This window comes from Crocodylus siamensis, chromosome 8, assembly GCF_052110815.1.
Source record: "Crocodylus siamensis isolate JL-2025a chromosome 8, ASM5211081v1, whole genome shotgun sequence".
NCBI lineage: Eukaryota > Metazoa > Chordata > Crocodylia > Crocodylidae > Crocodylus > Crocodylus siamensis.
In genome coordinates, this window is record NC_143402.1 from 33,495,978 (window position 1) to 33,568,066 (window position 72,089).

Here is a 72,089-nt window from a genome sequence, read left to right on the forward strand (position 1 = left end):
TTCTAGTACCTGATCTTTTAAGGAAAAAACAAAACAAAACATGTTAACTTGGAGACCCACATGCTGCTAGTGAGTGATTATGGTTTTGGTTTGAATTAAATCATGAAAGTATCTTCACTGTACACAAAACAATAGTGCTTTTGTAATCCTTATTCATGTCAATAAAACTGTGAGATTCTCTTCGGAAGATCAGTTATTAGCACTTCACAGAGATGTTATAAACTGGTTGTTTACCTTTCAATGACTGATTATTGCAAAGGGTCCATCACTTTACATAAAAGATGCCATGTTTACTTAAGTCACATTCTGCATTGCATTACAAAATCATATAGTGACAACAATATGACACAGAGAAAAGCCACTTCCCTGTCTCTCTTTTAACTACAAAAAGGGAAAGTGCAGAAAGGTTTTTATATATGTGAGGTTGGCAATTATTTCCCAAGACCAGACAGAAAATGTTAGAACAGCATGACTTTGTGTTTGTAGGTAGGTGTTGTCCTGTTGACTGTCATTGTGACTCATATGTGTAAAAACAAGCATCCAGGACACTTTCAAGCCATTAAAGTTTTGCCAGCATGATAACATTAATTAAGGGTGTGAAAATACCATATTCCCCTAGTTTATTTAACTATGTCAGCAAACCCCATATGTAGACCTAACTGCCAGCTTAGTTTCTGTTATTAGGGATGGTAGTGTAACAATGCAGGCAGCCCACCAACTATTCTGCATTTCCACTAGTAAAGGAGCTCTGTCAACACTGCTATGCCAGCATAGCTGGTAATGGTGGCAGCTCTTCAATATAGACAAGTACTGACTCTCAAATGAAATAATCAATTACACTAAAAATTGGCATTATATATTTGCTGCAGATACAAAGATGCCATGCAATGTTTATAGCTAAGAATATCTGCTATCTAATGCTTCAACTGTTTTATACACAGTAAAATCAATAATGATCTTGGACAGTTTTATAGGTCTAAATGTGTTCAGATATTTGTGTTCATGTATTGGGTTGTCATCTCTGTGGGAAAATGGTGATGCGTACATTTTTAGTGTCTGAACTATTTAGAGTTATTACTGACTAGCATTTCCCATGAAATAAAAATAAAATTATAAATGGAAAAATAAGATAATTATTTACAGTCACAATTCTCTCATGCAGTAGAAACAAACAAACCCTTATCCTGATCTTAATAGTTTTAATAATTTTTACTAGTTCACTATTTACTCAGGTGTAGAAGTTGGCTTTATTGTAGTATATATCTAAGTATTTGTATTGTAGATTTGTTTGTTATTTAGTTTGTTTGGAATCTTGACTGTGTCTGAATCTCTGGTGTCTGATTATATTTGTCGCATCTTGCCCAGATATTGGACCATTCTGTATCTCTGCCTGATGAAGAAAGTGCTGATTTCTAGACTTTCATACATGCAGGTCCATTCTGAAATCCAGAGCCTGGGTATGGTAGGGTTAGGGATTATCTAACTAATAATTAAAAAGTTTTGAGAGAAGTATGTCAGAGATGTTGTCAAGACACATGTTGAAATTTTCCATAAAGAATAAATTGGGAACTTTATCACTGTGTCAGACAGCAATTTAGTTCCTGTAGTCTACATTTGCTTTTTGAAGGTCAGAATACAGTTTAGCAAGATGCACATGTTAGTCTCGTCTCTGGATTAGAAGAGCAAATCAATACACTTGAACGATATTTTGTGTCTTGAATTTGAGTCTTTAGTGGAATAATATAGCTACTCTCCTTCCATTCTGCTGTTCTATGATTCTAGGTTTGTAGTGAGATAAGCAGCTATGAGAGGAACTAACAGTGAGCCTGCAACATCACCTGGCCAGGTTTCTCATAGAATAAATTAAACGCTTCTTTTGAGAAGAGGCTAGAGATAATATAGAGTTTCCTATCCTTTATTTTTGCATTAGAGAGCAACTTGAACTATTTCTTTGCCTACTTATGCTTGCATCAAGTTGCTGCCATATAGTTACTTTTGTCTGATTCCTTTGCTTTTGAGAATTGTACCTTAAACAAGAAAAAGACACAAAGGCTCTTTGCTTATAGAGTTAAATGTCCTCCCATAAAAATCTCACTTAACACTTGTTAGAATATTGAGAAAGTACATGATATTTTACCTGCTTTGCATTAGATGTAACTGAGCTTCGTTTCTGGTTTTCTGGGGGAAAAGATACCTTGTGAACTGTGACAACAAAACCAAACCAAACCAAAACAAACCAAAACAAACCAAAATTGTCCCATATATTTTGAATGACAGTGCCAGTTATTTGTGCATTTCGAAGGGTGAGATGCTATATAAAAACAAGCACATTATGTTAATTATTGATTTTTTATGTAGAATACCTGCTAATTTTGATATTACATATCAACAGTTTGATGTTTTACTAGAAAAAAAAATGCTGCTTGTTGAAAGAAGACAAGAAAATATAATTTCAGCTGACTTGATGCTTATTGACATGGAAGGTGATAATGAGGGATTGTAAATTTAATCAGTTGATATAAACAAACACTAGTATAAATGTGAAAAAGGAACTGCTGTGAACTTAAAGTGTATGTAAAACACTGTTTCTTTGAAAGAACTCACTGTCAATAACCATATTCCCCCCCCAAAATACTATCCATAATATAGGGGTTTTGTGAAAACATTAGAATTGCATTTCTTGGCATGGGTTGATACTTGAATATAGCCTTATTAGGGAACTTTAACACATGCGACACTGCAGGAAAATTGTTAATAAAAAAAAGAAGTAACATTCCATTTTTTAACCAAGTACTATTGAAGAACAAACTATAAACCTGCCTTGTCAAACACTGCCTGGAACCAAAGGAGCTTGGTTCTTGTGAGTTTTTATGTAAAATGACACAGAATAGTCCCTGAAGAATGTTCTATTTTACATGATTTTACTGAATCTATGCTCTATCCTCATTGAAAATAGACGAGATTGTAGTGGAGTTGTTTATCTGATAGGATGATATTCTGTTTATGATAGTTCTGTGGAACATACACAGGTATAACATGTTAATGTGTACAACACTGATTGAAACGGGTCCAACTTCTTGTCAGCCACCTATTCCTGAATTTGCTTTTCTGTATCTCACGCTGCTTTTGTAAAGATGTTCACCAACAGTGAATGATGTTGTGAAGACTATCATTATAAGCTCTTAAATCATCTATTTTACAAAGATTTCTACATTTGAAAAACAATGCAGCAGAGCATGTTTTTATTTTATGCCAGCATTTCCAATGTTTTTCTTTGATTTAAATATGTATACTGACTTGATAACATTACAGTAGACAACAGTTGTCTTCTACCACCTCAGATATCTCTGTAAAGGAGGATTCATTAAGCCACAATTCCTTACTTCCTCAGGTTCTGTACCCAAAATGGTTTAAAGTATGCAATTTACCAAAAAACTAAGACTCTGCCCACTTAGCATATACTTTTTTCTAAATATTTTACATGTCTACTCATTAAAACAAAGAGGAAAGTCTTCAAATCTTTCAACTTAATTTTTTTTCCTCTGATGATTTTAACCAAATCTTTACAAGGTGGACATGTGTGCTAATTTCAGTGCAGGCATCTGATTGACTCATATGTCACTTAACTTATTATCGGTATTTTATTTATGTTGCTGTTGGGATGCACAAGTTTGGTCAATTTGATATTTGATTGGAAATCATATGGTTTTTTTATAAGGCATAATGCTGAAAGTAGTAGTATAAGTAACCTAATTCTCAAAAACTCACCTAACAGTGAGCTAGTTCTTCTCCCTTTCCCCTATACTATCGGATATCTCGAAGTCAGCCACTTTTAGACAACTTCTAAGAAAAATTGTGTGTCTGTGTGTATGTATGTGTGTGTGTCTGTACTTCATGTTATATACTGCAGTGCACTAAACTTCTGTGTTCCCTGGTTTAGAAGTGACCAGTCTGTTGAGTTTATGGTTGTTACACTGTATTTTCTAGAATTGTTAGTCTGGATCAGTTGACATGATGATAATGCCATAATTCATATCCCAACTAAAATAAATTGTATTAAGCTAAGACGTTTTCTGCAGAACTGCTTTTTAAGTGGTTGCCCCTCTTTACTCTGTTAAAAAAATTAACCTGGTTATTTAACACACAGTTTTTATAGTTGAAATGTAAATACTATAATTGTGGTAGTCACTTTTCAACAGTAAAACTGTGTTTTCTTGAAACATTTGTCTATGGTAATAACCTGTTTTTGTTTTATATTTTACTAAAATGGAGACTATACTGTAGTAACATAAATATGTTCTTGTTATTTTAACATCTGCACATGAATATGAAAAATAAGGAGCATTTGTCTACAGTAGCAGTTAACAAAAACAACAATTTAATGCTGAAGAAATTTGTGATATTTAATTAAAAGGACAGCATACCCTCAAAATCAATAGGCTTGAAACAAATTTATAATAAAATTTAAAGCAATAAGAAAACCTATTAGAAGTTAAATTGTTATGATTTATTCTAGTATTTTACAAAAATAGCTGTCTTTCAGTGTGGCATTGAAAAGTATGGTGGGGAGGGGGCACGGATAGATGAGTCATAACATCCATTATTAAAAAATGTTAGGACTCACCAATATCCTAGGGTTATTAGACAACATAGCGGGAAGTAAGCCTACACCCACAGAAGGCCTATATTATTCAATATCCTCTCATAATTAGATAGACGTTGTATAACAGCATCTACTTGCACTTTAATGTGGATGCAATATCATTTAGTTTCTATATCATCCTTAATAGGTAACACAAAATGCTTTTCAGAAGCAGGCAAAGTAGAGAGATAAGGGTTTAAAGAAATGAATAGACTGGATTTCATGCATGCAGCAAGAAAAAAGCAGGATATAAAATATAGTGAAAGGGGGAAAAAAGAAAAAAGAGTTAAAGAGAATGAACAGCAGATACGCTGGCTGACTGCTTACAGCTTACACAAGTGTGTCCCTTGTCAGGGTTGGAGTGAGAACCATTGTCTGCCTGGCTAGTAGCATAAATAACACAATTGTCTTCTATTTTTTCTGATTTACTTTCCTCCTACCAAATATTACTGACATTAGTCTTTATAGGCAGTAAAAAGTAAGATTTACCTGTGTGGTGCTGCAGGAGATTCAGTTTCTGTCTTGGTGTCACTGAGATAATTATTACAAATTCTCACAATGCACACAGACTTTGATTTTAGCATTTTAAAATAGCTATCATTGGTGATATCTATACATGTGTCTACCTTTGCTGCAAAATCAGACTATGCCTTCTGAAGTTTGAAACCTACCTGAATACATCTCTATGGGCACATTTACATGAGACATTTACTGCTGAGTTGCCTAATTATCTCTGCATTAAAGTCTCAGCATTTACATGTGTGTCCCTATTAGGTTGCAATAAAGTGATAAATACCACTGTAGGTTAGTACTTGTCAACACAAGTACTATCCTGCTGCATTGTTATTTAGTGTACCGTAATGCATGGATAGGCAGTAATGGGGATGGCTGAGGCACTAGGGTGCTTCAGTGTGGGGGCTGCCTGCTGGCTAGGCCTGCACCAGAGCACCCTTGTACCCCAGCTATCCTCTACACAGCACAGTGAGCTGGGTCAGAGTAGCTCTGGACTTGCAAACTGACCCACCAAGCCCCCTGACAGCTGAATCTGCTCTGACTCCGTTCAGTATACTGCAGTCCCAGATGCATGTGTTAACATGGCACCTGGGGGCAATAAACTCTGACACAAACTGTGCCAGAATTTATTTGGTCAAATTAATTTCTCATGTAGATGCGTCCTATGTAGGATTAAGGACAATTGGATGTTGAGATGATTCAATATAAGCAGATGGGTGGGTGGAATAGATAGCATTTTTAACTTTACAGTGCTTCCTTAATTTCTTTGAAGTAAAAACCATGTCCAACCACATGGCTTATGGACTGAATTGGAACTGTTCACATTAAGACCTTGATCAAACAAAGCAATTAACATGTGTGTAGCATTAAGGATTTGAGCAGTCCCATTTACTTCAATACCTAAGTTTAGACACATAAATACTGTGCTGAATCAAGACCTAAGGGCACACACTACAAATATAACAAACTACAACACAAATTGTAGGCCAGTGCTGTTAACATGCACTTGAGTTGATTGACAGTATCCTTTGTCAAACCAGGTCATAAAAGAAGCAAGTATTCCTGTAGGTGATATCTTTTACTTTAGTTTCACTGACATAATTTCCAAGACAGCATTTGGTGCACTAGATGAGGTATGCCACATTTGGGAATAAGTGTATAGGATCTGTGGATTCCGATGGTTTCTGATTGTGGAGGGTATAGCTTATTGTGACAGTAAGATGACTTGGCAATTTTTTGGTCAGGCATGATTGTATCCCATATGGTGCAAGCTGATCAGTGGAGAATTTGCTTCTGATGATGAGTTGGGTGAGGGTGAGGAGCTGTCTGAAAGCCAGGATCAGGGAGCTAGAAACATTTGTCTCAAGGTCTGGCACTTTACAAATGTAGGTTGTGTTGCACCACGTAACCGGCGTAGCCCTTGGCCTGCGAGCCTGGGTCGGCACGACCGGCTTGGCGCAGAAGGGATCGATAACCGGATAGGTGGGGATTAGCGGTGAGGAGGAGTCAGGTCACTTGAAGCGTATTGGTTGTATGAAAGTTTTATTGTACTTATGCTACCGATGGTCGCAGCGTAGGCAGGATAGCTGACTTGTTCAGTTACAGTGCATAAAACAGAATGGTCTAAAGGGGTCTGTTCGTTCACGGGGTTCCTGAGCCAAGCCCTTGCTTTCTAACCTGGAGGCTAGGTGCGGCTGCCCGACTCAATAGTCCCAGAACTGGTCAACAGCTCATGCACAGGGAAAAATTATAATGCGCTTTCGATCAGTCAACTTCCGAGAGCTCTTTGACGAGAAGATCAGATGAACTGGTGAGAAACGAATATGCCAAAATGAAGGTCGGTGGCGGGGAGATGTCTGCAGGTGGCCAATCTGCTGACTGTGTCTCCTTGGTGTGCTCGAAGTTCTCCGCTTAATGGCGGGAATCTGCTCTTATTTATAGTCAGCAATGACCAATCACTTCATGCCAATTGTGAATATTTACTGACCGCCAATTACGTTCTTACACAGTGACCTAGATACATATTCATCTGACCTAGATACCTATTCATTTGACCTAGATACATTATTCATCTGGCTGCCCTCAGCGGGTTCAAAAGGTCAACCTTATGATTGGCACCTGCAATACTTATCATTGCAGAGAACAAGCTTCTAAGTGTGAAGAACAACTTTTAACAAACTCCAATTGTAATACTACCTTCAGCAAAGAAATAAAGGCCACTAATACTGAGGGATCTTTATGGCCTGCGTCCTTACTAAGTTATTATGGTCTTTTGCTTTGCTGGCATCGGCACTCTAACTGACAGGTAAAACTCAGACATGACAGGTTGTAATACTTTGGTGATCCTTGTTATCAGTTCAAGTGTAGGATGGTAGGTGATAACCAAGAGTGTGGGATCAGTGTGGGAGTTTTCTTCTTTTATTGTAGTAGGTTGCTGCAAGGTATTTGGGTGGGGTTTATTTTCCCAAAAGAGATATATACTGTCTCTTTCTCTGCTGGAATTCTGGGTGATGGCATTTTTCAGATTGGCAAGGAGGGTGTCATGAGTATTTTCTTCAGAACAGATGTGGTCACGTTTGATGCTCCAACTGTATTACAGGGTTGGTTTTTTTTTGTGGTGGAGGGGTTGGATACATTTGGAATGATTGCTGGTTTTGTGAATGTAAGTCTGGTTGTCTGTGGATTTTTTGTATATAGTTGTTCATAAGACGTTAACTTGGTTATAGATTTTAGTATCTAAAAAGTTAAGATAAACTATTTTTGGCTTACATTTGCCAGCATTTCCACCACTATCTCTGCTTTTACCTTCCACCGCTACTGTGTTATGGTAATACTTGGGAACAGTGATCTGCTCCTTTTTAGAATATCTAAATTGTGGGATTTCTCTGCAAACAAAACTATAAAAAGTCTGCTTAACATGAAAGGTCACATATATAACTATGTTAAATGTCTTTTCTACATTTTAAAAGACTTTATTTGTAGCATGAACACCACCTTCTTAACCCTTTCATGGTTAATTGCATTTGTTAGTGTATTATCTTTACTGAAGAAGAATTTGTTTGAATATACAACACAGGCTAATCTATTGTTGACATCTACATTTGGGTCTCAGAAGGTGTGTGCTAGTGCTACTCTGCTGCTTAGCCAGGAAGTTGATGAAGTGCACTTCGTGGACATATCTGTGAAAAGTGGTTTGTAAATTCCAACAAGCACTGCACTTTACTAACTCATCACCAGAAGCCAACTTCCTACAGCCCACAACACACCAAATGGATCCAGACCATGCCATGACAAGACATGCAAAATCTGCCAACAATACCTCCAGTATGGAGATATCTTCACAATACATATCTCTATCAGGGAACCAAATGCCCTGATGGAAAGCACATAAGAGACACCAAGCAACAACTGCACACCAGAATGAGTGCACACCGAAAATCTATCAAAATCAAGAACACCCAACTGCTTGTCTCCAATCTCTCAGGCCTGATCCTCAAAGGGAATTTACAAACCACTTTTCACAGACAAGCCTATGAATTTCACTTCATCAGTCTCCTGGATGCAGAAACTCATGGACTCAATATAGATGTTGGAATTATGACACACTACAATCTGCCAGACATTTGACTTCCCAGGTACCTCTCCACTTTTACCTGCTACTTCCCCCTTCCCCACCCCTTACCCCAGCCTGTCCCTCACCCCCTGAAACTGCCATTTCCATTTTCACTGACTAGTTTTCTTGCCTGCATTGAATGCCAGCTTCTGTCTTCTTTACTATTCCTTCCATCCAGGAAGCGCACACACACCAACTGCAGGTGCTTCCTCAGCCTGATGAAAGCTTGCTAAGATACATTTCTCTAACTATTCAGTTGGTCTACTAGAAGATATTGCATTGACCCAAAGAACCTTGTTTGCCTGGTATGTGATTCTGCAGCCCCATACCTCCCCTATATTGTGGCCAATGCCTTGCAGATCGCATCCCAGGCAGCTAAGCTGAGCTCACCTGGAGCCTCACAACTGCACTGAAACCAGAAAGCCTCAGGCCTCTCAAAGATCTTAGAGGTCTGGGCTTTCCTCAGCCAGGATTGCATGCATGTGGTGGCTGGAGGTTATAAGGAGCCTCCTACCTGCCTTTTACCAAGCAGGTCCACGGTCCTGGTATTTCCTGGGGGCTGCCACAATGCTGGCAGTCCCACCAGGCCTCCCAACTCTGGCAGGGTACAGTTTTAGGTCATGCCCAGGACCTGAGGCCTCCTCCTTCCCCATAGCCCCATCCCACACCTCCAAGTTCATCCTGGCATGGGAGCTCAGCAGGGACATGTTCTTCCCCTGCTGGCTGGTGATGCAGTGAGTGCCTCCTCCAGTTCTGAGAGCAGGGCATCAAGTGGTTCAGAAACCAAAAGGAAATAGTATTGAGGAGGGTGGCACTCACTCTGTGTGCACTTGGAGCTTGGAGAACCCCAGTAGCAGGAGGTTTATCTTTAGGTACACCAGCTGCTCCAGCAAACCAGGATCCCAAGAGGTGTGGTGGGGTGTCACAACATCCTTGGCAATGCTGAACACCCACTATCTCAGAACACTGGTTGGTGGACAGGACAGGTGTTCCTGGGCAACCATGGCCATATCCTGCCATATCCTGCTGCGGCTTGCCCAGTAGGCCAAGGGGTCACACAGTAGCAGCTCCACATCCTCAGTGAGATAGGCAGCTACCTGCCTGATGCTGGGGACTGGTGCCCCACCATGGAAGCCATGCCCTTGGCCCACATTGGCAGTGCCTGTGGTGGAGGAGGAGACTGGCTGGGGGATGGCGTTCTGGCCCAGGACTCTTCCATGTCCCCCCACCTGTGCCTTTATGCCTCCTGGACTCTGTTCACCAGGACCTCCATCCAGTGATCCATGGTTTTGCTGCTGCATACACTCCCCTTCACCCTTGGGTCACACATAGCTGCCCATACGTGGACTGTTCTGAACCACAATGGATCTAGCCATTTCTTGATGCCCTCCTTCGGCTGTTTCACCAGTGCCTGCATGTCTGGTGATAGCAGCTTGCCCCAGCCAGGAACATCAGTCCCTGGAACATGTGCATTCCATTTTCAGGTTCCCTCACTACAGGGATCACTTGGCTCAGGGGGGTATCGCTACTGCTGAGGGTCTCAGTGGCCTTGAGGAAGGGCTTGAGGACCACCAAGATCTGGGAGATGGTATCCCACTCAGTTGTTAAGCAGACCAGTGAACCCAATCGCCCCATGCAAGGTCATTTCATGGATGTCCTTCTGTTGCTCCACCAGCCTCCTATCAGTTATGTGGAGTTTCCACATCCTTCATGATTTTGTGCTACAGGACACTCAGCTCTGGTTGTTTGTCCCACAGTATCTTGCCCCCCTTGATGCTGCAGTGGAAGTAGCCTGCCACCTTCCCGCATTTCAAAATCAGGTGGCTGGTTTTGATGGTACTCTCACGGCAGCCCTGTCCCCCTTCAAGACATCCATCACTATGTGGTGCAGCTTGTGTGCCACACAGCAGATGCCAAAAAGTTGGCATCACAGACAGTTTTGACCATATTGGCCCCATTGTCAGTGACTATGAGCCCACAGGTGAGCTTGCCCTGCCCAACAGCCACCCCTGCACCATGCGGTTCATGACCCCCATGATCTCTGTTGCTGTGTGGGATTCATCCATCACCTTGACTTGAAGGAGAGCCCACCAGTGGCCTGACTGGTCGCACCAGTGTGCTGTGGGGGAGAGGTAGGTATGATCTCCACTCCAGATGCTTCAGATGTCTTAGGTGAAGTGTAAGGCTACCCGCATACCTGTCTTGTGCAGCTTCTCCCTCAAGTACCCGCTACATGCTGCATACAGGGAGGGCACCACCATCTTGCTGAAGGTTGTGCGTGCAGGCACTTTGTATGATAAGGCCACAAGCACCAGGAGTTGCCTGGACCCTGGATGCTCAACAAAGGAGAAGGGCTGGCCATCCAGAGCAAGCATCTCCCCCAATGCACTGGGTAACCTCACTCACCTTGGGAATGTGCCCCCCTGTGTGCCCACCTTTCCCCCACTGTTTCATGGTGGCCTGCCTCTGCTTTGAAGGGATGGAGGCTTTCAAGCAAGAGGGGGACATCTTTTTGGGTGTGCTACCACTGGTGCCAGGCTGAAGAGGAGCAAGGGGGTAGTGCCTGTGGAGATGCACCAGCATCCCTGTGGTGCTCATGTGTTTAGTTCCTTTGCTTCAGCTGGTTTTGACTTGGCAGTGCAGGGAGGTAGCATATGTGGGATCATCTGCCAGCTCAAAATGATCCCAGACCACTCTACCCCCTCACTTCTGGGGTGCGGGTACATGTGTGGATGCTGCCTTTTCCCCTTCCTCAGCAGGCAGAGGCACAGCAACAGGAGGAGCAGAGTCAGCTGAGCCACTTGCCTCCACAACCTCTACATCAACCTCCTCTGAAGTGCCTTCTGGGGAAGGAGACCTGGCTGTAGGGGAAACTTGAGGGTTGTGGAGCAAAAGCTCAAATGATTTCTCCTCCTTCCCCAGAATTTCCCTTGCTATGGCACTCAAATCCAGCTCCAGCTCTTCCTCTGGCACTGGAAGGCTCAGGCTGGGAATTGAAATTGGGTTGGAGGAGACTGTATTGCTGGTGGTGGTGCTTGGGGTTGTTATTATTATGGCAGGTGTTATTGGAGGGGATGCAGACACTGCTCCCATCTTCTTGGTGCCACTAGCAGCAGAAGCGTCATGGCTGCTAGTTGTTGGAAAGAGGCTGATTCTAAATTTTTGGGGGAAGAGGGACTTAGAGTTCTTCCTCTGCCCCCTCTTCTGTGCTGGCCAGAAAAACTACCACCTGCCTTTCTAGCACGCTTCATGTTTGGTGTGCTGGAAAATATGCATGTATTTCTGCAATATAATGTATGTATTTTTGTAATATATAAATATATGTTCTGTAATATATGTTTTGCTTTCCTGTGCAGTCAATGCAAACTGTCAGGGAAAACACAGATTTATTTTATGTGAAGAAAGAATTACAGAGAATAACAAAAACAAAAAGGGGATTTTGGGGGAGGAATAAATTGAAAGGAACGGATTAGGAAAGAGTATTAGCGTATTTCAGAAAGGATTGGATCCCACTTGCTAGGAACAGACTAGCAAGTAGGAAGTGAGAGCCTTCCTAATGCCCCTGATGCTGCTGGAGGACACAGCTCAGTAAGTTGACAAAAGTACAGCTGACAGCTCATTTCAAATAATGCTTTAAGGCTCCTTCTCCATCCCTCCCCCAGCGCACTGGGATTGGAAGGTACCTCAGGGAAGGATCACAGTCACTGGCCAGCTACACATGTCAATATCATAGCATTTCTTCCCTGTCTCTTCCCCCTCCCTCTCCTTAGTTTGTATTTCCCTGCAAGCCCAGCTTCAAAACTCAAACCTCTTCAAAATTTTCGAAACATATTGAGTGCCCTTGTTTCATTTTGAAGCTGTTTCAAAGCCATTTTGAAACCTTGCATTTCATTTTGGTTTTGGTGTTTTGATCTTGAAATGCATCAGAATGAAATGTCCATCAAAATTTTACACAGCCCTATTGCACAGTAACTACCATCACTGCACAGTGCTGGTGACACACAGGTTGTTTCTAACCCTACTGCACAGTAGTAATGAGCTACTGTAATGCTGTAATGCTGATGCCACTGCACAGTACCAATGAGCTACTGTGCATTACAGTTCGTGCCCACCAACGCTATGTCACTGTAGTGATGAGTTATGTCGCTACAGCATCTCCTGTAAATGCATTCAGTGGGGAACAAGCATATGGCACAGCACAAGTCAAAAGACTGGGATGCTGTTTTTATGGGAAGCATAACTAGGTTTTCATGAAGCCTGGTTAGTGGTGAGATTGTCTCAATGGAAAATGCCTGTCAGCCCTGTATGTACACAATTTTTTAACTCACAATATATCTTCCTTCATATTAACAGATAGTGTCCCTCAAGAAACATGTTATAGCAAGGTACATTTTAGTAGATGCTCTTCCATGCTTCAAGGATGTTATTGTTTGCCTATAGGGACAGCAAGGATTTTTTTCTACTTCATATTTGCTTTATTGGCTTCTGTTAGGGGCTGCCTTTTTATTGAAGTTCCTAGCTTCTTTTTCCTTTACTCAGGGTCAATTCAATTACCAAACTGAGGTTAGGAAGGATTTTTTCATTCAGGTCTGATTGACAAAGGCTATAAGGGTTTTGTATTCTTCTGCAGTGTGGGCATTGTACTCCTCCTAGAATCCTCTATGCACATAGTAACAAATTACTTCTCTGCCATGACAATGGCAGGGTACTGGCAGTCCTTGTCTCCCCTACTTTTTACCTATGGTATATCATTGGCTGTTCTAGGCATTTCTGAATGATATTTATAATTCTAAATGGTTGCCTGCAAACACAAGGGATTGGGCTAAATGGCCTGAGACGCTCTTCTAGTCCTGCATTCCTATACTATCATACTATTTTGAAAATTCTTCATGAAAGAACAACCTTGAGATCCAGTCTGTTTGAGACGCTGTCACAGAGCCATAGATCTTGGAAAATCCAGTGACTCAAATCCTGGAATACCTGGAGCTAAAGTGGACTGAAATGTGATAACCCGTGAGCCACAGTTCCTGGAAGCCTGATGGCCTCAGAAACAAAGACCCTGAGGCTGGGCTTCCCAGCAAGTGACCTAGCAGAAATCCTTCCTGGCAGGCAGCTTTTTTTAAAGCTGTTTTCCTAGTTTCCTGATAAAATTTCCTGAAATTGCAGGCAGCTTAACAAATTTCAGGAGAAAAATAGTCACTGGCATATTTATGGCCAACTCAGATATGCTCCAGATTGGTCACATGAAAGAAGTTTTACATTTGAACTTGATTCCTCTATCTCTATCTCTGTTTCTTTGTTTTGTTAATACAATTTGGATAATCCCTATTCTCACAGCTATACTGTGGACATAAATTCATGGATGTTTGAGCAGTACTAAGATTTAATAGTGATAAGTGGAATATAAAAACCCATGAGGAAGTTAATTCTGTAACTTCAGGGCAGGTTTTAATAGTGCATAATTAAAATGGTATAGGGCAAGGGCTGAAAACATTTTGCCACTGCAGACACAGTTTGAGACCCAGCCTCTACCAAGGGCTGCACCCCTGCATCTCCCCACTGATCAGCAGATGCCATAAAGGGAATAGACAGAAAAAGAGCCAGTGCTAGGACCTTGAGGATACTGCCTTTGCTGCAGCGGAGAGAATAAACTGAACTGAGTAGGCATTGGGCCTCTGAGGTTGCCTCCATTGCTGCCATGCATGGAGCATGCTGATGATATCCTGAGCAGCTGCAGACTAGATCGAGTCTCTTCACAGGCTGGATCCAGCCTGCAGGCCATAGGTTGCCAATTCCTGGTATAGGGGAACACATTGAACAATGAGGACACAACAAAATATTGAATTGTTGCTCATTAAGTGAAGGCCATTTATCCATGTATCTTATTATTTGATCATGTTTATTAAATATGGTATCAAAATACATATGCACAAAGTGGCATAATTAAGTGTAAAAGAGGAGCCTTTTCTATAGGATTTCCCTTCTTTTGAATGTTTGCTTTTACAATTTCACCTGTGTTATTTTAGCATATATTTTCCCTATACAACTTCTTAAATACACACATGTGCATGTATCCACATGCATGCACATGCATATCCACTGATTATTCAGAGCTTGGAAATCATCAAAGCATATGGGAGAACATATATGCCCCTTGAGTCACAGTGTTTTTAAAAAATATATTTTTCTTTCTTAGCAGACGTGGGGTGAAGGGAAAGTGGGAATAACCTTTCCAATTAAAATTGTCTTGCTAAATATCACACAATTTATATAGAGTATCTATAAGTACAGCCTTTTGTTCAGGTATGTGACAAAGGAGGCTAGGCAAGCCAGATTCTAGCCTACAGTTCCAGTGGGAAGCACTCTGTGGGAGCTCAGTGTGGAAGCCTTTCCTGTAAACAATTCTTGTAAATATTTCCCGAAGGAAGACATCTATATGCCCTTTTCACATCAGGGGAAGATGGCAGTATAGGCCTGACAGCAGGCCACAAAGCCTTCTTCTTGATTGGTTACCCATGACATAATGTTTCATTTTATTGGGTGAGCATTGTCCCCAGGTTAAGACTATAGTTTTGTAACTGTTTTATTGCAAGTGTGGTTGGATGAGCTTGAGGAGAATGAGTGAGGCTCTGGGACAGCTGGAGAGGGAGAGAAGGTCCCAGGGAGGACAAAAAGGCAAGGAATAATCCCAGGGAGGACAAAGTAAAGTTCATGTGAGGACAGAGGGAACTGGAATCACACAATAAGTTGGTTGGGAGCAAAGTCTTTTGTGCTGTTGGGCTAAGGACAGACAGTCAAAAAGTACAAGTCTGAATTGATTCAATCTTTGCAGGTTTTTGTAAACTGCTCAGATTGAACTGATAAGAAAGTAAATGGAAGTTCGCTTTTCAAAAGTGAAAGGTAGCCAGACCCCTGTAGTGGCCCATACCAGGCACCAAGGGGCACTAGAAAACAACTCTCAGCCTCCTGGCCAGTGCAGAAAACCAGCACACCTTGCTGTAGCCATCAGTCATCTGAGGAGGGGACTGGTGAAACCCACCCACTCCACAAGACCCCCAACCAGGGTCTCTCCAGCATTGGGGAAGAGGGAGGAGGAAAGCCCCCAATGAGATGTATCTCTCTCTTTCTCTGTGCCCAGAGCTGGTCCCCCTAGCCATGCCCCATCCACAGTATGGGACAGCAGGAACCCCCCACTACATGGATCCCCCCAGCCAGGGTCTCCCCCACACAAGGGGAAGGAGGGAAGCCCCCAGCAGGGTGGCTCCCCATGCCCAGAGCTGGTCCCCTTAGCCACACCCCCTCCACAGTCTGGGCTGAGTGGGGGGAAGTCCTCCCTTCTCCCTGGCACTGGACCCCAAGCTGGGGTCTCTGCAGTGTGGGGAAAGGGGGAGGGGGAGCCCCCATCAAGTCATTTCTCTTCTCCCCCACACCTGAAGCAAGGAGCTGAACTGATCACCTAACCATGCACCCTCCTTGGCCACTGGTCCAGCTGAGGAGGCAGTGGGGGGAGAACAGCCCCACCACCTAGCTCTGGACCCCCAGATGGGTTATGCCAGGTGCAGGGGTGGAGGAGCCCTCAACTGGGGCCATTTTCCCCCCACTCCCTCCTTACATGGCCTACTGGCTGAGCAGAGGTCATGGCAGGGTGATGAGCCTGGCTCCCAGCTGCAGGGAAGCCTGCAGTGGGGGCTTTACTCCCCTGTCCAAGCTGGGAGCTGGGGTGATCATCCAGTCATGCCTCCTCCTCGGCTGGCAGGCCAGCTGAGAAGGGTGTGGGGGGAGGGGAAACAGCTCCACTGTGGGCTTCCCACCCCCTATGCCAGGCACAGCCTGGCTGAGGGTCCAAAGTGGGGCAGAGGGGCCATTTTTCCCCCCAACTCCCTCCTCAGCTGGCCTGTCAGTTGACCACGAGAAGTGGCCCAGTAATTGGCCCAGCTACTGGCTGCAGAGAAGCCTTCAGGGGAATTTTACTCCCCCACCCAAGTTGGGACCTGGAACCATCATGCAGCCATGCCTCCTGCTCAGCTGTCAGGCCATGAAATGTCCTCCTCCCTGCTTGGCTTTGGACCCCCAGACAGGAAGTTTCCAGCACAGGGAGTGGGAAGCATATAACGGGGCACATTTTCCTCCCCCCACTCCCTCCTCAGCTGACTCACTGGCCAGGAAGGGGCATGGCTGGGTGATTACTCAACTTCCTGTCTCAGGTAGGGACTGCAGACTTCCCTACAGTTAGGAGCCAGGCCGATCACCTAGTGATATTTGCTCCCAAGCTGGCAGGCTGGCTGAGGAGGGAGTGGGGAGGGAAAACTCCCCTACCCCCACTTCTCTCCCACCCCCATTCCAGACCCCTACCAGTGCAGGAGTGGCAGAGTAAGCACAGCCCCTGGAACCATGACTTCACTGGAGCCAGCCTGGGGGGAGAAGCGGGGTGTGGGGTCAGAGCATCACAACTACCCAGTGCCTCCTGGGCAGAGCTGCAGTCCAGAGGCTCATCCCTGCCTGGGAGCTAAGCCCCATCACCCCTGCCCTGAGCTCCCTGCAGGCATCACATGAGTCCTCCCCACTGCATGGCCAGAGCCAGTGCCTGCTGCCCATCAGCCCTGCCTGGCACAGCCTCTGCAGTTCCTGGCCTGCTCTGCCCACCAGGCTGTGGCACAGGACAGCAGCACTACAGACACAGGAGGATGGAGGGGGCTTGTATCACTGGCTGCAGCTCCACAACCCCAGACTGTCTTGATGAGTGTGGCTTGAAGCCTGGCAGGTCCTGGAACAGCAGAACATTCTCCTGCCCTAGGACCAGGACAGCACTGTGCTGCCCTGATGACTGGGATGTTCTCTGGGGGAAAGCTGGTTCAGTGGGGAGTATATCAGGGGCCTCTGCTCTTTGAGCACTAGCTCTCCCATGGGTTCTGGGCTGACCTGAGGATGCCCACCTGGGGGGAGGGGTAGAGCCCACAGTGGGGGCTTGACTCCTCTCACCTAAGCTGGGGGCTGGGGAGATTTTTATGGCCATGTCCCCTCCCTGGCGTGTGGGCGGGGATTCCCATCCCATGCCTGGTGGAGCGGGGAAGCCAACAGTGGGGGTTTTACTCCCCCACTCCAGCTCCAGGCTGGGTCTATTCCCTGGCAGAGGAGGGGGTGAGGCAGGGGAATTCACCGCACTCCTGGCTGCTGGATATGGAAAAGTCTCAGGTGGCAGGGGGTGGCGGGGCCAGCTCTGCTCTGCTGGAGCAGAAAGCACAGCCCAGGGCTGAAAAGCATGCTGGGATGCTTGGGGAATGTGATTTAACTTAAAACAGGAAAGGGTCTGGGACAGAAATTCCATAAACTGGTTTGACCCAAATCACAGAATCATAGAAAGAAGGATCAGAAGGGACCTATAAGATCAAGTCCAGTCCCCTGCCACAGGCAGGAGGTAATTGGGCTCAAACAAGCTCAATAAGCCTTTTGCCCAGACTCTTCTTAAAGGCCACCAGAGATGGCAACTGCAACACCTCTGCTGGAAGTGTGTTCCAGATCTGTACAGAAAAGAAGTTTTTCCTTATGTCCAACCAAAACTTTTCATCAACTAGCTTGTTTCCATTGGTCTGTGTCTTCCCAGAAGGGGCTTTTCTGAAAAGTTGTTCACCTAGGTCCTGGTGTTCTCCCTTGACATATTTGTAGGTGGATATCAATTTGCCTCTCAGCCTTCTTTTGCTCAGGCTGAACAGTCCCGGATCCCAAAGTCTCTCCTCATAGGTCCTGTCCCCCAGGTTCTTGATCATGTGGGTGGCCCTTCTCTGAACCCTTTTGAGCCTGTCCACATCCTTCTTGAAGTGTAGTGCTCAGAACTGGATGCCATACTCCAGCTGTGGCCACAACAACACTGAATAGAGAGGGAGGATCACCTCTCTGAATCTTCTGACAACACATCTGATGCACATCAGAGTTCTATTTGCTCTGTTGGCGACTTCATCACGCTGGTGGCACATATTCATCTTCTGCTTGATTGTCATCCCTAGATCCTTTTGGATGAAGTGTGAGCCAGTGGACTACCACCCATCGTATACATATGGTGAGGGTTCTTCCTACCTAAATGAAGGATCCAGCATTTGTTCCTGTGGAACCTTATCTGGTTTTGATCAGCCCATAGGACTAGCCTGTCAGGGTCATCCTGAATCCTTGAACTCTGATGAGCCCGCTTGTCCCCACAGTTTGGTATCATTAGCAAACTTAATCATTGTACTTTTCACCCCCTCACCCAAGTCATTAATAAAGATATTAAAAAGCACAGGTCCAAGCACTGATCCCTGTGGTACACCACTGGAGACAGCCTTCCAGGATGAGGCCACCCCATCAATCAAGACTCATTGGGATTGGCCTCTGAGCCAGTTCCCAACCCACCTCACTGTAGCCTGGTCTAGACCAGAACTCTCCAACTAAACTAAGAGGATTTAATGGGAAGCAGTATCAAAGGACTTGATATCTATCTCCTGTCCCATGTTCAGGTGGTTAGTTACCTGATCATAAAAGGACACCAGATTTGTTAGGCATGACCTCCCCTCTACAAAGCCATGCTGGGTACTTCTCAGTACCCTACCAGATGCAAGTGTATGGGTGATGTCCTCCTTTACAATTTTTTCAAAGATCTTCTCCAGGACCAAAGTCAGACTGACTGGTGTACAGTTGGCAAGATCATCCCTCTTTCCCTTCTTAAAGATGGGTACCACACTCACCTTCTTCCAGTTGTTAGGGACAACTCCTGAGTTCCATGATTCCTTGAACAGCCTCACCAGAGGCACCACTATGAGCTTGGCCAGCTCTATCAGCACTCTCAGGTGAAGGTTGTCTGGACCAGCTGACTTGAAAGCATCCAACTGATCTAAGAGTATCTTCACCTGTTATGAACTGATTTTATGAGGACCACTGTCATTGCTGTATTCTCTGTGCCTGATGTCTGGCAACCAGTTCTCACCCCATTTCAGGAATATAGATGCAAAGTAATTGTTGAGAAGCTCTGCCTTTTCACAGGGGTCAACTGTGGGCTCCCCCTTCATGTTCCGTAGGGGTACCATCAAGATTTTTTCTTGCTCCCTATGTACTAGAAGGATTTTATGTTCTCTTTAATTGCAGTCACCAGCTTGACTTCCATGGATGCCTTGGCTTTCCTTTTCTCATGTCTGTAGATCCTTGTTGCGTGAGTGTACTCATCTCTAAATCTCAAACCATTTTTCCATTGGGTGCACTCTTCTTTTTTCTTTTTCAGAAGTTCCTTGATGTTGCTGTTGAGCCAGGTTGGTCTCTTGGCCCCTTTCCCTCTTTTCAATTGCATGGGGATGGCCTCTTTTTGAGCAATAAAAGTAGCCTCCTTGAGGAAGCGCTATCTTTCTTGAGCTCTCAAGTTTTCCAGACTCTGGTTGCAAAGGGCCTTTCCAACTAGACTCCTGAGTTTACCTGTTTGAAGTCTAGGACTTTTGTTCTGCTGGTAGAGTTTCCAGCCTTTTGGTGGATAGTGAATCTGATCAGATCATGATCAGTGTCAACCAGAGAACCTTCAATCTTCAGGTTGCCTATCATGTCTTCCCCTTTGGCCAGTACCAAGTCCAGAGTGGCTTTACTCCTAGTTGGCCCCTCCACAGCCTGTATCAAGAACATGTCATCTATAATTCCCAGGAAGTTGGTTAAACTGCTGGAGCAGTCTGAATGATCTTCCCAACAGCTGTTGGGGTAGTTGAAGTCACCCATGACAATCAAGTGTTTAGTACTAGCAGTATCGCTCAGTTTGCTGTAGAATACCAGGTCATAATCCTCTTCTTGGTGGGGGGGGGGCTGTAATAAACTCCTTCTCCTGAACCCCCTTGTTGCTTGACCCAGTACTTGGGGGTACTTCTCCACATCGAGGGCCACCCCTTCACCCTTCTTTCCATTCCTGTCCCTCCTATAGAGCCTATAGCCCTCAATATCCACTGCCCAGTCATGTGTTGTCCCACCAGATCTCTGTTAGTTCAATGAGGTCAAAATCCTTGTCTGCCAGAAGGAGTGCCAATTCATCCTGTTTGTTGCCCATGCTTCTGGAATTCCCATAAAGACATCTGATCTTGCCCCTAGTCATCTCAGGTTTTAGCTTCTCTGCAGATGTCTCTGGATGTTGGTAGAAATCTGGGTGTCTCCTGTGTGAATGCCCTCCTCTGAGTCCTCTTGATCAGCAGATTTATGCCTAGTGATGGGTTTATGCTCAGTAGCTGAATCTTCCCCCACTCTCCCACAGCTTGTCTAGTTTAAAGCCCTCCTCAGCAAGTCCTGTCAGACCAACCTGGTGGCCTTTTATGATCAGATCATGAAATCCTTAGATGCAGGGGTAGCAGTGGACATAGTCTTCCTGGACTTCCGGAAGGCTTTTGACACTGTCTCTCACCCCGTTCTCATTAAGAAACTGGGGGACTGTGGTGTCGATGCCCACACAGTCAATTGGGTCACCAACTGGCTGGAGGGCTGCACCCAGAGGGTGATAGTGGACGGGTCCTTCTCAACCTGGAAGGACATGGGCAGTGGGGTTCCGCAGGGCTTGGTCCTCGGGTCCGCACTGTTCAACATCTTCATCAGTGATTTGTATAAGGGGGTAAAAAGCACCCTGTTCAAATTTGCTGATGACACTAAGATGTGGGGGGATGTGGGCACTAGAAGGAAGCATCAGGCTTCAATCAGAACTAGACAGGCTACAAGGGTGGGCGGATGAGAATGGGATGGGATTCAACACAGACAAGTGCAAGGTGATGCACCTGGGGAGAAATAACCGGCACCATACCTACCAGCTGGGTAACTCCAGTCTTGTCAGCACGGAGGCGGAAAAGGATCTTGGAGTCATAATTGACTCCAAGATGAACATGGGCCGGCAGTGTGGGGCGGCAGTCAGGAAGGCCAACTGTACCTTGTCATGCATCCACAGATGCATCTCGAGCAGGTCCAAAGAGGTGATCCTCCCCCTCTATGCGGCACTGGTTAGGCTGCAGCTGGAGTACTGTGTCCAGTTCTGGGCACCGCACTTCAAGAGGGATGTGGACAGCATCGAGAGGGTCCAGAAGAGGGCCACTCGCATGATCAGAGGACAGCAGGGCAGGCCCTGTGAGGAGAGGCTACAGGACCTGAACCTGTTCAGTCTCCAAAAGAGAAGGCTGAGTGGGGATTTAGTCGCCTGTTATAAACTAGTCAGGGGGGATCAGCAGGCACTGGGGGAGTCCCTGTGCCAGGAGTGACCAGGAATAACAGTCACAAGCTGGCAGAGGGCAGGTTTAGGCTAGATATCAGGAAGCACTACTTCACAGTCAGGGCAGCTAGGATCTGGAACCAACTTCCAAGAGAGGTGGTCCAGGCTCCTACCCTAGGGGTTTTTAAGAGGAGGTTGGATGAACATCTTGCTGGGGTCGTTTGACCCCAGTATTATTTCCTGCCATGGCGGGGGGTCGGACTACATGATCTACTCAGGTCCCTTCTGACCCTAGAAACTATGAAACTATAAGTCTGTGATTCTCATGGAGAAGAGTTTCTTGTCTCTACCCATGAGGTAGATACCATCTCTTGCATACTGACCAGGATACCATGCTGACCAAGGGTGTGTGTGTATACAAAATGGGGGCCCTAAATTGCAGCAGTGGGTTTTTAAAAACACTGTTTCAATTTAGGGCCCTTTAAACTCCTATGTTGTGCACACACCCAAACTTAGCTGCCTCGCTGGTGGCAGGGAGGGGAGGGCGAGCTGCCGGCAGGCAGAGTGGTTCCTGGGTTACGAGGAGTGTGGGCTGGTTCTTTCCTCCGTGACAGCCCCTCCAGGTGGCACCTGCCCACAGGCACCCAGCTCGGATGGTCCTGGGGGGCACCACAGCCACAGAGGGAAGCACCAGCCTCCACACAGCTCAGGCAGGCAGGCTGTAGGGGGGGAAAAAAAAAAAGATCCTCAGAGGACTTTTAGTTTGCTATGCCCCAAGTCATTTAAGGCCCATTATGCCATCTAATTTGCTACAGTGGGTGGAATTACTGTGCATTACGCTGACGACGCATGCAAACACCAATACCATTAAGGTGTTTTAAAGTGTTGTGCACACATGCCCCTTGTTTTGTCTACACATGACCCAGTATACCATCTCTTGCATGCAGATCAGTTTAGCCTGATATTACATTCAACTTGGTTTATCTTAAACTGGTTTCAGTCATTTTGAAACTGGTTTATGTGCACTGAACTTCTGTTTCTGTTACAGGTTTAAACTGGTTACTGATCACTTAAACAGGTTTATGTGTAATTCCTGCCCCTAGTCTTGCAGACAATTGATAGATACCCCTCTTCTTTAAAAGAAGAAAATACTCCCTTCTTCCTGAGCGGTGAGTGAAAAGAAGGAAGTCCCAGAGGTGGGGGTGCTACATGACACCAGGGAAGAAGCCATGAACTGAAAAGGTCTCAAAGTCAGAGGCTTGCCACTCATGAAGCCATGATAGGGCTGGCTGCAGAGGGTTCATTCAGGAGAGAGAGACTGAATAAGGCTGCTTCTTGGAGAGTCCTGAGGAAGAGCTTTGCAACTCCCACTTGAAAAGGGGCATTTTTATCATTCATCATGAAGTACCATAAATTACTGTAGAGCACAGACATCTGCATGATTAAAAAAAGGTTATGAACTGTCTTAAAAATGAAGGAGAGAAAACTGACTTTAGGCACACCTGCACAGATAATAGTAATGTGTGGGCAGTAATGATAAAAGCCACTTATCTCTGATTTTGTCTTAGCAATCACCTTGGATAGTAGCTATTTTCTTTACCTAAAATAAATAACACTGCATTTAAATAAGAATGCAAAATGGGATGAGAATACTTAAAAGAACAAGTTGTGTATGACCCAAACAGTGAATAGAACAGACAGTATAGAAGTTGAGATAGTTAACTTCCTCTAAAAATGGACTAATGTAGAGCTTATGAATAATGCTTGGGAATGTACAAAGGCATATAAATGGTTGTTTCTGCCACTGCAGTTCAGATTTGTAACTCCTTGAAAAGAATGACAAATATCATATAGGATTTTTAAAAGCCTTGATGGAATTATCCTACATGTTTCTTTTAATATTCCTTGAGGTAATCATCACATAACTCATTTAAACATGAATAAAAATCTCTGCTTTTTAAAAGTAGTTTAAATCTGAGATTCAGAAAAGAAAGTCTTAAAGAAAACATTTCTGCTTGCCTTACTTTCTTCCTTTACTGAATTAAAAATGAGCACATTTGAAGTATGTCTCAAGTGCAATATCTCAGGGTGTCCAAAAGTTTGAGGACTGGATTCTTTAAGATATGAGCAGGCCAAAGCTGTTGATGTGGCAGCTTCCAGGGGCATTTCTTTCAGTCCTACTGCTACAGGCTTGAAAGTGAGCAAAAACTAAATAGCCTTTATTCATTGTCAGTTGGCAGTGGCAGGTGATAAATGCCAGAGTACACAGATCCAAATATCTCCTGAAAAAAATACATCTTGCACAGTGCACAAACAGTCCAGCAAATTCTTGAATGTGCTGGGGATCATTTTTGATACAGGTGGTGGAGAGCTAAATTAGGAGGGATGCTCTTCTCATCTTGCTTCTCACAAACAGGGAGGAATTGGTGGAGAATCTGAAGGTGGAAGGTAACTTTGGGTGACAGTGGCCGTGAAATGATAAGAGTTGAAGATCCCAAGGAGAGTCAGGAAGGTTAGTAGCAGAAGACAATGAACTTCAGAAAAAGCAGACTTTAGCAAACTCAGGGAACCAGTGGGTAAGATTCCCCTGGGAGGCAATAGTGAGAGGAACAAGAGTCCAGGAGAGCTGTCTGTACTTTAAGGGCACAGGAGAAAGCTCTTATAAGGATACAGGAGAAAGCTATCCTGATATGGAAGAAGAACAGGAAAGCGCAACAGGAGACCAGCCTAACTAGACAGCAATCTCTGTTGAAACTTCATAAAAGAAAAACTACTGTAGGTAGAAACATGGTCATAGGGGTGAGTATACGAGTATTGCACAAGCTTTTAGAAAGAAAATGGGAAAGCCAAGACCAGTATTTTTGTTGGTGATATCTTCTTTTGAACCAACTGCATGGTTGGGGTATAGTTAGACAAGCTTTTGAATGGCAGACAGTCTTCATCAGGTCCTAATGAAGAATTCCCTGCATTTGAAAGCTTGTGATTGCTCTGTGCCTGCCTTGCCTAAGATCACCTCACATACAGGTTCCATCAAGGGACCTGTACTAGGTTAAGCACTCAGACTGAATTATCTTCTCTTTCTACAGGCAAGTACATTGACTTCTATTCATGCATTATTTTACTTCAAAATTGCAAAGTTTATTTCATGGTCTTACCTGTTTCAGTTGTTTGTCAAATCTCTTCTGGAGAATTAGCAGCTCCAGCACACATTTAATATCAGTGTTAGACTCCAGTAAAGTTAATATTATGGTTTCAATTTAGCTACTAGTTGTATCTCCAGTTCAGGTTCAATAAATGGAGAAGTTACCCAGAAATGATCTGAGTGACTTATTAAACAGCAGAATCCATTTTCTTTTCAAAGGTCCAAAAGCAGGAATTCTGAGGACCATATTAATATATGCTGTAAAACTATGGAATAGGACAGAGGTTCCCAAACTCTGACAAATTGTGCAACACTAATTTAAAATGATACAACCTTAAGTACCAACACTATATTTTTCAGTTCAGCCTTAAGTGCCACCAGTAAATTTTTTCATATAAAGTAATTATAATCTGTTAATACTTACCACTAACAGGCTGTCTGTGTTCCCCTGGTGGTACCTGTACCACAGATTGGGAACCTCTGGAATAGGATTTATAGCACACCTATAATTCTTAGCACTCATTAATTATTTTGTTGTCTGCTAGTTATTACCTGTATTGCTGCACTATTTACTGCCTTCCTATTTTTTACCCTCCCACAGAAACTGCTATTTCAGCATGTCTATTTCAAATCAAAGCCTCTTATCTAAAAATAGGTTCTAAAATTTAGTAGTAGAGGTCAGAGACTAATGGTCAGTAATAATGTTGAACAGATTTTGTACATTGTTGCTGGGTTGTGCACAATGGTGGGTCCATCAATTTTAAATATTTGTCTCAAAGGCTGGTAAGTTGAGGTGGACAGGAAGCCTGTGCTAAAAATTAGGTCCAACGGGCTATTGCTATAGTCCTTGATATACACACACCCACACAGAGCACATATACCACTAAATATTCCAGATCCCAGTCCATCTGTCATTAACATAGGCTCAAAGGGTGCAGGTTTTGATTGAACACGCAAAATAAAAATAACAGTCAGAAGGAAGCCAATTTGAAACAAAATAAAAAATAGTGTTGTGTTCTTTGGTCTGTTCACTTTAATGCTCTTAGAATGAACATCCTTGATTCCAGTAATTTCTTTCTTTATTCCTCTGCTTTGTTGGAATTGTGGCAGTTGTTCTAAGGTAAATCAGAGTTCCTTTAAAAAAAGATAAATATAACAATATTTATTTAAAAAAATATTTTTGCCATGTTTCCAAGACTGGTAAAATAAAAATAAATCTATCATTGAACTAAGTAGTCATTTCCCATAAGAAACCATAGATCAAATTATTCAACGTGTTGGATTTATAAACGTGTAAGAGTTGTTAAAATATGAAAACAGGCTTTTATGCCTGAGTTTCATAGCTAGTAATTGAGAGGGCTGAAGATATATGTCCAAACTTTTTAACGTTTTATTCAAGCAGGTCTACTTTTTCACTTGGAAGTCTATTGAGATTTAGGGATCCAGGATTTGGCCCTTGTTGGTTTAGTTTCAGCAGACAATACATTGTAACAATTGTTGCTGTCATGTTCTATAGTAATATGTACACTGGATTAATTTCTAAATCAATCTGAATATCATTTTATTGTGACCTGTAGATACATTCTGTGAGATTACTTGCTGTAGGCCACTGTTTCCCAATCTTTTTCACCCCATGGCACACTTACCTAAATAAAAAAGCACCATGGCTAGCCAAACACTGACAGGAGTGGGGCATGGCCAACCAGATGCCGATGGGGAGGGGCCAGTTGCATGGCATTTTGGGCTGGAGCCACACTCCCCATCTGTCTGTGTCCACAGCAGCAGCTGGCAGGGGTGTGGCTTCAGCTAGGCAGGGGGCGTGGCTCCAGCTCAAAATGCTGCAAGCACACGTGGACATGCCTGTCAGTACAACAGCGTGCCATGGCACACCAGCTGAGAAATGCAGCTCTAGGCAATAACGGTTCCATTAGTAGTCTCATTATGATGGACCGGTGGACCTTTGGTCAAATTAACAGCTTCCTTACATTTGATTCAGCAGTTAATTTAAAATGGGATTATAAGAATTGATAGCGAGTTAGTATTCCTGATCAACATAGTGAAATCTGTGAGGAAAGGCACTGGAGTTCTTCCCTGCCAATAATGTAAGACAGAATGCCAGCAAAATTGGACTCAAATATGTTTCTTCTATGTTTAATATTTGGTGTCTTGTTCAAAATGACCTAACATATTTGTGAAGCTCTTTATTGGAATCTTCTTTAGTGATCTGGTCACAAAATGGCCTGATACACTGACCCCACCATGGCTCATAATACTGCTTAACAGATATTTTGGTTAATAATCAAATTTCTAGTCTGTTACAGACTCATCTGCTTTTAAGGAAACATGATAATCAGAGCAGACATTGCTTTCCTGTTAAACAGTTTTTCAACCATTTTTCCTCTCTCCAGGATATGACTCATATAAAGACAGAACATGTGTAAATCACAGGATGTTTATACAAATTTCCATTTGTTCTGGCACATTCATTAGCATAACTGCCTGAGAATCATGGTCTGTTTTTTGTTCTTGGTAAGGATTTGATCATTTGACATCGACAGAATAACGTTCACCATAAATGTATTAGCTGTTTTCTAGAACAGTGGAATATTAAAGTGATCCTATCTAAAAAATGATTTTACTTCCATCATGCTGTGGTGGAGTTTGGGAAAGATTTTGCTCCATGAATCTAAATGCAGGTGAAGTTCTATTTTCTTAGTGCTTATGTATATAGAAATAATGAGGAAAACCAATGCAAAGAATTTTAAAAGTAGAGTAGTTAAACTGCATTAAGTCCCTACATAGATGCTCACATGCAGAGTTCAAGAGGCATTAATTTATTTAATCTTAACCTACTTTTGGGCTAGGGACAGAAATTACAAATAAACTGATCAATAATAAGTGATCAAGAAACAAGTTCAAATTGGTAGCAATGGAAGTTCAGTTCACATAAACCACTTTCAAATGGCTGAAACTATTTTAAGATAAACCTGGATGGATGTAGTATCAGACTTAACTGATTTAGGTTAAATAGTTTGGCTGTTTGTAGACATTAAAAAAAACCCCAAACCTCCCAAAAACACGCTTTACCTGAAAAGCTGTTCTGATTAAAATGCCCAGAGTGTCACGTGTATCAGCATCCCCGTGCTGAAAAATGGTGGTGGTGGCACCTTAACCAAAGCTCGTTCGATGAGCTTTAGTTAAAGCACACCTGCCATCATTTTCCAGCATGAAGACACTGATAACTGTGATGGTGGAGTCTGCTGGAGCGTGGTAATTACCATGATTAATCAAGTCTGCTGGAGCCTTGCTGCATGTGTGTAGGCACCCAACATGTTTGCAGGGATCTCACACATGTCTTTTGGTTATGTATGGTCTATAAACTTGCCAAGGGTGACCAGCAGGCAACGGGAGAGTCCCTGTTCCCCCAAGCCCCACCAGGAGTATCAAGGAATAACGGCCATAAGTTGACTGAGAGTAGGTTCAGGCTAGACATCAGCAGGCACTACTTCACTGAGAGGGCGGCTAGGAGCTGGAACCAACTTCTGAGGGTGCTCACTCCTACCCTCGGGGTCTTCAGATGGAGACTAGACAGTCACATAGCTGGGGTCGTTTGACCCCAGCATTCTTCCCTGCTCATGGCAGGGGGTTTGGACTTGATCTGCTTAGGTCACTTCCGACCCTACCAACTATGCAACTGAATACTAGAACATTCTTGCAAAAACTGGAGATCAGACTTTCCCAACTTTTTCCTCTCCAATTGTCCCTTCTTTCTGAGGCAATTTACCCAAGATAACAAAGAACATAATTTATCCCAATGTAATGCCTGTTGAAATTAGTGAGAGATATTTCACTAACTTCATTGTGTACTGTATTAAACTTTTTACAATTATATTGCCTCACCTATATAATACCATTGTCTTATTCTAGCATCTCTGAGGCAACATGCTTTTCAGAACACACCTTCATTCTGATAGCATTACAGATTGTATGCAGTATTTCTCTCCCCTGATTTGTAACGTAGCTGTACAACTCCAGTCATCTATGATTTTTAAAACAGTTTCCCATAGCCTTATCAAAGAGAAGATCAGTAGTTGCCAGTCATATTGTTACAGACATGAGTAATATACTTTGCATATGTGTGTGCAGGTGTATGTATGTGTGTGCATATGTTGACAAAATCTAGTTACATCCTATGTAGGAAAGACATACTCAAAGTGACTAAGGAGATGGAAAATTTATCTTCATGAGCAGTCTTAGGTGGAGCACTGTATACTTACAGACTGAAAGCAGAATGTGGTCCTTTCTATTTGTAATTGCACAATTTAAGCCATAAAGCTGAATTCTTAGCTTTTCTCAGAACAAACTCCCAGTGAAATAATGGGAATGCTACCTAAACAGAAGTAAGTAAACAGTCTATTGACATTAAATGGCAGCATGTGTGTATAAAATTTGGAGGAAATGCATAACGGTAAACATAGAGATGAATTTTATCTAATGAAATGTTCAACTCAAATATAAAAAGTCCTTTTTATTTTTACCTTATGTCACAAGTTCATTTCATATGGCATAAGGGTTTTCATTAGCCAATCTCCTTCCTATATTGTAGCAAATATTTTATTGCTTACTGTTGAACTACATATAATATGTGGGAGGAGATGTGAGCAAAAGTAAGGCTATTCTTTACCACTGCTGTTTGAAAACTTAAAGATTCATGTTATTAAAAAGGGAGGTATGTCAGCTTTTCCAGGAGTCTTTGTAGTTTATCCCTAGAGCTTTGGTAGCTTAAGAGCTTCAGAACCCTTTTTGTGCTAATAATACAAAATTATTAACTATGGGAGATATCTCTTTAAAAAGAAATAAACTGATTGATGATCTACCTTTTTTAATTAAGCACATCCAACTGTAATTTTGCTTGACACTGGGCAGGTTATGTTCTTTCATATAAATTAAAATAAATTTTGCATTGCCCATGACATAAAAAAAAATCAGCCTAGCAATGTCAGGAAGTTAATTTGAAAACAAAGGTGTCACTATAAAAGCCTTCTCCATTTATAAACCTTATTAACAGATGCAAAAACTATGTTACTTTCCAAACATAATGGTTTATTCACCTAATGGTTCAAATGGTAGTTATGCAGGTATACCAAGTTTGGAAAGATGCTCTATAAAGAAATAATTTCTGCCCTTTTATTTTATCCCTGTAATATACTGTTTCAAGGAATTACCCAAAGGTAAAGTACTTACCGGGGACATGAAGAGTATAATGGATCTGAAGTATGCTGAACACGATTTTCTACTTATCATAAATGTTTCTCTCTATTTAATATTTGTAGTGGTTTTCTGGCAAGTCAAAAAGAAAGTTATTACACATTTGGCTGTATAAAGTGTAATAGCATCCTCACATATTTCACTTTAAAGCTCTGAGGCACACTACAGTATTTTAAAATATTGAGGCCTTTTTGCCATCTAGTTAACAGAAAGATTATATGGACAATATGAATGACCTTTAGATATTACATCCTTACCTGCAGCTGTCTTTGGTAATTAACCTTTTCTGTTTGAAAGATATGGGTTAGGAAATATTGTAAAGTATGTAGTGAAAAATCCTAGATATGTGATTTTCTCTGAAAGTTTTACTGCATATTTTTTCAACATCTTTAGAAGAAAAAAAAATCTCTTATATGCCCTCATCAAAAAGGCCCTTAGCTTGACCTGGTTTTGACCTGCCCTTGACTTACCTTTCCCTTAATCCTTCCCCTCCTATTCCTTCTCCTCTATTCCAGATGTAAACATTTCTCATCTGCTCTCATCTCTTAATCCTTTCACTTCCCAGCAACCGCATCCCATCCCATGTATCTTCCTTGTGTCACTCTCGTCCCTTCCATTACCCTTATACTTTCATTTTCCTCTAGCATTTTTCTTCATAACACAAACTATTTAATCCCTTTATGTACCTTAATCTCTGTCACTTAAAAAAAGGAGAAAAAACCCTCCACTCTTGACCCTGCTTGTCTATATAAGTATCCCCCTTCTCCTTTTTTCCATTTTGTTTCTATTGAATGCATCATTTTACAATTGCTCCCTGGAGCTCCAGTCCTCTATCTTGGACCCTCTTTAATTTGGTTTCTGTCTCTTGTGTTTCATTTACTACAGTTTCTAATTACAACTTCCTAGGCAAAATTCAGAGCTAGTACATCATCTATGGACTCTCTGACCTGTTTTCTATGTTCTATGGCTTCAATTATTTTTCTCAAAATCGTTTTCTCCCTTGGCTTCTATGGTTCCATCTTGAAGCCTGGTTTTTATCTTGCCAATCTAATAATTCCTTCAGAACATTTTTTCATTTTACATCCAGCAAATTTGTGTGGATCCAATAGGATTTAGGCCCTTTCCCCTTTTACTCTCTGTGTACAATTTATCTATGGATGCAAACACAAATTCAACAGTCATCTCTATGCTCATTCTCCTGTCTCTCTATTCCATGCCTTTATTCTTCATTTGCAAATAAAATATTGACCCATCTCTTTGTTATCCTAAGGAAACTAGTCATTAGGGCTGTGCGAAACAGCACCATCCTGTTTTGACTTCCGTTTCAACATTTCAACAGAACAGCATTTCATTTTGAGTTTTGTTTCATTTCAAAAGCAATGGTCCATTTCATTTAATCAAAACTGTTTTGCTGTTTCAACACTGTTTTGACATTTTGCCCATTGGCAGTAATGAGGAAACATGAAATTGCCTATAACTTTAGCATTTCTTGCCTGATTTGGATGGAACTTGCAGGGATGGTATCTCCTTCTGAGTCTACGAAGGCTGCGAAGTTTCAAGGAGATAGGTGTAGGGGTTTCTGGAAAACTGCACCTCAAAATCTTGAAAGCAAAACTCATGTGTTAAGGCGCAGTGGGATGAAAAGTGCAGGTGGGGTAGCCCCTTCTGAGGCCACAAAGCCAGCCAAGTTTCAAAGAGATAGGTGCAGGGGGTTCTGGGAAATTGTACCTAAAAATCCTGAAAGCAAAACTCATGACGTGTGATTGTGTGTGTGTGTTAAGGTGCAGCTGTTTTTCTGTCCCTCCCCCAGAGCACTGGGATTGGAAGGGACCTCAGGGAAGGATCACAGTCACTGGCCAGCTACACATATTAATATCAAAGCAGTCCTTTCCCCCTCTTCCCCCTCCCTCTCCTTAGCTTCTGCTTCCCTGCAAGGAAGCCCAGTTTTGAAACTCAAAACATTTTAAAACTTTTGAAACGTTTTGAGTGCCCTTGTTGCATTTCAAGGCTGTTTCAAAGTCTTTCATTCTGTTTTGATTTCATTGTTTCAAGCTTGAAATGAGTCGAAACAGTGTCAGAATGAAACACCTGGAGAAATTTCACACATCACTACCAGTCTGATTATGTCTAAGTCTTGCAAATTCTTTCTACCTTTACCCTTTCAGCAGCAACTCTTATCCAGTTTCTCATCATCTAACATCTCAATTACATCAAAACTCTTTTCTCTGATCATGACAAATGCAGCCTTGTACTGCTGATACCTATCCAAAATGCTGCAGCAAAGTCATTTTTCTAGCCTGTCACATTGACAGTACCTCTCTCTACATTCCATGACTGACTTCCCTGTCTGTATTGCATCAAACATAAGATTTTTGTTTTCACTTCCAAAGCCTTTCACAGACTATCCCAACCTTATCTGTCATCCCACGTTCAGTATTGAATGGTAGATTCCTGTTTCTGAGATTAAATCAGGCCTCTCTTAAGATCAGCCTTTATTACCCACTTTTTAGATTGCTTCGGAAGATTTCCCCAGAAATGTCTGGAAATTTAAATCATTATCCTCTTTCAAATTTCTTCTTCAGTCTCCTTCAAAGTGATGCCTACAAAAAGCTGGACAGCAGTTGGCCCTGAGTGTACTAAAACTTCCAGCTATCATGCTATCCACTACTAAGTAAGTCTATAATACCCGCTCTATACATGTAGGTAAAGGCACTATAGCATCTAACACCTGATCCATGCAGTCGCACCTCCTGCCATGCAACACATGAATGGCAGGAGGCTTGAATATGGGATCCAGTATAAGTTCCTACCACATCTTATATGTCAGTACAGAGGGCATCCAGGATTACCATCCTGGGTCCCCCCTGCACCAGAAAATAGGGAATGCACAGTCCTGGCTATGGCCCATACGCAGCTAGAACTAGAAGTCCCAGTTGCTTGGGTCACAACTGGGACTGCAAGTCCTGTTATCTGCAGGACTATGATCTCCTAGACACAGGGAGCATAGTAAGCACCCCATGGCTGGGGGATCACAGCTGCTATAATCTAGCCATAGGATGTGTGGAGCACCCCACATCTGCTGGGATCTAGAGTTCCACAGTTGCCAGGCACTGTCGGGGATGAGACTCCCCTCAGCTGAAGGACCCTGAGCTATAGGGGAGACTCTGCTAGATGTGCAAGTTAAAGCTCAATAGCAACCAGCTATAAAGTGTTGAGGTTGGTTGGAGCTTTTTATGGTTTGATAGGCATTTTGCACATGTAGCTGGTCTCAGTTTAATTGTTCAGTTAATGAGTTAATTGCACAATAGCTATAATGTGTAGAGGGGGACTCAGATAAAATTACAGGGTGCCTGTGCATGAGTGTGAAGGCTGCTCTGGTGCATTGTAATTACAGTGTGTCAGAGCAGACTCAATTAACAAATCTGCTGGAGCATGGCAATTACCATGGTCCAGCAGCCTCCCAAATCTCATGTATTAGTGTACCCACACTTCAAAATGGTGGTGGGGCACTTGAACTAACTGAACCTCATTGAATTGACTTTAGTTTAAGCGTCCCTGCCACCATTTTGAAGAATGGGGGTGGTGATACATGAGATGCTGTGACACTTTAATTAGAACAGCTATTGGAGCCACTCTAATTCAAGTGTTCCCCCACCCCGAGCTCGTGTAAAAGTGCCCACAATGCTGCCATCCTCAAGTATGTTTCAGACAGGCTGTCTCGTAAATGAAAAGCAATGCAGCCATATACTCAGCACCACAGCTGGACTAATTAGGACTGTCAAGTGACAGAGCTGATTATTCTCCCCTTCATGTGACACGGTTTGAGATGCATCCTATTTGGTGCTCAGGTTACCCCATTTGTTTGCTTCCATTTTATATTTAGTTTTCCCACTCTTTGGCCAGGGACTGTTTTTTTTGGTTGTTTGTACACACTCCTTGGGGTCTGAGAACTCTGAAGGCACTACAGTAATAGAAATAATAAAAGCAAATAATGAGGGGTGAGATTGGGAAGCAGGGGGTATGATATTCAAGATTTTCCAAGTGTACTCCTGCTGATTTAATTGGGAGCTGGACCACTGATGAAAGTCATGGCAGGTATAAATACAAAATTTAAAAATATGCAGAGAATACCTAAATGGTTAACATTAAAAACATCAAAGCTTTTAACACATTTAGTGACTTAAAGTGCCCCACAGGAATGATTTAAAATACCATTAAACCATTATAAATCCCAGAGATTATCTTCAAAAGTAAACCTAAGGTAACATTTTTTCACGGTTTGACAACACTAAGATTTGATTGGTGAAAAACAGAGAGCCAGACACTAAATATTAACAATGAATTTTCTTGTATTGTTCTTATTCTGTAAACATTTTTATCTAGTATTTCAATACCATGCATAACTGAAACTTGGCGGGGGTGAGGGGGCGCTGTTTCCGATTAGCATTGTTTCAGATTAAATTTGCCACAAATATAAGGGCAATCATTCCTATCACTCTACTAGGGCGGTTTATTTTTTTAATGTTTATGTTATTAGGGAGAAGGAGAGCAAGCTTTTTGTGTTCTAAATTTACCTTTTATTTCTCAGTTTCTCCAACGAACATCACATTATTTCTTTAGAAAATAGCAGTTTGTAGTATAGTACCATGTGGCCGTAGGAACCATAGCATGATCACTTCTTAGTTTATCCTCTAGTCCAAACTCTCATGGCTTGTTAATATAGAATCAGAAGGTCCAATGGGAATATGTCACTGACTTTCTTTTTACTTCTACTTTATTCAAGAGCTTTGTTCCAGACTGGTTGCCTATAACATTGAGCTAAGGTCATATCCCTGAATTGTTTTTATACTAAGTTGTAGTGAACTCCATTCTCTATTACATTATGCCTGGTCTAAAGAAAATAAATTTGCTAATCAAAAAACAATGTAATTGTTTTTGCCATTCATCACATTTTACTGTCTTATCTTATTATGGTACTACCAATATTTCATTACAGAAGGAAAAAAAAAAATCTTCCCTATTTGATTTTCTAAGTTCTTGTTCTTGTGAGTTACCCAGGTGACTGTATGGTAGTATAAGCCACTTTAGTTACCCCACAGGCTGCAAATCATTTAAGTTATGCAAACAGTACCAGCCATTTGACAAATTCTATTGATTTCAGTATTAAATGCACTGCTTAAATGGATTTAAGCATGACTGCTAATTTATAAGGCAAACCATTTTTTTTCACCTGTTCATACCTCATTAAAGCCTGTTAGCTTGTTAGTCTTATATTTCTACACTTTTTTGTCATCTAAAAAGTACTAACATACAATAACCTCAGCATTTATGGGAAGGTCATTTAGACACATAGCTAGAATTTTCTGAGGAATATGGATACCCTTTTGCCATTACTTTCAACTTTGAAAACTGGGTTTTTAAATTTTTCAGGTATATTTGAATTGTGGCCTTAGTGTATAATACTTAACATATAAAAAATTCTTATCATAGTAAAATAAATCTTTTTAGTAGCCTCCAGGTCATCAGAGGAATAAAATGGATGTTAAAGCAGTAACTTCTGTTGTGTAGTGAATGAATCTATTTTAATGAGAAAAACATGCTACAATTCTGTTGCCTTCACTGAATTGGCATTAGGGTACATTTAAGGTTGGTTTTGTTGCTAGCCCTAGGATTTAATAGATTGTTTTCAGCAAAAATGCACCAATACACTACATTATAGAATTAGCTTAATATCTGCAAATATTGCATGTCGCGTAAAATACAGTCTTATTATATTGGTGCAAATAGGTATAGTATCTAGATGTCTTTTATTTTTAAAGTGTGATTTATGTATCACACAGATTTTTAGAGTGAAGATTTTCTGCACCTGCAACAGAAAATTTGATTTGGCCTTTACTATTTTTGTGAAGGAAACTCTTCACAACCTACTTAAGTCCAATGAAGCTGTTTATTATCATAGTTTCATAATCAAATGGAGATGTAGTAGGATGACTTGAATTATATTTCAAATAGACTGATTTTTTGTGGTAGAATGCTATTAAAATTAATATTGTTCACAGAAAAAAATGGGTATTGAGTCATTATTATGCCACTGCATGCTCCTAAGTATATTGTATTTCATTCTGACATTGCTACATGCTGTGACCTTCAGTACAAGAAATTTTGTGCCTGAACATAGAAAAAAAGTTGTTCCAGGATTACATCTTAATAAATGAGGTTATAATTCAGGGGACGTAAATTCAAGGCTTGTCAGAAATTATCTGGTAGGACTAGCACATGGAATGTATTATATAAATAAGTTAGAGAAGAGAAACATCCATGCAATTCATGGGTATAGATAGTCATAAAGCTCACCTTAAAACATAGTATTATTGCATTAATTTAATTGAGGTTTTCAAAAGGATATGGACTTATATATCAAATATTCATTTCTGCAGTCTTTATAGTAGTTGTCCATATGCAATTTAATAATATTTTATTCATCATATAGATAGCTATCATAGTGTAAGGTTAAATGTGTGTGCATAGTCACATGCAAACATAATGTTTATGATATCATGTGATATTTATTTTTTACATAATATAATTAAAACCTGGGTATCCCCTGTCACTGAAAATAAAGCTATGAAATAAAAAAAAACATTAATTAATTAATAAACAACAAAATCCAGCCCTACTACTAAGAAACAAATATGAACATTAACTGAGGGAAAAAGATATTTCAGTGCAGGTGCCATTGGTAAAACTAGTTGATTAACTTAATTATCTAATGCATTGTCCTTTATTAATTTCGAAGTAGACTACTATTTCACTATTCAGTAGGGTCACTTGTATGAAAAGAAGTCTCTTGAAAGATAATTCTTTTATAGGTTACCCTTGACTCAAGGCACTGTGGCAAAAAAGATACAGTTAGAAACTAAAAAAAAAAAAAGAAGATTGTTCTAAGCTGTATAGAAAAATGAGATAACATTAACTGGTGTCCAGTGGATACCTGATTTATGTATAGAATTGTCACAAAATGTGAAAACCATCAACTGGTTGAAATAAAAACAACTTTATAATCTTATTGTTTCCAGGCATAAACATTTTAGTGAACACAAGCCGATGCAGTATGCTGTTAGAATATCCTAAATGACATCTACCACCAGAGAAATAATTATATAAACAATATTGATAGGGAAATATGTTTAACTGTGGGATTTACATAGTGCATATTATACTGCATATTATTTTAATACGTTAAACCAGGAGGATTTGTCTTTTAACCAGTATTAAAACTTTTTTTCTTTCTGAGCAACCTAGCATCAATAGATTTGGGGAATGTGTGGCTTTATGCTACCTTTATGCCTGCTCATATCAGAGATCAGTCGAGGAATGATTTGGCCTTAATGCTGTTGGGAGCAGGCTTAAAGCTCACTTCAATTGCACTGGTATCAGTAGGCCTTTGGCTCAGCAGCAAGTGAGGAACTCTCAGAACAGCATGCAGCCTCCTTCCCAGACCCTTTGTGTTGGAAATGGCATAATGTTCAGATAGCAGGCTTTACACAACTGAGGAATTTCCCATTGTTTGAGAAACCCCAAGTAACTCCCTGTGTTGCTGCTTTTGCCAGGTGAGCAGAGTAAAATAGTGTTAGGCTGTTCAATGTTCAGATTATTTGGGTTCAAATTTTCCTGAGTTTCTTTTTCTGGTAGATAAATTTAGCAAGAGATCCCTGAACAGACATTTAAATGCTGAGCCCCTGAAGGGCAGAGAGCTTGCAGTGCTGATGCTATTCAGTCAAGGTGGGTCTTGTCTGTCATGACTTTGTTTCCCTACAAAATCATATACCATATTTCTGCAGTAAGGAAAAGCAGATTTTATACCTTTCAGTAACATTACTAAAATCTATTGTATGTGTCCTGCTTACCCCATCATTAATTCTGCTGTAGTTTTGGATTATGACATAGCATTAGCATACTTTGTAGAGAAGTTATCTGCCTCAGCTTAGATTTCATTACAAATAGGTGACAGGAGGATATAAAGTACAGACTAGGCTCATATAGCTATTTCTTTCCATTTTATTAAGGTTTTTTTTACGAAGATCCTTCATTGTGTTGTTATTAATTCTGTCCCATATGTTTATAGTTTGTATTCTTGCAGGTATCTCACAGAACTCATGCTATACACATTTTAAGTCATCTCTACTGTAACAGACTGCTAATGTGGGCTCATCAGATTGGCTTGAGATACTTACCCTGGGTTAGAAACAGTGCTGGTGAACTATGAGTGACCCCAAGGGTGGAGCAGGGGAGCCCTGCCCTGTGGAAAAGGAGAAACCAATCAAAAGAAGGGTTTTTCAATCCCCTCATTTGCATGGAAGGGGCTGGAGTGGGGAGCCAGCCACCCTGACCCCTGGTTGGCCAGTTTGCAAGCCAGGGAGGGACTGCCGGAGGGGATAAAAGCAGCAGCTGAACTGGGGCTGCTGACAGTGACTCTGGGGAATGGTGCAGGAGGCTTAAGAAGAGCTGGGATGAGCTGCCCCAGCAGAAGAAGCAGAAAACCCCCTCTGAAGAGCCTCAAAGGCGCTGGGAGAAGAAGGCGGCAGCAGTCAGCCGTGCTTCCAGCCCTGCAACAGAGAGGGAGCCACGGTGTGGTAGTCGGCCCCCCACTCCACTGCGGAGAAGAGGCAGTGGCCAAGAGCAGAGGTGGCATCCTTATCTGGAGCAAGGAGCTGGGCTGGTGAGTTGAGGAAATCCCTTACCTTCCCTGGGGAAGTGGGACAGCAGTAGGCAAGGCACTGGGATCCTGAGGCGCATCAGAGCACCAGGACGAGGGAGCCCAGGGTGAAGGCTGGTGCTCAGAGCAAGATTGGTGAGCCACGAGGCATGTGGAGTGCGTGGCCAGTCATCTGGAGCAGGGGTTTAGAGGAATGACCCCTAGGAGCTGCCTGTGCTGCTGACCCTCTGCCACTGACTGCCCCAGAGGGGATTCAGTCCTGTCCCTTATTCTGCAGCTGATTGTCATCGGATGGAGTCTCTAAGCCTTGGCCTTGGGTCATGCTGATTGCTGCAGGATCCTACTCTGTTGCTTGTTGCTTGCTTTTTGGTTGCCATGGGTGGTCACCCTTCAGCCTCTTTGCAGGGTTGGGGTTTGATACAATTTGATTGCTGCAGACCAGAATAGCTAAACCTGTTGCAGTCTGTCACTTATTGGGAAGCCTATGGGAGCTGCTGTGAGTGAGCATCTTACTTTCTTGTGGTAGCATCTCAGCAGTGGCTGAAAGCTGCCAGTTACCCTACCTGTGGTTCTTGAGTCAAGGGTTGACTAGTGCATTCGGGTTTGTTTTGGTGATTCTGATTATGCCATTTAAGTTCACTTGTAAATAACCTTTCCTATTATTTTTGTTTTGTAAATAAAGTGTAAATAGTTAACTCAGTTAAGTGTTAGACCTTCTTGGGACCACGGGCTGCTCTGTGGGGGAGCAGGGCTGGCTGCAAACTAAATTGGTACTAGCCAGAAGCCCTGCCCCACTCTCACCACACCATCCCTGATACTGGGCAGGGGTGGCATCTATTGGGCTGCCACCTGGGTTACACTACATATGATGAATATGTATAATATATTGCAGTAAGAGTACTTTTGAAAAGTACCCATGGGATTTAGCATCTGTGACTTGTGCTCGTAAATCCCCATTTCATTTATTTTTGTTGTTTTAAAATATCCTTATAAGTAGGGAACCTAGTTTGCTCTGTTAAAAAATCCAAAATTCTCCAATTAAAAAAACCCCAAATCCGTATTTTTCTGCAGTTAAAAAAGAAATGCCATTATAGATATAGGTATCAATTGAACACAATTTTTTATGTATATGCTTACAATTTTAAAGCAATTTTGAACCCTACCTGTGCCTCAATCATTATAATAAAATAAATTCTAAATACCTGTATATTTTGGTATTTGATTTTGGTTTTTTTATCATGGAAAATCAGAGCTCCCCCTACCCCCTTCACTCACTGAGGCATAGGTCCAGCTCCAGCTTTCCCCTCCTCTGCTTTGTGATGCTGAGCAGCTCTGATATGCCATTGCTCTGCCTCTGTCCATGCCATTTCCCCTCACTCCCAAGCCACAACTCTCCAGCCCTGACAGTTTCCCTCACTTCTGACCCACAGTTCCCTGCCCCTCTAGGTGATGCTGGTGCCCCTTACTCCCAACCCACAGCCCCCTGGCCTTTCTGGTACCCCTCACTCCTGACCATCAGCCCCCTAGACCTGGTGGTGTCCCTCACTCCTGACCTGCCAGAGTGGTTCCCCAACTGCCAGGGGTACAGGACCCAGTGGCTGCATCCTGCCTGTTCCCTGCTCTGTGGAGACCAGCTGCAACTGGTCAGCAGTGCCCAAGCCCTAGCTGATGCACATGGGAGATGGTACCTGCTGCAGTTGGAGCAGAGGAAGAAGCACAGAGCCCAGGACCTACCTAGTCGCAGCACAATCAGAGAAGAGCTGAGTGGAGCCCATGGGGGGATGGAGGCAAGGGAATGGGAAGGATGCAGGCTGTCCACTGTGCGGCTCAGGGCTCCTCACACTGATCCCTTCCCCAGGCAGCTTCAGCCACCCCATGGATGGGACTTGCCATGGAAGGGTAGAGTAACGTAGTGAGACTCATTGCTGCCACCACTGGGACCCCCACACCAGCTGTGCTGCCAGCAGCACAAGTTCTAGTGGCCCACAGGGGGACCACGCTGCCCATACCTCCTCCCCTTGCCAGCCACTTCCATGCTGGTCCATAGCTGTATCCTGCCACCATGGTCCAGCCACTGCCACTGTCATCCCTGTCAGACTGCCCATACTGCCACCCACCCCACCTCCCCTCTGGGGTAGAGCCACACCCTGAGGGGAGCAGTGGTGGTGGATGGGCCATGGAGGTGGGGTAGAACTGTAGCCTGGTGTGCAAGTGGCTGGTGGCAGGAGGAGGTGAGGGTAGGATGCACCACCCTGGTCCATTACTCCTTGCACTGCTGTGCTTCAGAGGCAATGGTAATGAGTCTCACCCTCCCGCCCTGGGTCCCACCTGCTGGGCCCCATGCCTGCTGTGGGCACAGATATATGGGGTGGTACATGCCTCCCCATGCCGTGCATTGCATTGCCTATGCTCTCCTGCCTCCCTATATCCTCCATGTCTCCTGCTGATCTCTACTCTGCTGCCTGGCTGTCACCTGCATGTATACATATGCATGTGGATGTGGCACCTCCTGACTCATTGACCTCTTCCTGCTCCCCCCCCCAGTCCCAAGCAGCCCCTTGCAGGCCCAAACTCTGACAGCCTGCAAGGGGAAACCCACAGGTTACCATGTTTTTCTTCTTTATGGGAGAAATTCCACATTTTTTTTTTTTCCTTCAAAGGAGAGAATACATGTTTTTCTGCATTTTTCCATGGCAAATGAAAAACCCACATCCCTGTTTATAAGTGGCTTCCCATTGAAAGACAGGTCAGCTGGAAACTTGTAGTTCTGTAAAGTTTCAGTAGATTAATTTTATACTGTTATCTGCATTCATTGCCCCATAACTGGCAATATTTGTTTTATATTGTTGGTGTAATAAGAGTTTAACGTTAGCTACTTCAGTATAGATTATGGTTGTTTAAGAATGGTAGAATTAATTTTTAAAGCAGTAGGGGACATGCCACAAATTAACCCATAACCTCGCTAAGTGCCATGCCAATCCCCTTCCCCTCACCCATCTATTGCTCTTTTTCTGTTCCCAGCCCTGTGCTCTCTGCCTGAGCTCCTGCAGTGCTTCCTACTTCTTTTTCTGTGCTCACTACCCAATCTGCTAACTTTGGTTTCTGCTCGCTGCCCTGTCTGCTGCTGTGCTCTGTGCTCCCTCCCCAATGTGCCATGTGTCATACATAAAAATTGCCAGTGCCAGTGTTGGCACCTGTGCCATAGATTCTGTGGAAGTTTCCAGATTACAGGCACTGGTTCTCATGGGAGACCTCAATAACCCTGGCATCTGCTGGTAGGGCAATACAGCAGTGCACAGGCAATCCAGGAATTTTTTGCAGAGCAATGGAGACAACTTCTTGATGCAAGTGTTGGAGAGACCAACTAGGTGCCATGCTCTTCTTGACCTACTGCTCACAAACAAGGAAGAATTGGTGGGGGAAGTAGAAGTGGATGGCAACTTGGGCAGCAATCACTATCAGATGATTAAGTTCAGTATCCTGACAAAGAAAGAAGAGCAGCAGAGTTTGGACCCTGGACTTCAGAAAAGCAGACTTTGACTTCCTTAGGGAAGTGAAATGCAGGATCCCCTGGGAGGCCAGTTTGAAGGGAAAAGAAGTTCAGGAAAGCTAGGTGTATTTTAAAGAAACCTTACTGGGAGCACAGGAACAAACCATCCCAATGTGCAGGAAGAATAGAAAATGTGGCAAGTGACCAGCTCGGCTTATCAGAGAACTCTTTGGTGCGCTTAAACACAAAAAGGAAGCTTATAAGAAGTGGAGGTTTGAACAAACAACTTGGGAGTAGTATCAAAATATTGTTCAGGTATGCAGGGATGAAGTCAGGATGGCCAAAGCACAGTTGGAGTTTTAGCTAGCAAAGGATGTGAAATGTAACAAGAAGGGTTTCTACAAGTATGTTAGCAGTAAGAGGAAGGTCACAGGAAGTGTGGGTCCCTTATTGAATGAGGAAGGCAACCTAGTGACTGATGATGAGGAAAAGGCTGAAGTACTCACTATCTTTTTTACCTTAATCTTCACAGGCAAGGTCAGCTCTCAAACTACTACACTGGGCAGCACGGTTTGGGGAGAGGGTGAGTAGCTCTCAGTGCTGAAAGAATGGGTTAGGGAGTATTTAGGAAAGCTGAACCTGCACAAGTTGATGAGGCTGGATGCAGTTCATCCAGCTGACTGATGTGATTGCAGAGTTGCTGGCTGCTATCTTTGAAAACCTGTGGTGATTGGGCAAGGTCCCAGATGATTGGAAAAGGGAAAATATAGTGCCTATCTTTCAGAAAGGGAAGAAGGAGGATCCCTGGAACTACAGACCAGTCAGCCTTATCTCAGTCCTCATAAAAAATCATGGAACAGGTCCTCAAATAATCCATTTCTAAGCACTTGGAAGAGAGGGTGATTAGGAATAGGCAGCATGGATTCATCAAGGGCAAGTCATACCTGACCAGCCTGATTGCCTTTTATGATAAGATAAATTGCTCTGTGGATGTGATATACCTTGGCTTTAGCAAGGTTTTTGTCTCCCCCAACATTCTTGCAAACAAGCTGAGTAAATATGGGTTGGATGAATGGACTGTAAGGTGGATAGAAAGCTGGATGGATTGTCAGGCTTAGTGGGTAGTAATCAATGGCTCAATGTGTAGCTTGCAGCCAATATTAAGAGGAATGCCCCAGGAGCATTCCTGGGGCCAGTTTTGTTCAATATCTTCATTAATGATTTGGAAGATAGGATGTGCCAAACTTTGGTCCCTGATTTGATTCATCAGAGATTCAGCCCAATTTGGTGACCAGATCTTCAAATCCGAATTGAATCAGGAGACCTTTTAATCTCTCCAAATTGAATTGGAACCATCCAAATTGATTCGGAGAGATTCAGAAAGATTTGGCGATTTTTGGATACAGACACAGCTTTATATGTTTTTTCTACATACCTCAAGGTAGCAGCCACCTCATGAATGTTGCAATGGTGGGGTGGATGGAGCATCCCACAGGAGTGCAGGGGGCTCCCCAGCATGCTCAGCAGCAGACCCGAATGTGGACCAGAAGCACTTCCAGTCCACTTTCAGGTCTGCTGGGGAAAGCGTGGACTGCTCCCCCATGCCTCTTCAGCTCAGCAGCTGGTGCCTCCCGGGTCTGGGGGGGCACCCAGGGTCCCCCCATGGCTAATGACTGAGCCAGGGAGTGTGGGGGGGTGCCTTTGCACTCAGCGATGGACCCAGAAGTGGAGCAGAAAGTACTTCTGGTCCACTTCTGGGTTCATCCCCAAGCACGTGCCCACCCTGCCACACACACTCCTGTGGGATGCTCCGTCTGCCCCGGTACCCTGAGGTGTAGAAAAAACATTTAAAGCTGTGTCTATGGCCAAATCACTGATTCTCCGAATCAGCATTGAATCTTCAGATTCGGATTCAGCCAAATCAAATTGGGGACAGTGATCCAAATCAATTAATTGAATCGCTGTCCTTGATTTGGGCTGAATTCAAATCCAGATCAAATATGGCCTGCTTCACAAACCCCTAAATTGCACTCTCAACAAGTTTGTGGATGACACCAAGCTGGAGGGTTTAGTAGATACACTAGAGGGTAGGGCTTAGATTCAGAATAACTTAGAGAAATTTGGGAATTGGCCAATAGAAATCTCATGAGATTTAACAGGGACAAAGGGAAAGTCCTGCACTTAGGACGGAAGCATCCCATATGCTGCTACAGCCTGGAAACTAACTAACTAGGCATCAGCCCTTCCGAAAAAGACCTGGAGTTACAGTGGACAGTAAGGTAGATATGAATCAGTAGTGTGCCTTTGTTGCCAAAAAGGCTAACAGCTTACTGGACTGCATTATTAGCAGCGTTTCCCAGGGATTGAGGGAAGTGATTATTCCTCTTTATTTGGCAATGGTGAGGCCATATCTGGAGTAATGTGTCCAGTTTTGCCCCCCCACCACCACCACCACTATAGAAAGAATGTGGAGAAGTTGGAGAGAGTCCAGTGAAGGGCAGCAAAAATGGTTTTGGGGCTGAGGTACATGACTTATGAGGGAACTGGGTTTATTTAGTCTACAGAAGAGAAGACAGAGAGATTTGATACCAGCCATTAACTACCTGAAGGGATGCCAAAGAGGATGGAGCTAGACGGTTTTCAGTGGTGACCCATGACAGAACCAGGAGCAACAGTCTCAAGTTGCAGCAAGAAAGGTTTAAGTTGGATATTAGGAAAAACTTTCTCACTAGGAGGGTGGTGAAGAACTGGAACAGATTACCTAAAGAGGTGGTGAAATCTCCATCCTTGGAACTTTTTAAGGCATACCTTGACAAATCCCTTGCTGAAATGATCTAGTTGGACATGGTCCTTCTTTGAGCAGAAGGCTAGACTAGACTGAGGACCTCCTGAGGTCCCTTCCAATCCTAATGTTCTATGATTTTATGAAGGGACCTCAGGAGGTCCTCAGTTAAATGTCTCTAGAGTAGTCTATCCCCTATTTAATACTCTCCCTGGCAAAGACCATTAAACATTTAGAGATGCCAAAGGAAATACCGCCAACCATTCTGTTCTGTAGCCATCAGTAGATCTGTCATCCATTAATTTATCCAGTCCTTATAGAACCTGGATATGTTATCTGCCTCCAATTTTTTTTTGTCCCACTGTGCTTGGCCCAGGGCCAAGCAGGCTGGTTGGCTGGCTTTAGAGCCCTGCTCCTCAGACTGATGTCCCCACATCCCACCCACCCCCACAAGACCTGACCGAGCAATCTGGGGAAGGGCATATAGCATGGTAGCTCCTTTCACCCAAAAGTTGGGCCAGGCAATCTCATGCTGTAATTGTCAAGAAGCTGGGGGGGCGGGGAGGGGGAATCCCCCTGCTGTGCAGACCCAACCTGTCAACCCTAAGACCTGACACAGCACTAAGATCTGACCCAGCAAACTGGGGCGGGGGGGGGGAGGGAGGGACCACACATGGCACAGGAGCTCCCTCTCCCCCTTTCCCCTTCAGCAGCTGCTGATTGTCACTAGCTGGCAGTGGAGCAGGGCTTGGGAGAGTGGTGACTCCAGCAATCTCTTGGGAGGTTTGTAGGAGCGCACCCTGCTGGCTGGCCTTGGCCAGTGCAGACAGGCTCCAAGCCTGTCTCACAAAGCAGTGAACATCTTGTTCAGTCTGTTTCCACTCTAACTTATAACACTTTTAGCAAAGCAGAATAGAGTGCTTCCACCAGGGGCTTTTTGAATGTCTGTACTTAGCCTTAATTGGTAGTGCCTTTTCTGTCAGAAAAGTGCATTAATTTGTGAAAATAATGCCAAATTTGGCTGTTATATGTCTTCCAGAAAACACTGTCCATACATGCTTGGTAGACACTTTTTAGATTTAAAAGCTTACTTTCCTGAAGAGTCTAACTATACTAAGCAGGCTCCATCTTGGGTCTGAGCAGGATTTCCTGTAAAATGTTGGATTTGAACAGGCTGTTTCAGGTCTGGGTAGCTAAGCTAAAAGCAGGGGCAGAGCCTGTCTCTCCTGTTCTTGCAGCGGCCACACTGCTGTGTATTACCCAGTGTCAAGAAAGGAGCTACTGGATATGGTACAGTAACTGGACCTGTAGGTGAAAGTATATGCCAGAGGGAATATTTTTTTGGACAGGTATTCTCAGGGTGAGAGACTTGGCTTGGAGACTGGCAAGGACATAGGAGAGGGAAAGCAGGACCAGGAACTGAGGGACTACATCTAGAATTGTTTGTATAAAAGGACTGGAGTGGGCAGAGAAAGAAGGGAATGGGGCAGCTGATATGTGAAGAGTAATTTATGTCAGATTAGGAGCCAGGAGCAGGGGATTTTGGCATTCAGGAGCATGATGCAAAATTTTGCGGTTCGTTTATTTTGGAGGCTCGCGAATAATAATTCCTCAGGCACACATTATTAGCAACACAAAAGGTATATTTGCAAATACGGTCAGAGCAGAGACAGAGAATCTCAGATTATTCTGCCCCCGAGGAAACCTCTCAGCTGGCTCTATATACTCTCCCTCCTGGGCACGTGTGCAGAAACAGGAACTCTTACAACTTATTTCCGGTTCATACAAACATATATGTAAATACGTCACTTCATACGTCGCATGTTCATTATAATTAACTACTTAAGTATGCGGGGCGGATAGGCATATATGCATCAGCTAATTACGCACGCTCAGAAAAGCCCCTAGGTCACCAAAAGTTCAAATCCCCCTCTTCCAAGGACACAGCCAATTGAATTACAACTTCTGTAATCTACATGATAAAAAGCAGAGAGAGACTGGAGGAGTATGAGGGTTGAGAGTGATTTAGTGTAAGAACAGCTGACAGATTGGCAAAGGGAGTGATACTTTAGCACAAAGAGTCCTTGGTAGTGTTTCTTTTTATCAGGTACGAGATGTAAACTGTGCAGTTCTAACAACACTCTATTCATTATGCATTTTTAATAATATTTCTAACAAGCAGTTGGGAATAACAAGACTACCTGGACTGGGACAGGTAGCCTGGAGAAGTGAGACTAAAACAAGGACAAGGACAAGGACACTGGTACTATAATGAGAAGCCTAAGGAATAGAGACTTCAGGTGGCTAGATGAGAGACTTTGCACTGAGGTGAAAAGCGACACTCTCTTAAGAGTGCATGGAAGAATGAGCAGGCACTATAGTACAGTTCCTCCAAAGCCTGTGACCAGCCACAAGGTCCCAATCTCACCTTTCCTTGGCTGTCCTGGGATAGCTGAAATGTTTCTCCTACTAACATGTATGTTGGGATAGGAAAAAGATACATTTTAATGTGTTCATTATGATAATATTTAGATTCATTTTCAGGCAGAGCGGCAATACAAGGAGGATCAAGGAGGATGCAGCCTTTGTTAGAATTAGTGTAAATTATTCACAACATTTTAAAAATATAGATTTTAAATACTTTTTTCCCTATGCCAAGATCTTTCATATAGTTATAACTCAGCCAATCAGTCACAGCAGTGCAAAGCCCTAAATCCTCAAACCTGTCTGATGTCAGTAGTGGTGGAAAATACACAGGAGCTTGCTGGCTTCGGCCTGTATCTTGTATTAAGAAATTGATGCCTATTACCCCTTTGGTATTGTCTTGCTTAATTTTCCTGATGTTTGTTCTCATGGCCATTGGTAACATTGTATCATTTACTAGCAAAGTGTTTTGTAGCAGAGTATGACTAAGTTACTTATGAAAATATTAGCTCCGCAATACAGTCTCTTTGAGAGTTGTCTCACATTCTGTGGCTACTAAAAACTGTAACCAACCCCATTCAGTGTGGGCTGTAACTTTCACAAACATCAGAGTTATTTAGTTTTCCTTACCAGCTCCACTATAATTCTGCAAATGTACTTAATTCTGTTTTATGTTGAAATGTGCCTAATTCTATTACATTACTACACCACACACAAAACCGAAAACAAAGATACATTATGTGCCAGCTATGACAAAATAACATCTGTATGTGAATATTTACTAATATTCTTGAGAATCATAACATTTTAGAGTAGGAGTAGGAAGGTCAGGACCCAGACATAGGCAAACTGACCCCAATAAAAATGCGCTTATTGGTTCTTTGTTATTTTTGAAAATCCAGATTGTAGAATGCAGATTAATTATGTAAGGCAAAAGGAGACCAGATTTATAATAGATTAATTCTATTATTTTCTATATTTGAATAGTCCTGTCTTCTTATAGAGTTTATGTATTCTGCATCTCTAATATATTTCTATATTTTTTTCTTTTGTAATGAGAATGGACATGAGTGTTTTTTAAAAGCTAAATCTAGTAATATTCACTATTCCTTACTTTTTCTCCTCCCTAGTGATATAGACCCAAGACGTACTTAGCCAGTCTTGTGGTATGCCTTACTACCTATAAAAAGCAGTACAACTGTGAGTGATGCAGGGCTGTTGTTAGAAAAGGGGTCACTACTATTGAATCCCATGCTCCTTTTTTATTTATTTGGAGAGAAAAAAGAGGCAAAAAACTGTCTAATGGCAGTGAATTATGGAAAATTAACTTGTCAAGCTATGCTATGAAAGTATTAGGTCATAATTCTTCTCTTTAAATCAGAGGTGTCAAACATACAGCCCGTGGGTCTCTGGACTGACCCCATGTGCCACATAGGGCATGCACCAGCCCTGGCCCTGCACACTGCATGCAGAATTCAGGCTTGACCCATCACTGCATGCAGCCCCAGGGGAAAGTCTAGGGTCTTATTCAAACCAGCCCAGAGCTAGTGGGCAGGGCAAGTCCAGTGGGGTGCAACATGGTCCCTGAACCACTCCCCTGTGGTTTGTGCAGCACTAGGTTCAACCTGCATACCAAGTGCCGCACAAGCTGCAGAGCAGAGCCAGCACATGCTGCATGCAGAATATGTGCTGGACCCACCACTACAAACACTACACAGGACACAGAGGCTGCATCCAGATAAGCATGGACATTTGGTTCCCTGGGGACAAGTAGCAACTACTTGTCCCTGGGGAATGCCCGTGTCAGCACGCCATAGCACATGGCAAGTTACCTCAGGTGAGGTAGAGAAAACTGGGGCCAGTATTCTGCTGGCCCCAGCAGCTTTACCTTGGGTCCTCCAGTGGTCATCCTGCTGGCCAGAGCCTGGCTGGTAGATGCAGCATGGCTTTGGGCAGCCCAGCCCTGAATTTTAGCCTTGCCTTAGCAAGTACTGCTCTGTTTGGTTTTTTCCTGGGTTTTTTTTTTTTTTTTTTTACCCATGTATAATGATAGAGGCACTGGTAAGCTTCAAAATCACTTTAACCTTGTAAATATATCAACAAAACATTGACCAACTGATCTCTCTCTCTCTCTCTCTCTTCATATATAAGTATATGTATATAAATACAAACACACACACACATACATAGTGGCATTTCACTTTTGTCATGGAAGAATACGGATTTTGGAGTATTTTAAAGAGTGAATTTGGGATTTTTTTATCAGAGAATTTGCAATTTTTAAAAGTGTAGCAGACTTGCTTTTTAGAGCTTGGATTGAGTCCCAGGCTTGAAATCTTGCTGTTTTGATTGGTGGAGCCCATCCACCAATCAGGAGGCAGCAAGAAGAGTTAAGTCATGCCCATTTCCTGAGGGGAGGGGAAGTGGAGTCCCCTCCCCCCCCAGACCTGATTGAAGACTGCAACACTCAAGTCTTAAAGACTTCAGAGGCGGAGCCCTGGAGCGTATAAAAGGAGTTGCATGCCCAGCATGAGGGAACACATCTGGGACAGAGAAGAAAGAAGAGCAGGACTTAGAAAAGCTGAGGAGAGCTGCTCAGCAGGGCAAAGCAGTAGCCCAGAAGTTCCCTTAAAGACTTCCATCAGTGGGGAATGGTAGATGACTCCAGCAGCTAGGTTCTCAGTGTGCAGCATGGTGTTCAGGCCCTGGGAGCTGAGTGAGGTGGCTCGGGTATGCAACCTCTGGCGTGTGGCCAGAGACACGGTGCACAGGTCAGTGCACAGAGTAGGACCTTTTGAAGTGCTTTGGTGGCTCAGGTCCTCAACCCCCAGAAGGAGGCTGAGAGCTCGGTGCAGGAGGCACTGCATGGAGGGCCCAGGAGTGGACTGAGCCTGGTGCTGCATGAGGCAGCCCAGGCCTCAGACCCATAGCAAAAGGTTGAATCCAGGGAGCCAGACAGTTCTTGAGCAACTGATCCAGCAGACATGGCCAAGCCAGAGGCCCCAGTAGTCCTATATAGAAGAGGGGACAGCAACCCCGCCAAAGCCCACTGCAGGCGAGAGAACGGCTTGGCAGAGAGGACAAGGGCCACCTTCCAGGCTTGGGATCCATGAGTTGCAGGCAAAAGAGGATTCCCACAGGGGACAGGGAGTCCCCTCTGGTTAGTTAAGAGCTCCTGAAAGTGGAGGTCCCATTGGGAGGGTCCCCTAAAGTTGCCAGCTTCCATGTAGGGCTTGGGAAAAGCCTAAGGGCATTGGAGTTTCCCCTTGGGATTAAGTTTATCTTCGGGGTTCTTGTGCCATAAGTGGTGTGATGGCATGCCTTATATTTTGTGAACTCTTTGTGTTTGTAAATTAGTAGATAAGTAGAGTCCTGGGGCTCTGCTGGGATCCCCTGTTGCTATTATTTCACCTGTTGTTTACTTGTATTTATTTGTATCTTATTTATTGTTCACCCATACTTATCTATAGTTTATCTGTTGGCTATCTATGTTTATTTTGGGGTTTATATGTTTCGGATCAGATACTTACCTGTGACTTACCTGTATTTGGAGCACTGGTATAAGGTTTTATGGAATTTACCTGAGGGTATTGTTTATGTTATTTGTTTAGCTATCTTATATATATTGTACATATGATTATATCTATGTTTCTTTTCCTTATATACACATTTATTTACATTAACTTAAGTCCCCTGACTGTCCTGGCCTGGTTCTATAGGGACAGAGGGAAACTGAGCAGTCTGCAGCTCCTCCCACAGCACATCTGCCGACTAACAATCCCCTTCAGTTGGAGAAGGGAAGTATATGCCTGAGTTACCTGGGATACAAAAGGGAGCACCAGGTTTCCTGCTAATGAGGCAAGTGGCAGGGCCTAGGCAGAGGAGCCTGCTGAGGGCTGACACCATGGACCAAGCTGGAGCCATTTGGGACCAGGAGAACATGGATGAACATGGATGGTGGAGAAGCAGACCGGTTTAGTGTTCTCCAGCCAGCTCAGGTGGTATAACAGGGGGTGCCAGAAGGCTGGGCAAGGCACTGACCCTACAACAAACTCCAGTGGGCTGGATGATGGGGAGAGTGGGGGGGATCACCATCATGCAGGACAAAGACAAGGGCATTGGGAGGTAAGGCAGATTACATCTACTGGACTAGGCAGGTCACATGAGTAGTGGGTAAGCCCATGCATTGGGCTAGTGCAGCAGGATCCACCCATGCCTGCATGTCATAGTCCAGGAGGTAACTGATATGGGTAAAACCACCCAGGACCAGTCCCTCTCACAACAGGGGCACCTGCACCATTGGCACCTCTAGCTGGGGATTCCAGAAGAAAGACTTGACAAGCAGGTTGGCATCCTGGGTGAGCATTGCAGGGGACCTGGAGGTCAAGACCAGCCTTCAGGCCTGGAAAAGGTAAAACTCTGGCAGCCCTCACAGGTCCTGCAGGGGGAAGCCCTGCAGGCCGAGGGGGTGCCAGTCGTACCAGAGACCCTATAAGTTTCAGAGGAAGGCGCATCCTAGGTGGCCCCATGCTGCATGGCTACTGACACCATATAGCAGTCGCTGCAGGGTCTGAAAATGGAACATCAGGACCTGGCTGTGCAGGGAAACCAGGTCCTGGATGCCCTCCCACAAGGGGAGACTCTGGAACTGTGAAGTGACCCAGTGCCATCCTGGCCAGAAAAACTACAGAGCCCATTTCTGGAGCCCAGCCAGGACCTCAGGGGGCACTGGCAGGGTGTGGAAGCAATGCCAGAGCATGGACAGAACTAGCTGGTTCAACACCAGCACTCTCCCATGCCATGGAAGACACTGCAGCAGCCCCACCTTGCCTCCAGAGGGGAGGATTTTTTGGGAGATAGGTAGACCCCCAAGTAGAGCAGTGAGCCCACATTCCAGCAGATTCCCCTGGAGTGCGGGGGGAGTGAGCCCACCTGTCACCCACCATCAGGCCAAAACTCTTACCCAGTTCACCTGGTCAGAGGAAACTGCAAATTACAAGGCCTGGCAGGCTTCCACCCATGCCAGGTCCCCAGGTCTGGGACCATGAGGAGTATGTTGTCAGCATACACTGACAGGACCAGCCACACTGCTGGCTTCCAGAGCACCAACCCTGCCACCCACTTCCTCAGGAAGATGAGGAAGAGTTCCAGGGCCAAGGCATATACATGGCCTGACAGGGGGCAGCTTTAATGCAACCCTTACCTGAATAGGATGAACTCTGTCAGGGTCCAGTTGTGCTTGACCAAAAACTCTGCAGAGGTGTACAGCACTTGGAGAGCCCTCATGAAGTGGGTTCCAAAGCCAGAGGCCCGCAGCATGCTTGTGAGGTACCCGTGATCCACTCTGCCAAATGCCTTTTGATTGTCCATAGATAGGAGAGCAAAAGACAAGTCCTCCCAGTGCACTAGTTCCAGGAGGTCCCAAACCAGGTACAGATTGTCAAAGATGGAGCCTTCAGGTACTGTGTACATCTTGTTGGGATGGATCACTTGCATCAGCATGGACTGCAGGTGCAGTAAGATGGCCTTGGCTGCCACCTTGTAGTCCATACAGAGGGGGAACATGAGACACCAGTTTCTCAGGACATGGGGATCTCTGTTCTTCAGTAGGAGGGTCAGCACGGTCCTCTGGCATGACAGGGAGAGTTCCGCACTTCCCTCAGATTTGGCCTAGACCGTGGCAAGGTCCGGGCCAGGGAAAGTCCCAGAAGCCCAGCAAAACTCCACGGTCAGCCCATTGATGCTTGGTGCCTTGCTGCCAGGCATCAGGCAGAGGGCAGCTGAAAACTCACCCAGGGTGAGAGGAGCCTCCTGCCAGTCCCAGTAGCCCAGGCTGACCTGTAGGAGTCCCTCCCATAGGGTCCAACAGGCTTCAGCATTGATCACATCCAGGGAAAAGAGCTCTTCGTAGAAGGCCCATGTGCACTGCCAAATCTCACCTGGATCTGTGAGGGGGCTGCCGTCACCCACCAGAAGTCAGGTAATGTACTTCAGGAGGAGGTTCTAGAGATGAAGGCCTCAGAAGCTCCTGAGAGTGAAGAGCTCTGACCTACTTGCCAGGGCAGCTTTTTATACTTTTTATACTGGTTTTTATACTGGCTGCAGGCCCAGGAAGAGCAAGGTAGGGTCAGTTTGCCCGAAGTGGCACAACTTGCCCCACACCAAAGTGCATGTCCAGGCACGTGTGCTGAAGCACACATCTTTGGCACAAATTTGTGCCACTGCTATTGCATTATTGCAAGCGCACATGCCTGCATGTACGCATGCACCCAGCGTTAGTCCTGATCTGTCCCGCACACTGGCCCAGCAACCCTCATCCAACCCACAGGGCTGGATCAGTTTGACACCCCTGTTTAAATCATATTTGAACCGCTGTAACTCCACTGGCTACAATACCATGACTGACTGATTTATACTGGTAGAACAGAATGAGTCTTTTTGTTTTTAACTCCCTTGTGCTGCTAATCATTAAAGTGGGCAAACAGACAGTCCCATTTTAAATCCTAAATTATTAAAGCTTTTCTAGCACATGTGCAAAAATTCAATAGAATAGAAAATTTGGTTCAATTTTTCTCAGCTTGCAGAATGATTCTACAGAAAAAGTTTCAGGTACTGAAATACAAAAATATATTTGTTTAAGTTTTGTTTGACATAAAAGGTATGTGATGCATAATGAAATATCTGTTAATTTCTGATCTAAGTGTATACCTATGTTTATATGAAAATTGAACAGGGCAAATATGGAGAGTAAATGAGTCTGCATTTTTGAATGAATGCTGCATTATTGAAACAACAAAATGGGTTACACAAAATACTTATGTACCATAAAAATACATAATGCTAAAGTCTCTCTTGTAATAGAAACCTTCATAACATTTCAAAGAAATTTGCATACAGTTGCAAACTGGACAATCTGAAGGTCAGAGTTACCAGAAGGGAAGTAATTCGATTAACATTATAAGGTAGGATCAATAAAATATTTATGCTTTTATATTGAACATTAAAGTGTGACTCATGCATCTATGATTACACCACATTTTTGTTACAAAAAAAATTAATCTATTTGCTTAGTGCAGTAACAGTAATATGCACTGCTAGTTTGGTATGCTTAAAGAAATTGGTTGTTTCTATCTTGGTTCTACTGCCCATGTCATAAAGCCACCTTTACAAAGGCTGAATGAGAGCAGAGACTGATAGTGAAATGAAGGCTAAAATACCATGCTGGAAACATAAAGATTTAATATATGAAGGAGCAAAGGAAGTAGTAATTCAAACTGAGCAATGAAAGGAGATAAGAACTCAGAAGAATGTAATTTCCAAACTCTAGAATGTTACAATTATTTTGGTTTGGGAGAGTCAGAAGTACAAAAGCAAAAGCCTTGGTTATTTGCCTGACTGTATTGAATAAGCCTTGATTAGTCGTGTAAAAATCAAACACTTTTCCCTTTGGAAAGTATCAAGGTTAAGAATACTGAAGAATGACCTTATTGCAGAAATGTCAGGTTGACAGTGGCAGCAATATTAAAGCTTTCTAACTTAACGTCAGGGCTGGAGGTGGTTGAGAAATGGCAGAGAGATTCTTTGGCTCTGCTACAAGATACATGTCAGGGTACAATTACAATAAAGTGACTAGGTAGCAATTTTAACACACTGTGGTTAGTTCCACCAGCTTTGGTGTCACCTATCCCAGATTGTAGTACATCAAATACAGTGTTGTATAAAGTAGGTTTCTTATTCAGTAAGAGAATTTGAAGTCAATTGCTGTACAGGGATTCATACTTATACCAAACATGAACTGTCCTGAAAGATATCGTTATAATGTAGGTCTCTCCTAATCTGTGATACTTGGGAAGATACAGAAAAGATTAGCTATTAAAATATCATTTGGGCCACCACATGTAGGGAGTGAGAAAATTGTGAGAAGTCACAAAGTGAATCATATCAAAACATTGTTTTTTCTCTGTGAATGTAGCTGATGGTGAATAAATATAGTCCGTCAATAAAATGGAAAAAGTGGAGGCTTCATGAATTAAACCTTTAAGCATACTTCATGTTTATTAAATATTTTCATAGGTCTTGGCCAGTTTGGTCTCAGCTAGGTGCTTATGAAGTTTATAAAAATTATGTCCTGTCCCTTGAAGCAATGTCTTTTACATAGTTGGATGTCAGGCACCCCAAGGCCTCAGAAGTTTGGGTTTTTTTTAGTAAGGCTGCCCCTAAAATGCAAGATATTTTATTAGGGGATTAGGACATTTTGCCAAGATCCTTATTATCTAACAACTTTAAATAACAACAAAAACTCCATGTTCAATGTTAAATATCAGTAACAATATTAGAACTTTTCTTCTATTGTCTTTTGTCTTCCTAAGTGTTATACAAGTAAATCTCAGGTAATATACCAAGAAAAGACAAACTGTAGTGTTCAGAACAACACATAGTTCTTCCCTCGGGAGAGAGAAAAAAGTTCAAATCAGTCACAGAGTGTGGGTGAAGGAGCCTCGTTAGAAATATATTTACCCTCTAATATCTTGCCAAGTAAAATTGCATGAATCTCAAGGAGAAAAGATTCTGTTTAGGCTGTAGAAATAAAACACTGGCAACATTTTGTTAAATTCAGAGAGTGTCACAAAAAGTTACAGAAGACAAAATAATAGTTTGCTTTTAACATTTCCTCAGTAGATCCAGAATATCCCAGTACTATGGTCTCATGTTTGAGACCTTGAAAATTGAAAGAAATACTGTGGTTTATTAGCTACATGAGAAACCAATACAGTACTCAATGGAAATGCAGTCTTCAGATCTGGATTTCAAACACCCCAGAATTCAGAAATTCATAAGAACTGTCATCTTGGAACAGAATAATTGTTGCTCTAATTATCTCTCCTATCTGCGAGTGACTAGTAGAGATTCACTTGGAAGATGTTTCAAGAAACCCTTCTGTAAACAATTATCAGGTAACCCACAGAGGCAGTAGTCATTATCTAACTTCAATAGTTGCCATAAAACACACGGGTTTAGATTATTTTTTAGATTTGGAGTTTTGGCTTGTGCCCATCAATATTTAATAATAGACCTGTGCCATCACTCTGTATCTCATCATTCTTAATTTACTTCACAGTTTTTAAATATCATTGGTAGTGTTCTCACTTTCTCAAACACACAAGACTACAAGACTAATTTGTGCAACATATACTATGTGCCTTTTGACATTCACATCAAATATTTGTTTGACTTATCAAATATATTACACTTTTATGAATCAGAAAAGAATAGGCTAGCACCTTATGACAACGCCAGGAAAAGAAGGTTAGGAAGTAGGGAACTTACAATTATTGGTACTTTTTTAAGCCTGTATTTTTCCAAGAATAAATTTAGTGGAACTTTTATAAGCCAGCCACATTTTCAAAACTGATATATGGAGAGGTGTTTTGAGTTCTTTATGCAACAGTAATGAGACAATCCATTCATATCTCCTAAATATACCTTCAGTACTTGAATTGAATCATTTGTGTACATCTATGTGTATTTTATAGTCTAAACAGAGCACGTGTCAGATTTAACAATAATCTTAAATGATGCAGTGTATTAGAAACAAAGGCTGAAATTATATAAAGTGGTTTGTTCTTTATTTGGTGATCATTAGCTATGGAAGAATTAGCTGCCTCTCGTTTCCAAATAGCACCTACATTTTACTGGCAAGATCAAAATGAGAGGTGTAACTGGAAGCTTACAAATCTCATCCAAGGTTGATGGAGTGGCAAAACTCTACCCTTATTAGTTAAAATTAGGACATAGTGGGTGCATCTATACATGCCATTAATAAGAAGGAATAAACTTTGATTCAGTTTGTGTTGGAGTCACCTGCTCCCTGGTGCAGCACTTACATGTGTGCCCAGGACTGCAGCACTTTCACCTGAGGTAGAGTAGCCCCAGACTGGCAGGAGGTCTGGCAGGTCAGCTCCAGGCTCCGGGTAGTGGCATCAGGTGATGGAGAGGCTGGCCAGGGCATGAGGGTGCTACAGTGCAGGGTTAGACGGCAGACACCTTAGCACCCTTATGCCCCAGCCAGCCCCTGTCACCATCTACACGTGTTTTGGTGGAATAATTTACTGTCCCCAACAGTACTACCCTACAGTACTGTTAATTAATTTTAAGTGCCTTGATACCAGTACACATGTAGGCTGTAACACTTTACTGCAGAGTTAATTAGTAAATTCCACATTAAAGTGCATGTGTAGATGCACTCACCGATGCACATTCTACACTATATGCCAGCTAAAATAATATTTCATACTCTTTGAGTTTTTTATATACCCAGAAAGGAAAGGTAAAATTTAGGGTGTGTGCAGATGTTACAGTTAGATCAATCTGACTAGAGATAAGTAGATCTAGGTGCTGATCTGTGCAGATGTTTGAGGGGGAAAGGAGCAGACTTCACCTAATTATTTCACTTAAGGAAGTAAGCTAATTTAGGTTAGCCTGATCTACCAAATGTCTGCAAATGTAGACATTTCCCAAGGCTGAAAAAGCCCAGCTGCTCCAGGACTGTGCTCTTTGTACCCCCCAACCCTGGTCAGGCTACTTTTAGCCCCAGCCCCAGCCTCCTGACCTCCAGACGGACAACCTCTCCCTCTCACCTGTGGACCCACCAGCACATCCCTGGTCCTGCTAAACCCCACCCTAGATTTACCAACCACACCTCCTTGGATCTAACGCACCTTGATTGCACCATGATTCCCTCCAACCCTGGACTATACCATATTGTTGGTGTGGCTTCTGGGACTGGCAAACATGTGCACGTGTTGCTCCCAATATGCAATAATATGGCTTAAAGTAAGTTATGTGAGCACAGACCAGGCACAGTGAATATGTACTGTTAACCAAATCCTTACTGTGCTTTAGAATATTTTCAGAATAGTTGCAACTTTGTGCAAAGGAGGGAGCAGCTATTATTTGTATATTCTCTCAGATGAAGAATTAATAGAGTTATGTCTTTTTACCTGTTTTATTTTCCTGATTCAAAGAGATAATAAACTTGAAACTTAAATTTAAAATCTTCAAATAGAGATAGTATCACAGATTTTTGTTCAGGAGCAAATTGTAACAGGGAGCCAGAGGCTCCTGCTGCTTTGAAGGGAAAGCACAGCAGGTTAACCTTGCTTTGCTGTGTAGGTAGGCAGTTTAGCAGAGGTTAGCTGCACTGCAGTAAGTTTGCTGCATGGGGCAGATTTCCAGGCAGCCTGAGAGTAAAGGCTGCAAGTAGGTGGATTAAGCTGTAGCAGGGAGGGCCAGGCTGGCCATTAGGAAAAAGAGGAAAAAACTGTGTATGACTAAGGTGTCATTTCAATGGAAGGGGCAGTGCTTCAGGGCATATAAACCCAGTGCCTGAAGCAAGGCAGTTAGGCTGGCCCTGCTTGATGCAGGCAGTGGAGTTCCTGGGACAGGCACAACTGGGCAGGCATCCAAAACATATGTGAGAGCTGTGAAGTGAGGCTTCCAGGGTTCAATTGACCCAGAGTGGGGGAAACTTTTTCTTCACAGCAGTTGCTTGTATTTGCATTGTGGTTACATTTAACACTGGAGGACTGGATTTGGTTAAAAGGGGTGGATAGGAGGTCACAGGAGTGCTTAAGGGACACCTTCCAGGGTTTAGGGTCCATTGGGCTATGTGGGGCTGAAGCACAAACCATTTACAGACTGGGAATAGCAGCCTTGCAGAGTCAGGGACTTGGGGGTTAGCCCAATTAAAGGGCCAGCGGTGGGTGCAAGGTGATGGTAGCCTTTCCTGGGCCAGCGGCCCAGGGCCAAGGCACCAGGAGCACCAGGGGTCTGGATTAGATTTTGAGCAGCCTTGCCTGAGTCAGGATGCTGGGTAAGATTATGATCAGATTTGCCTGGGCCAGGGGCCTGGGAAAAAATAACCGAGGATGAGGTCATGGGGTCTTGGCAACTGACACACAGAGGACTGAGGCCAAGAAAGCCAGGCCAGAAGTGGACCAGGGCTGAAGTTCTGCAGCCAAACAATGGTAGGCTAAGGCAAACAGGCATCTACAGGGGCAAAGAACACTGAAAGATAACATCTGTGAGGCATAGACCATAGATTTAGCCCTTAAGGTATTTAGGGCTTTGGAGTCAGAGCCCCAAGGCCAAGAGACTGCAGGCAGTGGGGTCTGAACTGAAACTAGGTGGACTAAGGGGAGCCCAAGAGACAAACTGAATATAGAGAAAAAGCATGTAGAACTGACCAGCCTCTGAGGGGAGCCTCCCTTCATTATATTTAACAAAAAGGCATGGCAGGTGAGAAACCAAGGTGAAACCCTGAGGCTAGGGACAGACATTACACAAACGAGTTTAAGTGTTCAGAAACTGATTTAACCTGTAATAAATATTCAGTCAGCATAAACAAGTTTGAAAATAGTTGAAACCAGTTTGAGATAAACTGGCTGAATGTAGTATCAGACTTAACTGATTTGAGTCAAGCTGGTTTACGTAATGTCTGCCCCAGGCCATTTTTTAGTTTAAATTAAGCCAGACTCCCCCAGTATCACGGCATGCTCTCTGTGCTGGGTGGGGCTCTCTGCTTCACAGCAGGGCTGCCCTCACCCCTCTGCTCCCTGGCTGGAGTTTAACAGAGACTACAGGTATCTGCCTGGATTTCCCCTGCTCCCCACTCCTTGCTAAGCAAGGCTTTCCCATCCCCTCTGCCTTACACAGAGACCTCTCAGCATTAACTAACAGACCACATGAGGGCTATGGTCCATGCTGTGGCAGACAGGACAAAGGCAGAATCAACAGGTAGGCAGTAATGCCTCTCTTTGTTTTCTTAATGGGATGATAAACATTGAGTTAGGGGTGATAAACACTGTTATCAATACCCTTCTTGGCTGGTCAGAAAGAGTGGGGGGCACTCCCTAATCAGAGCATCCTACCAGGGCCTGGCCACCGCCCCCCCCCCCAGCTTAGCATTGTAAAAGGGAAGGGAGGGCTGCTCTAGCATGTATGTGCCTGCATTTACAGGATGACTGTGCACTTACAAACTGATTCAGCCTAGCCAGGTTAGACTAACCTGCAAAGACTGAATCAGTTCAGGCTCAGGCTGTTTGAATGTCTGTCCCTAGCCTGAGAGGCTGGAGTGGAAACTGGGTAGGATTAAGGCAGCTACTAGGGGACCTCTCAGCTGCCCCTACAGAACATTCTGTCACAAGAAAATGGTCTTTTTTTGGCAGACACACTGTAAGTAAAAATGTATCTCTTTTGATCAGCATATTTACCCATTTAATGTATTCATACTTTTCCTTCTTTTGAATGAATATAAAAGCAAAACAGCATTCTTCAGTAGAAGCACTATACCATAGGCAAGGGTCTATAAGTGATTCCAATTTAATATGTTTTACAAATGTAAAAAAAAATAGCTGTAGGTTGCTACTTTGCATAAAAGGTCTCAGAAGTAAAAAAAATAAATAAACATCCTGAACTGAAGCTCAGTATACAACATGGAGTTCGTGTTTTTACACACAGAAATTTCTTAGCTAGTTTATAAGTTCGGTAAATGAAATGAAACCACAACACTAGATCCACCTCAGGATAGCTAAGGATGGATCCATATGAGGATTGGTTCCAAATCCATTTTATGTAACATGTAGTTTTCAGTAAATCTATTTTAAATCTACTGCCTTATGAAAATCTTAAAACTACCTTAACAAAGCCATAATTTTTCTGCGACTCTCACATAATTATTGGTAACCTGAGGAACCTCAAAAATGCTCTAGGGGAAAACAACAAAAAAGGAAGAAAGAAAAAGTAAAGGAGTTGACTACTTCAAATCAGCTTCATGGGGAATACTACTGTGATGTTTTTGAGAGGATTCCTTCCTGGCTGTCATGTATATAGTAAAAGGAGCACAGAACATTCAGGACCAATAATGAGCTTAGATACTGTCCAGAATAAAGCCTATTTTCTGTATCAAGTATCATTATTTATTTGAAATGGGACATTTTTACAGATTTTAATGGTGACAGAAAAAGCTACTTCCATCTGCTCCCATTCTTTTTGTTTTTGTTTTGTTTTGTTTTCTCTCATTTCAGCTTGCATATGTGGAGCCCAGGTCCTATGTATTATAGATGAAGTGTGGAAATAATATCCATTACAGCATTTTACATTTTTCCCCTGTTTTAAGTTTACTGGAGCAGCTGCTGTCCCAAGTATGAAAGAAAGCAGTTATATTTATGTACATTGCACAGAGGTTTGGTAATAAATAGGTAAAAATGAGATCTTAGTAGTATAATACTGTGTTGGAAGGAAACTTGCTACATCATGACCTTGCTGCAAGCAGATACAATGTTCATGCCTGAATAGCATTTCTGACAATATCAGCATGTAATCATGAGCATTTTATCTAAAGTTCAGAGGAAGAAGATACAGTCACAAAGAGTTTGACAGGGTCACTTTGAAAATGCACTCAGAATGCACTCTTGCATACCTGCCATAGAAATGCAGTTCAAACAAAGGCATTTTCAAAAGATGACTCAATTGCAAGATGTTTCATGTGTGGCAATACCTTTTGGAATCCATTTCCTGGAAGCTTAACAATGAATAATCTAAGGATAGAGGTGCTTGCTCTATGGCATGTTCTTCAGTATTATGTGTGGCAATTCTCTTCAAAGTTAAATAATTAAGAGCTTTTACAGTTAGTTTTTCTTTATATATGTCTTCAGGGCCAATATTAATTTTGTGCCTCTATGTAGAATTGTTGAGTGGATTGAACAGGATATGGATCCAAGACTGAATTTGGTCCAACAATCTTCACCTTCCCTGGTCACACTTGGTAAGTCATTAGAGTCCTTAGTTGATTAGATATAGGGCAAATACACACAGACAAATGAAAAGACAGTTGCAGGCTATGTTCAAATTAGGTCCCAAACCTCTTAAACTGCTAAACTTCCATCTTACAACTAGAGCAAGGAAAGAAACAGTATTTAGATAAATGTAAATACCCAGTAAGAAAGGATTGTTTGGTGTCTGTAGTTGTGGACTCAATAGTGTGTTATTACTGATTGCTTTTCCACTGTTTGGAGAGAGAAATTTATTATCACAGTCCAGTTTTAACAAGGAACTCTCTCACAAAAATACCGCTATAGTTGGCACTATTACAATATTACGTATCTTAGTTGGTAAACTCTAGTGTTAGGCAAGAGTTCAAGATGGTTGCAATTAACATCTTTCCTTCTTGCCTTCCTCCTTACCCCTCAATTATATAAATGCTGTTACTGTTTGTGTTCACAAGTCAGATACAAGACTGGTCTGCACTGCTGTTAATCTAGCAACACGCAGGCACCCAGTTGATTTTTTTTTTTTTAAATGGGAATATGGTCCTTTAAATATATGTTTCCACAGAAAATTTAAAGCATATTTTCTTAGCATAGTCCCTGATAAAGCAAACTCTTGCTTTGGTGGTTATTTTTTACCTTGGCCATAATTTGCTCACAGAATTGAACCTAATGGCTAGGTACGAATGTTCAAAAAAGCCCCAGGTGGAATTGATTTAAGTTATGTGGTTTTCTGTAAGTGGTGTAGTCCTGTAGCCAACAGAAGACGCATTTGACCTTTGGTGGGGGGTGCAAATCTTAGACTGGGTTCTGCCATTTTTAACAGTCTACGTGCCAAACCTCTGTTCTATTATGGGTATAGGTTGGCTTTGTGTTCTGTTAGGGGTATTGACTGGTTTCTGATCACTTATACCAGTAAAAGTATAATATCTGTATCTGACCAAAATGCTTGCTATAGTTACTCTTGTGCAGGGATGGCCAGCTTGCCTGTGCCACAGTTGACATGGGCAGCTGCTATGTATGGCATGTGAGCCCTAGGTGCTCAGTTAGAGAAGGCACCAGAAGGAAGGCAGGGGGTGTAGAGCCATGGCAGGATGCAGCTGCAAAAGGAAGTATCAGGTGTCACCATCAAGAACCAGGTTAAGCCTTCCTTGGCCCTGTAGCTGCTGTAATACTTAGGGCTTTGCCATATCCTCTTTTTTCATGTGAAACTGTGATGGCTGCCAAATCAGGGAAGAATTTAAAGTTGGTGGTGACACTTCTCTTGCAACAACATTTTGCTGCTTCCCTGTTCTGGGGCCTCACTGCCTCTATGCCAGCTTTTGAGGATGCAGACTCTATCAGGACATCTTTGGGAAAAAGAAACCAGGGGAAGGTTGGGACTTAACTTGTGGCACCACAGTGCTAGTGCAAGCTGTGAATACAGTTTTATTTCAGAGTAAGTATGCCCTGATTCAGTGTAAATTAAGGCAGTTAAGTATCAATGTACTTGAATAAAAACAACTGGAGTAAATCATACCCAGTCTACTTATTTGGCTTTCCTGTTACCAGCCATCAGAAAGCAGATCTGCTTAGTCATTAGACCGTCTGACAATGTGCTATGTACCTCTTACAAGAAGTTGATGTTTCTAAATTTCTGTTGCCTTCACTGAGTACCAGCAATGCAATTACTAAATGTTATGTCCATTTTTATGATTGATTATCTAACAATGCCTGCAACTTGATAATATGGATTTTACTTTACCTTTTCTTTCAAGATTATAGGAATTAACACTTAAACTGCTTAGTGAACCCTAGCAGATTCACGCTGTGCTTATTTATGCTTACTCACTAACCAGTTAACACCCTGTTAAGCTGTACATTTCCAGTGGTTTTATTCTCACACCACTGCATGCTAGTTTTAACTGACATGCTGTATTTTCCAGCACCTTAATGGAATTCTATTTTTATTATTTTTATAAACAAATCCTGTACTGTAAAGTAACACTAATGTTTTCATATATTGCCACTTCACAAAAGACTTCTGTAACTTTGACAGAAGTCATCTAATCTCAACAAAGTCAGTTTTCTATTTCCTTAAATTTCTGCAGATACGCAGAATAATAGTTAGATACTGATAATTGCTATCATATTTTGGTGAATAAGAGTTTTTAAAAGACTTGTTCAACATTAGCTTTGGAGTTGAAAACCTGGAGAAAATACAGCAATATAGTATCCACATGTGATTCTTTTCTCCTTGACCTTTATGAGCATAGGAGACTGAAGATCTTGGCCCTAATTTCAAGCAACATGGATAGTGCTATATACACTAAAAGAACTTTTCCTCTGACTCTTCAGAGAGACTCTGTAGCACTGTAGGCCATGGGAAAGGCAATCTTAGAATCATAAAATCATAGAAAGTTAGGGTTGGAAGGGACCTCATCTAGTCCAACCCCCTGCTCAAACCAGGACTATCCCCAACTAGACCATCCCAGCCAAAGCTTTGTCTGGTTGGTTTTGAAAGCCCCCAAGGATGGAGCTTCCACCACCTCTCTGGGTAATCTGTTCTAGTGTTTTAGTACCCTCCAAGTGAGAATATTCTTCCTCATATCTAACATAAACTTCCCTTGCTGCACCTTGAGACTGTTGTTCCTTGTTCTGTTATCTACCACTGAGAACAGTCTAGCTTCATCCTCTTTTGAACGCCCCCCCCTTCAGGAACTTGAAAGTTGCTATTAAGTCCCCTCTCAGTCTCCTCTTCTCTAAACTAAATAAGGCCAGTTCCCTCAGTCTTTCCTCATAAGTCATGTCCCGCAGCCCCTTCACCATTTTGGTTGCCCTCCACTGGACTCTCTTCAATTTCTTCACAACTTTTCTGTAGTGTGGGCCTCAAAGCTGAAGACAGTACTCCAGGTGTGCTGTCACCAGTGCTGAATAAAGAGGAATAATCACTTTCCTTGACCTACTAGCAACACACCTACCAGTGCAGCCCAGTATGCCATTAGCCCTCTTGGCAACAAGGGCACACTGCTGGCTTATATTCATTATTGTCCATGTAACCCCTAGATCCTCTTCTGCAGAGCTGATGCCCAGCCGTCAGTCCCCAGCCTATACTGGTGCATTGGATTGTGCAGGACCCTGCACTTATCCTTACTGACCCTGTCAGTCCAGGAAACACAAGTAGTAGGAATTACTACGTTTACTTGAATTCAGGATGAGGTTGTTTTTTCTTAATCATCATGGAGGAAAAAATGTCATCTTGAACTTGAGTACCATCTGGGAAAGGTGGCTGCTGTGGCCTCAGCTCTTGGACTGGGACCAAAGCTGGAGATGCTTCCAGGGTAGATCATGCCCAGGGCATGAGGTAGAAGGGGTGCTTGGTAGGGGGAATGCAGAGGAGACCCCATGGTAGTGGTGGGGGCATGGGAGAGACCCATGAGGTAGGCACATGGGGAAAACTGAAGAGGTGGGGAGGGAGGCTGGAGGTGACCTCCAATGTTCAGCTTGGTGGGGGAGGGGAAAATAGAGAACACCACACATCTTGTCCCCTTTCTGTACTCCTCCCCCTACCATTTAGCTTGTGCTCCAGCTCTGGCCCACACCTCATCCCACCCCACCCCACCCGGAGCTGCTGACTGCCCTGGAGCTGAAGATGCCACAGAAGGGGGTAGGTGGAGATAAGTGGCTGGAGAGAGCAAACAGTGAGAGAGGAGCAAGTGGTTGGGGCAGGCAGACAACAGTGAATGGCCAGGGTGGTAGGTGGAGGGCAAGAGCAAGTGGCAGAGGTGATGGGTGGGAAGGTAAGCAGGGGAACAGAAAGTGGGAATCTAGCCTACTCACCTTTGCTTTTCTTACCACAGCAGCTCAGGGGACGAATTTAAGGTGACCCCCTCCCCAGTAACTAGATTCTAAGCATAGGAAGTTATACCAACTTTATAATTTTTCATGTATGGAATCTAATAATTTGGGGGTTGTCTTACATTTGAAATCATCTTGGTTTTGGGTAGATATGATTGAGAGTGTGATGAGGGTAAAACTATTGAGGTGCATATCTATCCTGTAGCTGCATTTGGCACATCCTAAGTATGGCTGCAATAGTGCCTCTACCTCCTTTCTGTGAATGGAGAGGGAGCCTGATTCTCTGTCCACAGTGTCCCTGTGGCAGTTCCCTGTGACAAGGTGAATTTACTTTAGCAGTACATGAGATGAATATTCAGACCTTAGATGACAGGTTGTATTTGGGAGCTGGAGACAGTGCATTAATATAGAATGTGCATAAGGATGTTTATTTTAGAGGTAATGAAGAGTTAAAATGTGTAAAATAGAAAGAGCTAAAGAATTTTACAACTCTACCTTGTCCAAAGTGTTGACTAAGAGGTTAACCTTGTTAGCTGCAAGGTCATCTTAAATAAAATTCAAGTGTGTTATCCTAAGTGATTCTTATTTGCAGCATATTTATTAGCATGCATATTTTGAGTACATATAGGCAAGTTGCATGAACTCTATGAATTCAGGAATTTTTTATTCTAAGAGTAGTCATAATAGATGTATCTATTTTATTATCTCATACTAGTATATTGTCCTGGTTATCATGAAAAGTCCCTTTATGCCTGTAACAACAGAAGGAATTGCATTTATTTTTAGTCTTTCACATTTGCATGTATCTTTGGCTACCTTAGTTTATTCCAGAAAGAAATACTGCTCAGTTCTGTACTGACTGTCAAACACTTGACTATCTACAAGAAAGGAAACTTGCATTGATAGATACTTGAAACTGCAAGATACCTGTTAAACAGGGAAGCTTGAGAGTCTTTTGTCCTGTTGACAGCTCATAGGTGACCCTGGTTTAGTCACTTAGGCCAAGATTTTCTAAAGCTAGTGATGATATGGGTTGTTTCAACTCTTGAATCTGATTTTAGGAGACCGGATGGTCTGTGCTTTATAGTGCATGTAAGTGAACATTAAATACTGAAACATGAATATTTTTAAAAAATCATTCTTTTTTATTGTATACATTTCAGGCTGTCATACTATTTAACTGCTCTTTTTTAAGGTTTGTGATTGTACAATATTTTGCAATTAATTTATATCTAGAAGTCTTATTTACAAATTATTAATTCAGCATCAGCACTGCAACATGAACCATTCTGTTTCTTTTAAGCTTTAATTAAGAAACACAATCCCACTAATTAATTATAGCACTACTTGCACAGAAATACTCCCCACTGGCTGTCTCAAAACTTGTTTTTAAACTACTTAATTAGCAAATCTCCTCTTCATTCCTACATTGTTTCCAGTTTTAGTGATAATCTGACCTATTTATTCCTTCACCTTTATACTACAACTTTTATATATTTTATTCCGTGAAATTTTGACTGAAGTTGTATGTTCCTTCTGAATATGTTGTTTTAAGTACTTGTTGTCCAAGTGTTGTTTTCTGGTACATTTTCTTCAAGTTTCTCAGGATTTTAACCTACCTTTCTAGTAGTCTGACGTCATGTTTAAAGTAGTTCAAAGCTAAGTACACTATATAACATTTCTGCTGTTTTTCATTGACAGAAACATTCCTGTTTTATAGTACTTCTGAAGTATATCCAAAAAGCCACAAAGCTTGAGGTGCTGAAATTAATAATTTTATGGCAAGTAGGAAGTTGCATTTGGAAGATTCAAAATGTTTTTAAACTTAGACTTTTAAATAAATTACACTGTATAAAATGCAAAGAAATACTTGCATTGAAACTGATGCTATATATAAGGTTTTGTAAGGCTTGCTACTTTATCTGCTCTTTAAAATAGTGATCAGAGACCATTTCTCTTTTATATATCTCAAGAATACAGTCACATTGGTTTGAGATGTTGTAAAAAAGGAAAAGCACCAATACATCTATTGACCTATGTATCGCCTACAAACCAAAAGAAGCCAGACAGTTTTATGTATTTGAGGAATTAGCTAGTTGAATTACTAGAATCTAGTTTTCAATGTACAGTATATATTTTTTATAAAGGTGTCATCTTGCCCTAGGGCAAATGGGCCGGTTTGAATCGTGATTTATTCACTAGCATATATTTTATTTGATTTATATCTGCTTTAAAAATGTAAAAATTACCATGGTCAGTATTGCAGATTTTTTTTTGTTCTTATTCTTGTAAGTAGAATAAGAAATTTCCCTGCACAAAAAGGAGATTATTCATCACCATGCAGAGGGGTGGATCGATAGAGATGTGAAGTGGTTGAGTTTGTATAGGATAATGAAACTTTTTGCAGACATCTGATTAAAGGATTATTTTCCAGAAGTTCAGATCTGACAGATAATGTTTGAATCTCTCGTTAATGAGTATTTGATTCCTTTGAGAGAGTGTTCTTAAAGTGCTAGTCATTGTGTTTCATTCTTTCATGCCCACGTGTAATGAGAGTCAATGACATTTCCACGTTGTTTGTACTGTATAGACTAAAGAAAGTGATGTGAAAGCTAGCTACCTATTTTAGTACCTAGATATACAGAACCAATTGTCCTAAGAAGCAAGTATGGGCTCAAATGAAGAACACTAGAATACAGTGTAGAAGTCATAGAATGAGGTAGATTCATTCTTTTAGAACTACTTATCTACTGTTTTGAATAGCCCCGATTCTGATATGTTATTTTTTACAATAATTATAGTAGAAAGATAGACCTCAATCAAGTATCCACATGCACATATGTGGAATGCTTGAAAAAAGAATCTAGGTCTGAATTTTTCAGAATGTCTTAACTCAGTATTGGGGCAGATCAAAACACACTTGAATGCTGCTAACATCTATTATATTCAGTCCAAAGTGTATGGTTTGTCTTTATTTCTAAAGAAAAGTAAAATGATCTTCCTTTTTGTAATATGTGTCCTGGGAAAGTGATTAAAAACTTATTAACCTAGCAGAAATGTCTTTAGCTCAGTGAAAAGGAGAATATCAGGGATGCCTGCAGGGGTTTTAGAGATACAGGTTTTAGCTATGTCAGTCTACAGGCAAAAGTAGTCAGAACTCTTGGTACAGGCGATATCTTTTATTAGATCAACATTCCTTTATTTGCAAGCTTTTAGGCTCACACACCCTTCCTCAGGCTACCACCCCATATCCAGTCTTTTTTTTTTGGCTGAATTCGCATACCTGCAGAACAACCTCTGCACAACAGAACTGCCTGAGCCAGGAGAAACATTCCATTGACCAACTCTCCTGCACACTATTAAGCATCTTACCAAGAAAGAAATGAAATTCAACATCCTTGACATCAGACACCTTTTAGGTAAACAGACTGCTCCAACTTTTATTTGAGCCTAATTTACATAAAATGAACTTTTCTACCCAGGGGAGTTATAACATGCTTTAATTGTCCTGTGCATTATGAAGTTTCACTTCTACCTGGGAGAAATTTTACTATCATTGCATTCTGCTTCACCTGAGGAAGGCAGCGTGAGCCCAAAAGCTTGCAAATAAAGATTTTTTTTTCCAGCTATCTAGTTGGTCTAATAAAAGATATTGCCAGGAGTTCTGATTGCATGGGTTTTAGTGATGTTTGGGTATTGTGTAAACTAGCCCCAGGCTTGAGCTTTTTGTTTCTCCTGACACTTTGAGTGCTTCCAGAGCTGAGACATGTGCAAAAGCATATGAATTACTCAGTAGACTTTCCCCAGCTGTTAGTGTCTTTATAACCTACCAAGTTGCCTTTTGTTTTTTACACAGCTTCCATTAACATAGTATCTAACTCAATTACAGTTTTTAAGATATTTATAGGTACAATACCTGGTGTAAACTTTGGGATCTGTCCAGTAATATAATATGATACTAAGATAAAGATAAGATACCAATCTGTTTTGTGGCAAATCAAAGCAAGTGACTGTTACTGGGCAAACATTGAATTTTTTAAAAATAATTTTGTTCAGAACATTCTGTGTCTTCCTGCAGACTTGGTGACTTTCTGATGTGATTTTCCCCTCTGTCTTGCATTTATCTTTGACATTTAATTTCCAGATGGGTGCCTTACGTGACTGATGCTTTATTTCTTAAGGTATTGTAGTAGTGGATTCATTTTCAAGAATCTAGGAAGCTGCTAGCTGACAGTTTGGTACCAATGGTTTTGCATTCCTGTATATTAAATGATTATTTAATATACCAAGATTCATCCAGCACTTCAGGTCTCAAAGCTGTTTTATTTGACATATTTCATCTGTTCGTTGAGAAGTAATTCATTGACATCATTGTCACTATAGTTACCACTAAGGCAACTGAGAAAAAATGTCTCAGTAAAAAGCAAAGTAGAAATATCATTAGTGTATGGCCTCAGGATACTGAGATATTGCTTAATAAACTCAGAAGCAGGGATTGCTATGAAGATTTGCTACATTGGGAGAGAGTTTCAGACATGTCTGGTTTGTATTTGATGGATATAAAATTCACATACATCTTAGTCATTGTAGTGGGAGAATTAATTCCCCAGGTAGGTTGATTATTGTTTTTAAATGTATTGTAAAAAATTTCAATGCATAAACTCGGGAAAAAACGTAAAAAAAAATTCACCTAGGGGATTTTAATGGAGGTTGTTTGTTGGTTTTTGATGTAAATATTTGTCACTAGTCACATGAGTAACACAGTTGATTTAAGCAAAAATAATATTGCCATTAATGAAGTTGGATAAGGCGAAGGGATGCCAGACCTGCAAAACTTCTGTTTCAACCAAGTGTTTAGAAACAAATGGTTAGTGTAACAGGAATCTAGCAGTTTCACACTATATGCTGCAGCCAGGAGGATAATGTATTGAGCCCTAATATAAACAAGTGAGACTTCATTGATTACAGGGTTGCACTTGCTTACCTGAGAGCCGAGCTTTGTGCATTAGCTTAGGTAGCAATCCATGCATGTTCTTCTCCTTCCCTCTCTACTGTTTTTAAATAAACAGGAGATGGTTCATGGCATTGTTTTCTTTAAAGTTCATGTATTGTAATCATCTGTTGGTCTCATCTCTTATTCATTTTTCTCCTTTCTGTTTTTTTCAAAGAGTTCTCTTCCTTAATTTAGGCACTTCTGCTTCCTTCCTGCAAGGAGGCCAGGGGAGATTTGTAATTCAAAATAGTGTCTGGTTGGCATTACTCCTCCAAATAATTAGAGAGAACAAACATTCTAAAAAAAATGAAAGGAAAGGAGGAGGTCTCCTTGCAATCTAGCACTTGAGATGTTTACCCAAGAATAATCATCTTTTATGGAGGTTAATAGGCATGAATATCTCAACATTTATTTGCATGGTTCTCTAGTAATGTTCAAGGTGTCTGTAGTGAAATTTCAATAGTATAGTATTAAGTAGTTAGCAGATACTGTATCAAAGAGAGTAAATAATGTAGGTACTCTACTCTTTCAGATAGTGTTATACAACATTGCATTAAAACTTTCCAAAAGGAGTCCACTTTCATAGATAATTCACTAAACTGTCTCTAGTTTCAATAAATCAAAAATTAACTATGACATTTTTTATAACTTTAAGAATCTG